Source organism: Meles meles, chromosome 14 (assembly GCF_922984935.1).
Source record: "Meles meles chromosome 14, mMelMel3.1 paternal haplotype, whole genome shotgun sequence".
In the NCBI taxonomy this organism is placed as follows: Eukaryota; Metazoa; Chordata; class Mammalia; order Carnivora; family Mustelidae; genus Meles; species Meles meles.
Window position 1 is genome coordinate 47,369,170 of NC_060079.1, and position 72,089 is coordinate 47,441,258.

The following is a 72,089-nucleotide window of genomic DNA, read 5'->3' on the forward strand; positions in this document are numbered from 1 at the left end:
GATCTTTCCACCTATTTCTATACCACAATATTGTTATGATTATAAAGGTTTTATAAAATGTTTTAAGAACTGACTGGTAATGTTAACAAATTATGTCATGTTTTTATTTTTCAGAATTATCCTAGCTAGTCTTATTATTTTATGTTCTTACAGACTTTATATTAGGATTGACTAAATCTAGAGATAAAAAAGACATTTTTGTTAACATCATGTTACATGTATTAGAGAAAAACTAAGTATCATAAATCAATAATCATAAATCAGACTATCAAAAATACAGCTTATCTTTCCATTTGTTTATGTCTCTGTAGATTTCAGGAGGGTTTATAATTTTTTTCATATAGGTTTTGCACAAGTTATAATAGATTTATGACCAGATATTTTATTTTACTTTATTATATGTATCAGGTCTCTCTAGATTGTTTTTTATTTTATTATATATACTTAGATAACATTTATATGTTTATATATATATATTTATATGTTTATTTATATATTGTACATCTATATAATTATCTAACTTTTATTATGTATTATATATGTAAATAAATATACAACCATTTGTGTTATTTTCTATGTTACCACTTAATGAATTACTTGATTTTGTGAAATTAGTTTTCAGTTGCCTCCTTCAGGATTTTCAGGTATACAGACATCTCATAATGGAAATAGAGATAGATTTACCACTATTTTTTCTAAATTTTACACCTATAGTTTATTACTCCTATCTAATTATTTTGACAAGTGCCACCAATACTTGCTCAATAATGATATTATTGGCATTCTAGATTTGTTTCTGATTTTACCAAGTTAAATATAATGCTGAATTCTGGATGCCAGTATCTTTTTGAGTTTATCACTTTTCACTTCTATCATATATTTATTATCTTTTTATCTAATCATCATGATAAGGAAGCACATAATTAATTTCTAGATGTTTTATCACAAATACTTGTTCTCATCATAAATTTGCTTTTTGGCATCTAAGAAGATAACCCAGAATTTTTTCTTTAGATTTCTGTTGTGTATGATGAATTTTATTAATAGTTTCTATCTATTGACACGTTCTTGCATTCCTTTTTTGTTTGTTTGTTTTGTTTTGTTTATTTTCAGCGTAACAGTGTTCATTGTTTTTGCACCATACCCAGTGCTCCATGCAGTACGTGCCCTCCCTATTACCCACCACCTGGTTCCTCAACCTCCCCCCCCCGCCCCCCCCCCCCGCCCCTTCAAAACCCTCAGGTTGTTTTTCAGAGTCCATAGTCTCTCATGGTTCATCTCCCCTTCCAGTTTCCCTCAACTCCCTCTCCTCTCCATATCCCCATGTCCTCCGTGTTCTTTGTTATGCTCTTGCATTCCTTTAATAAATTGCCTGTAACAGAAATTCTTCTAGAATTGTACTGAACTTGTTTTCTCTTTCAATTCTCTTGATTTTCTGTCCTAAGAATTCAGACTATTTTGTGCACTGCAAATAACCACTGCTCACAATACTGTAAGATACATAATAGGTACTCTTTAAGTATAGTTGAGTGGATGACTATCTTAAAACATTAGTTTTGCCTTATTTTCATGACATATTTTCATCGTCAGCTCTTCAATGTCAACTTTAGTTCAAATGATTTATTGTTAATTATTATTATTAGAAACTCATTTAGTTTAAAATAACTCACTTAATTTAAAATAAAACACACCATTTCGTTTAAAATTAATCAACTTATACAATATATTTCTTGAGATACTAGTTGAATTAATAAAAATTTTCGAAGACTTTTCTTGACACTAATCTCTTCAAATTTTTCTGCCTGTTTCCCACCTACTTCTAATGCTCTGCTGGAACTCAGATGTGATTTACGTTTTCCCTCTTTGCATATCTAACATTTCTTTGACTCATTCTTTCTTTTATTAAGGATGCTTGTAAATTTTAAACTTTGTTCTTCATAAGCTTGCTTATTTATTTGGGTAAGAATAAATGGTATATTTTTATCAAGTGCCTTCTCAGCATTTAGAAAGAAGCTTATATTGTTTATTTCTTTTGATATATTAGCATTACTGATTTTATTTCAGACTTCAAATATTGAACATATTTAAGTTTGGTGGGGCTCTGGATAAGGTTATAAGAACTGGCTCATGATGAATTTCTTTATGTCCCATTTAATTACACATTAATTACACATTGTTAGCATTCTGTTCAGATTTAATATCAATGTTTACAAATAATATTAATCACTTCTTTTTACTTCCAATTTTTACATAACTTTAATATGTAAATTACATTCATGCTTATATTTTCAAATTATTTTCATGGGATTATATTTGATTTTAGAAATTTTGAAGGAATTCAATATCAATAAAAACTGTTTAGAAACTTCTAATAGTTAAACATTGATAATATTCTTTTTCTTTTTTTTTAATTTAAATTCAATTAATTAATCTGTTGTATATTATTAGCTTCAGGAATATACCACTTTGGACACTTAGATGTATTATGTGACATTCTGTTGTTTTCAGGTAAAAACTATATAAAGCAGTCACTACGTTCTGAAATCCCCACAAAGAAATTGTTATCTTGCTTTCCAGCTTTGTCTCTGTATTTTAAACGTAACCATGTCTTATTTGCTGGTGCTTCATTTCTGTACATTGACACACTTTGTGTTTCCTTTGTTCAAATTTGTTGATAAGCAAAGACTGTATCTTTATGTGTTCCCCCCCGCCAAATGTTTAGTTTTTTAAGAGGGCTTTAAAATACTGATAGTAATCTTTGACAAGGGTGTCAAGATAAACAAAAGGAAAAAGATACTCTCTTTAGCAAATGGTGTTGGGAAAACTGAATATCAACGTGTGAAAGAATGCAAGTAGACCCTCATCTTACACCGCACACATAAATCAACAGAGGATGGATTAAAATGGATTAAAGACTTAAACATATATCCTAAAGCTGTAAAATTCCTAGAAGAAAACATAGGGGAAGAGCTTCTTGGCGTTGGCCTTGGCAATGATTTATTTAGTATGACACCAAAAGCACAGGCCACAAAAGCAAAAATAGGCAAGTAGAACAATATCAAACTCAAAAGCTTCTGCACAGGAAAGGGAAAACTACAGAATAAAAAGTTAACCCACAGAATGGGAGACAATATTTGCAAATCATATATCTGATTAGGGGTTAATATCCAAAAGATGTAGTAAACTTCTGTAACTCAATAGCAAAAAACTAAATAATCCAGTTAGAAAAGTGATAAAGGAAAGGACTTAAATAGGCATCTCTCTAGATACATAATGGCCAGAGGTATATGAAAAGATTTTTGACTTCAGTCATCATCAGGGAAATGTAAATCAAATCCACAGTGACATATTACCTCACATCTGTTAGGATGTCTTACTATAAGAGAAGAAGAGGAGAAGGAAGAAGAGGAAGAAAATAAGTGCTGACAGGGCATGGAGAAATTGGAATCTTTTACATTGCTGGAGGGGATGTAAAAGATACATCTGCTACAGAAAAAGTATGGAGGTTCCTCAAAAAATGAAAATACAATGACCATATTATCCAGCAATTCTACTTTTGGATATATACAGAGTAATTAAAATCAGGATCTTGAAGAGATATTTGTAATCTCATGTGTATAGCAACATTATTCATGGTAGCCCAAGAAATTCAAACAACTAAATGTCCCTCAGTAGATGAATGGATAAAGAAAATTTATTGTGTATGATAGAATATTTTTTTTAATTTATTCATTTGACAGAGAGAGAGATCACAAGTAGGCAGAGAGGCAGGCAGAGAGAGAGGAGGAAGCAGGCTCCCTGCAGAGCAGAGAGCCCGATGCGGGGCTCGATCCCAGGACCCTGAGATCATGACCTGAGCCGAAGGCAGTGGCTTAATCCACTGAGCCACTCAGGCGCCCGTGTATGATAGAATATTATTCAGCCTTAAAAAAGAAGGAAATCCTGCCATAAGCAGCAAGCATGTATGAACCTAGAAATCCTATGCGAAGTGAATTAAGTTGTCCTAGAAGGACAAAGACTGCATGACTTCACTTAAATAAGGTAACTAAAAAAATCAAAATCAGAAATAGTAGAATGTTGGTTGTCAGGAGCTGGGGGAGATTAGGAAACAAGAGTTGTTTGATGTGTATGAAGTTTTAGTTATGCATGAAGAGTAAGTTGTAGCAATCTCCTATATAATATTGTACATATAATTAACATGATTATAATTTGTACACTTAGAAATTTGTACACTTAGAAATTTGTTAAGAGGAAAGATCTCCTGTAAAGCATTCTTCCCATACAGAAAAGAAAAAAAAATATTAGAGGGGCCAGAGGACATTTTTGAAGGCAGCTGATACGTTTATTACCTTGGTTGTAGTGATGGTTTCACTAGTGTATGCATATCTCCAAACTCATGTATTAAATATGTCCAGTTTTTTTTATGTGTCAATAAATCTGTGTAAAACAAAGATTTGCCAAATGGGTAAAAATAAATAATTTATGGACATCCAATATTACTTTTGTGGTAAACTTTAGGTCTAGTAACCTCTGAATATAAAGACCATGATTTTCCAAATGAATTTATTGAGTACAAAACCATGTATTTGAAATTCTAACTCTCTGTCTATCTATCATCTATCTATCATCTTCTTCTCTATTTATTTTTATCTATTTATATAAATAAAAGGATCTCTGCATTTTGAAAAATTTATCACCAGGTTTAGGGAACTGAACATTGTTCAGAAAGATTGAACCATATTGCAATGTGCAGCTTCATCCCTCTTTCTCACTCTGTGTCTTTTGCAGACCACAGTCTGTTCATTTTCAGGATTTATTATTTACTTGATGTGCCATCCCTGTTGACAGATTTAAGCTCTTTTTTCTACCTGTTATTGTTTTTTTTCTTTTATGTGTCATCATCTGACAAACTCCTGATCAGTCATCAGAAATGAGTTCAAATGTAGGATTCAGAAGGAATCTTTCCCGTGTTACATCTAGATATTATCTCTGCTTTCTTTGCCCACTTATTGTTGTTTTACATAAATATTATAGCTTTTTATCTTTTTATATCTTTTATGAATATGAGCCCCTCAATGACTGAAATGACAATAGCGTCTTTATTTTCCTTTTTATAAATGACAACAGAAATATATACGATGGTAAAAACTGTACATTATGTTCTTTATATGTAGCATATTGCTCTGCCCATAGTGCTCTTTGCTCTGTCATTTTCCTATTCCTGTAGTTCTCAGATAAGTGTACATATTTGAATTGTCTGCAGACGTTTTAAAATATGGATATTTTTGGTCTTTGCCATGAAGGGTTAAAGTGTGCATTTAAACCAGAGCCTTAGATTATTGTGGTGCAGGCAGTCCATAGATAGCACTTTGAGAAGCACATGCAGACTACACTAAACATTTTAATACATGTGGGACTCCACTGAAGCATAAGATAAAATGGACCATACATGTTAAACCAAGATAGTGTGAGATTAATTTAGACTACATTTTTAATGAAGTTTTTGTGGAAATGCTCTTGCACCACTAGATGTCATTGTTAATGTCTCATTCATTTTGTGAAAAATGATATGTGAAGTTTTCTTTCCCTTGTATTTAGACTTCAGATTCATGAAAGGCGATAATTAATTCTATAATTTGGGACAAAGCAGACAATACCTTTTCGTATACATACATACTTTCTTGTACTCTTTTATTTCCCCAATAAGCCTCAGATTGCTTTGGTCCTGGTTATGTCAATAAAAGGCCAGTGAGCTTTAATACCTCTGAAACCAAGTATGCCAAGGTAGGGAACAGGGACTAGAGCTGATGCCGTCTACCTCTGTGACATATCAAGTGAAAGGCTTTCTGCCTATCGATCTACACATTTAGACGGCTTTGACAAGCATGCTATTTTAGCAAGAAACAATACAAAGAGCAGAAAAAACAATCTTCATCGTATTTAAGCCTCAGGCTTCTCTGGGCTTCAGCCTGAGGGAATTGCGTTCTTCTTCATAGGATGCAATTGTTGTCTGAGCTGAAATTTCCAATAGACTGAGAACTATTTTCAATTACATTGAGTTAGACGTGACCTCAAGGTAGAATTTTATATTAAGTAGATAACTGATGGTTGTTATTACAAGAAAAAGACACACAAGTTGTAGGAATAGCAAACAAAATAAGTTGAATAAAGAACTGAACTGTTATTGAATGTTCAGAATAAGAGGGTATTCCATAGGCCACTGTTGTTTGGCTCACTTTGGTCCCCTTGGCAATAATCAGTATTGAGCTTAAAAAAAAAAAAAAATAAGATTCTGAGGGTTTCATGGGGAAAAAATTGTGTTTAGGTATTAATATATGTTTTGATTCTCAGTTTTGATTGGCATTCTTTTCAATTTTTGTTATAGAACTACTTTCAAAACTTTTAAAGCGTGAATTTTTTAAAAACTGCTTTCAAAACTGATACCTAAACTAAAGGCTTATACACTCTGCCAAATAATAACACTATTCTTTTCCTGAAGTTTTTATTCATTCTTGAATTCATTTATTTTTCAAATATTTATTATTCCATAGATATTTTTAGAACACCAGAAGTATGTGAAATATTATAATTAGTTTTTGCTACTAATATATCACACATAATATTAATTTCTCTCTGTAAATTCACTGAAGAATCACTACAATCTTATGTCATAAGAAAGAAATTCTAGAAAACATTTTAATCAGTAATAAAATGTCTAGCTAGGGAAAATATAGTGAGTCTTCTCCAGATGTACAAGTCTAACTAAATCAAATATTCAGACAATTTAATTTTATAATAACTAAGATTTAGGTGGCAAATAACCATTCTCTATATCCATTATCCTTTCTAGTTACTCAAGGAAATGTCTTACTATTTATGTCAAAAAATATTGCTTTCAAAAAAGCTAATAATTCCTTTTGTTCAGTTATCAATCCATTAAAAGTAGTATAATTGTTTTGTAAATGAATAGATTTGTTATGTCGATAAATACTCAGAAACATCTTTTGCTATGAAGTTTTGATATAACACATTTTCTTCCATTTTATGTGTAGAATCCAAATTAATAGTCTGTTTTCTAAAAAAAAGTCCTTTTGAATGTATTCAATTAAGCTTATACTTTAAGAAATATATGGGTAGTGCATTTTAACATGTACTGCTCATACATCTTTTTTCAAAATATAATTCAGCAATCTACTTAATTTAGGTATGTTATTATTTTTATATTTGTAGAGAAGAGTAACACATTTCATCATCATGAATTAATCATTCTTAAAAGTTCACATCTATGTTGATTTCCCAAGCACATTTGGAAAAAAAAATCTGTATATTAGGTAAGAAGTGCTATGTTATATTTTTATGTTTTCCCATGATTCACTGCTTCCATTGATTGTACAGGGTTGGACTATTGAAAGGAGTCACAGAAAATTCACAGGTTTATGCCTATATAAACCTTTAATAAATGTAAATGATAAAGCACAAGAGGAGAAAGTATAAGCAGTCATGAACATGCCTGAATATTTGTAGGCACAGAAGCTAGGATCTTTTTTTTTTTCTTTAAGATTTGTTTATTTATTTCAGAGAGGAAGAGAGTTATAGAGCAAGCAGGGTCGGGGGGGAGGGGTAGAGGGAGAGGAAGAGAGAAAATGTTGGAGCAGACTTCCCTCTGAGTGTGGAGCCTGAGACAGGTCTCTGTCCCGGGATCCTGAGGTCATGACTGAGCTGAAATGAAGAGCCAGCCATTTAACTCACTGAGCCACCCTGGCACTCCAACCAGTATTTTTTCTTAGTCACATAGTATACACTCCATCTTTGGTTTATGAACCATCAAGATATCTGCAATATATCTCTGTTTCAGGCATGAGTTTACTAAGGCATATTTTATACCTCATTGATCAAGACTCTATAAAGCTCAGCTCTTTAAGAGGTTTGTAATGTGCAAACCATCCATTGAAACTCTAAGGGAGTTTCAAACTTTTAATAGTGCATTACAAATCCGAATTAGCTCACCTCATCCTTATTTTGGCTAGGGGTCAGTACCAGCCCCCCAGGTGGACCCAGAGATTAGCATAGGCTATCCTAGTCCCAGTTGTAAAATGATTCTTACACAGTACTTAAACAGGGCAAGTCATTTAAGACCTCTGTGGCTCAATGTCCTCAGTATTTATATTTTAATATCTTGATAAGGTATTAATAATATTATTAAGATATTAATGATAAAAAAAAGTCAAGTTTCCAAGCCTGTAGTTAAGACAGTAAGCTTCTTTTGAGAGCTAGCAATTTCTGCTTATGTTTTTTCACAACCTCAGAAACCTAAAATGACCTTCTCTTTCAGTTAGATAAAAATCAGAAGTGTCCTTCCTTAACCTCTAAGCTGAGCTTTTTCAAATCTACCTATGCAGAGTCAGAAAAAGTATAAAAAAACTCTTTAAAACAACCATTTCAGCTTTATTAATATCCATTTTCTTGTGTTGTAGATGCAAATAGACTCTCCTTTTTCTCTTTCCATCTCATATGCCATATCCATTTCTTGTCATTAAATGCCTAGAGGCTGAGTAATGTAGGTGTTGCATATATTTTTAAATAATATGAAATGGAGACTTAGGTAAAAAATGTTGGTGTTCTCAAAATATGTTGCTTTCTTTTTTATCTTTCTTGACAGCATACAAAGTATCTTGCTCTTATTGTTGCAAGGTTAGCCAGTCATTATAATTTTTTTCTGTATAAACTAAATATTTTTTCTCAACTGTCTAAATACATAAATTAGATTTCAGCTTAGCAATTGCTAAAACTTAAGCTTAAGTCACTATTGACTTTAGATTAAGCTGCCAAAAACTTTTCTAAAAAAACAAAGAAAATTCTGTGATAGAGAATATATGTAAAAGTGGTATGATAGAGAGTATATATATGAATTCTTGTGATAGTTCTTTAAGTTTTGTTGAAATATCCTAAAATAAATATTAAAACATTTACAAATGAAAATGTATGTTCTCCTAATAATACTAGGTTGGCTTGATTTGTACTCATGTAGAGTACATCAAGATAAGAAATTAGATAAGAACAAAGTGATTATAACAAAACAGCTGATAAAAAGAATTTGATTACAAAGGTTCTATGTATTAAATTTATACAAATACATCCATAATCTTTCATCATATTTTGTTCAATCTTATCTTAAAATTCCATTGTCTTTCTTTCTTGAATCATAGGTCTGTCATCCAGAAAGTGTGAGTGGCAACACAATAGCATATATACCCACATAGTCCAAGACATAGATGTATTTGTAGATAAAAATTATACATTTTTTGTTCCTGTCAAGGCTTCCTTATTAACAATGATGATAATATGTTTTTAAAATAAAATCAACAAAGAATATCAAGGAAATTAAAATACTTAATGACTACAAACTAGAGAATTTTTAATAAGTAACTGAGATCATCATATTCATGGTGGTCTTTATTACCCTTTATTACCATAATAATAAATGCTAGTGTGTTGACTCTTTAAGGAAGAAAGTTATATTTATTGTAATGTTATGTGCAAAAAAATCATATTAGTGTAAAACTGGAACACTCTATGTCTTGAGCAAATAAATGTGGGGAATTAGGGTACTGTATCCCAATCCAGTAAAGGAAAGACATAAATCCCAAGGCCCAAATTTGGCTTTCAGGAACTAAGTATTGCTAGATTACCTGAAGTATGCTGGTTAAAAGAAAAATAGAATAAAATAATATTAATTGGGAAAGAAAGCCACAGACCAAATCATGCAAAGTCTTCCAGGCCATTATAATGGCTCAGAATGTTTTACAATTGTGGGTAAAGAGAGCTTATGTCAGGAGAATAACAAATTCTAGATCACATTTTTAGGAGATACTTTTGAACTGCTGGCCAGAGAATGGTTACTTGAAGAATAAACACAGATTTAAGGAAAACAGGAAGGAAGTTATCATAATAGTTCAAACAAGATACAATGTGACTTGACGTTTGCTGTTTGCATTGCAGTTGCATATAAGTTAATAAATTTAATATGTATTTATAATATAGATATGAATGAAGTTCCCCAATTTGCCGTAGAAAATGTGAAGATAATGAAGGAAAACAGGAGAATGTAAAGGAGTAAACCTGTATAGTTGTAGTTGTAGAGGAAAACGTACATACTCAGCATAGTTAAATTTATCTATTCTAAAAGTTAAAACCATAAAAACAATTTGAATTTACTGGATGTCACTGTAACCTTATTGGGACTCCTTTAAAAATGTCAGTTTTTGGAATGATCCTATTGAAGTTTACCTTAAAACCTTACAGTCTATTTCCTTCTCCTGCTGAATTTCAGGATGTTTCATCTTCATTACCTCAATGATATAAGTCATCCTCTTCTTCTGATCACAGAACAATTTTTGGAGTAGGTCTTAGATTGTCCCTAAATTTGATGTATTAAGAAATCACAGTGTGTTGTCTCCAGAATCTGGCTTATTAATATTATTCCTATTCCTTCTATTGCAGATTGTAAGAATTGCAAAGTCTTGTAACTAAATTTTGAGGTTTTTTTTTTTTCTTTTCTTTCTCTCTGTGCAATAGAGTTGAGGAAAATGAGTCAATGTAGCATGAGTGGGAGTTCATTATCAACATGGGGATATGTACAAGAGTTGAGTAAAATGAGGACTGAAAGGCCCATTATATTATTAATATAAATATCAACAATGACCTTAAGAAGAACCGATTATTGGAGAGATAAGAATGAAAAGAATAATAGAATGTGTGATGAGAAGATATGCATAAGCGTATTTTTTTGGATTTTGTCTAGAAAGAGGCTGTAAGAAACAATGCATTGGGTAATGTAAGAAGAGGGAACAAAAGAGAATATTATTTAGAAATATTTTGAAGTGTGTTATAAACTACTCAACAGTTAAATGGTTTGATCAGGTAAATCATGTATGCCAGAGTCTCTTAATTCTTTAAAGGCAGGAATTCATTTCTGAATATCTTTTGTCAAGATAAAGGCCTAGTTGAGGACAGGCACACAGATATTTTGAATAACTGAGTACATTAATTACCAAGTGTTCCTAAGCCAAGTTTCTTACCTTGAAATATTGCCTTATTTGTTTTAGTTATTACCTTTAGAAAATGGCCACTTCCATTTATTAAACTTCATATCAGAAAATCAATATCTTATCATCTATTTACTCTGCTGACCTTAGCAATGTTTTAACCACTCATACATTAAACATTTAATTCTATGTAATTGGATGATAACTTGGATGTTTCTAGTATTACTTTGGGGAGTATTGGATTCATTTAGATTTAACAGTTGTATTTTCCTAAATCACATACTGTCAGTAATTCTCAAATATCAAAATCCAAATACTAAAACACTGAGAGACAGCTTAGATTGCTGGAGTCTCCTCTCACATTGAGAGAACTATTACTGCTATTACTTAATTCTGTTCAATGGTAAGTGAATTGTGTCTGGGCCTTAGTACTTCTGATAAAGAAAAGCACAGGGCAAGCAAGATTTAGTTTAAGCTTCTGGAAAAGGAATTCAGACATAATGAGAACTTTGAAGATAAAATGTTTCAAAGAATTTTAACCAAGAAGAGTTTCCCATTTACAGATCAATAAATAATAAAATGAGTACAAAAGCATTAAAATTATACCAAAGTAATCTTGATACCTAGTTTCAGTTTATTAAAAATAATATAAAGTACATCATTTTAAACTATACTAAAAACAAAAGAAAAAAGATGTAATTAAATTAGTAGGAACATCAGCATATTGACTTTTTTCTGTGGAGCACATTTTCTTTTTAAAGATCTTATTTATTTATCTGACAGAGAAAGAGTAGAAGCAGACAAAGTAGCAGAGGGAGAGGGCCAAGCAGTCTCTGGGTAGGCAGGAAACCTGATGCAGGGCTTGATCCCAGGATGCTCAGATCATGACCAGAGCCAATAGCAGCTTAACCAACTGAGCCACCTAACACCAAGAGCACATTTTTTTAGATATTTTTAAATTCCAGTATAATTAACATACAGTGTTACATTAGTTTCCCATGTACCATATAATGGTTCAGTGCTAATCACTGTAAATGTACTCTCAATCCCTTTCATCTTTTTTACCCTTCCCCCTACCTACCTCCCTTCTGGAAACCACCAGTTTGTTCTCTATACTTAAGAGTATTTTTTTTATTCTTTTTTTGTTGCTCATTTGTTTTGTTTGTTAAGTTGCATATATGAGTGAAATCATGTGGTATTGTTTTTTCTCTGATTTATTTCACAAAGCATTATAACCTCTTGATCCATCCATATTATTGCTAATGGCAAGATTTCATTCTTTTTATGGCTGCATAATATTCCATTATATATATATTCCAGGTGTTCTTTATCCATTCATCAGCAATGGACCACTTGGATTGCTTCCATATTTTGGCTATTGTCAATAATGCTACAATAAACATAGGGGTGTATATATCTTTTCAAATTAGTGTTTTCATATCCTTTGGGTAGATACCCAGTAGTAGAAATACTGGATCATGTAGTAATTCTATTTTTAATTTTTTGAGGAAGCTCCATACTCTTTTCTACAATAGCTTTACCAATTTGCATTCCCTCAAACAGTGCAAAAGGGTTATTTTTTATCCATGTTCTTGCCAACATTTGTTGTTCCTTTTGCTTTTGTGCTTTTGATTTTAGCCATTCTGACAGGTGTGAGGTGATATTGTGGTTTTGATTTACATTTCCCTGATGATTCATTTTTCCTTTCCTTCTCCTAATGTCTTCCATGTTATTCCTTATGTTCCATAAGTAAGTGAAACCATATGATAATTGACTTTCTCTGCTTGACTTATTTCACTCAGCATAATATCCTCCAGTCCCACCCATGTTGATGCAAAAGTTGGGTATTCATCCTTACTGATGGCTAAGTAATATTCCATTGTACATATGGACCACATCTTTATCCACTTGTGTGTTGAAGGACATCTCAGGTCTTTCTACAGTTAGGCTAATATGGACATTGTTGTTCTGAACATTGGGGTACATATAGCCCTTCTTTTCACTACATCTGTATCTTTGGGGTAAATACCCAGTAATGCAATTGGCAGATCATAGGGTAGGTAGATTTATTTTTAATTTTTTGAGGAATCTCCACACTGTTTTCCAAAGTGGCTGCACCAACTCGCATTCCCACCAACAGTGGAAGAGGATTCCCCTTCCTCCACATCCGCTTCAAGGATGTTGTTTGTTATTTCATGTTGTTGTTTCCTGCCTTGTTAATATTTGTAATTCTAACTGGTTTGTTGTTTCTTGCCTTGTTAATCTTTGCAGTTCTAACTGGTGTAAGGTGGTATCTCATTGTGGTTTTGATTTGAATTTCTCTGATGGCTAATGATGATGAACATTTTTTCATGTGTCTGTTAACCATTTGTATGTCTTCATTGGAGAAGTGTCTGTTCATGTCTTCTGCCTGTTTTTTGACATGATGCTGAACATTTTTTCATGTGTCTGTTAGCCATTTGTATATCTTCGATAGAGAAGTGTCTGCTCATGTCTTCTACCCATTTTTGACATGATCATCTGTTTTTTTGGGTGTTGAGTTGAGAAGTTCTTTATAGATCCTGGATATCAGCCCTTTGTCTGTATTGTCATTTGTGAATATCTTCTCCCATTCCGTGGGTTGTCTCTTTGTTTTGTTGACTGTTTCCTTTGCTGTGCAGAAGCTTTCTATCTTGATGAAGTCCCAAAAGTTCATTTTTGCTTTTGTTTCCCTTGCCTTTGGAGACATGTTTTGGAAGAAGTTGCTGTGGCCGATGTTGAAGAGGTTATTGCCTATGGTCTCCTCTAGGATTTTGATGAATTCCTATCTCCCATTGAGGTATTTAAAACATTTTGAGTTTGTCTTTGTGTATGGTGTAAGAGAATGGTCAGTTTCATTCTTCTACACATCGCTGTCCAATTTTCCCAAAACCATTTGTTAAAGAGACTGTATTTTTTCCACGGTATATTTTTTTCCTGCTTTGTTGAAGATTATTTGACCATAGAGTTGAGGGTCCATATCTGGGCTCTCTACTCTGTTCCATCGGTCTGTGTGTCTGTTTTTGTTCCAGTACCATGCTGTCTTGGTGATCATAGCTTTGTAATAAAGCTTGAAATCAGCCAACATGATGCCTCCAGCTTTGCTTTTCTTTTTCAACATTTGTGATTCGGGGTCTTTTCTGGTTCCTTACAAATTGTAGGATTCTTTGTTCCAGCACTTTGTAAAATGCCAATGGTATTTTGATTGGGGTGGCATTGAATGTATAGATTGCTTTGGGCAGCATAGATATTTTAACAATGTTTATTCTTCCAATCCATGAGCATGGAATGTTTTTCCCTTTTTTTGTGTCTTCAATTTCTTTCATGAGTGTTCTGTAGTACCTCAAGTTTAGATCTTTCACCTCTTTGGTTAGGTTTATTCCAAGGCATCTTATGGTTTTTGGTGCTATTGTAAATGGAATCGGTTCTCTAATTGCCCTTTCTACAGTTTCATTGTTAGTGTATAAGAAAGCAACTGATTTCTGTGCATTGATTTTTTAATCATGCTGCATTACTGAATTACTGTATGAGTTCTAGCAATTTGGGGGTGGAATCTTTTGGGTTTTCCACATAAAGTATCATGTCATCTACAAAAAGAGAGAGTTTGACTTCTTTGCCAATTTGAATACCTTTTATTTCTCTGTGTTGTCTGCTGTTGCTAGGACTTCTAGTACTATGTTGAATAACAGTGGCAAGAGTGGGCATCCTTGTCATGTTCCTGATCTCAATGGGAAGACTCTCAGCCTTCCCCCAATGAGAATGATATTCGTTGTGGGTTTTTCATATATGGATTTATGAAGTTGAGAAGTCTTCTCTCTATCCCTGTACCTTGAAGAGTTTTAATCAGGAAAGGATCCTGTATTTTGTCAAATGCTTTTTCTGCACCAATTGAGAGGACCATGTGGTTCTTCTCTTCTCTTATTGATTTGTTCTATCACATTGTCTGGCAAATGTTGAACCACCCTTGCATCCCAGGGGAACCCCCCGCCCCAGTCATGGTGCATAATCTTTTTAGTGTACTGTTAGATCCTATTAGCTAGGATCTTGTTGAGAATTTTGGCATCCATAATCATCAGGGATATTGGTCTGAAATTCTCCTCTTTGATGAGGTCTTTGTCTTATTTGGTGATCAAGATAATGCTGGCTTCATAGAAAAAGTCTGAAAGTTTTCCTTCTTTTTCCATTTTTTGAAACAGCTTCGGGAGAATAGGTATTTTTATTCTTTAAATGTTTGGTAGAATTCCTCAGGGAATCCATCAGGTCCTGGACTCTTGTTTTTTGGGAGGTTTTTGACCACTTCTTCAATCTTGTTACTAGATATTGGTCTATTCAGGTTGTCAATTTCTTCCTGTTTCAGTCTTAGAAGTTTATAGGTTTCCAGGCATACATCCATTTCTTCTAGGTTGCTTAGCTTTTGGGCATATAACTGTTAATATTAATTTCTGATAATTGTTTCTATTTCCTGGTGTTAGTCATAATCTCTCTCCTTTCATTCATAATTTTATTGATTTTGTTCCTCTCTGTTTTCTTTTGGATTACTTTGGCCAGTGATTTATCAATCTTATTAATTCTTTCAAAGAACCAACTTCTAATTTTATTGATGTGTTCTACTGTATCTCTAGTTTCTAACTCATTGATCTCTGTTCTAATCTTAATTATTTCCCTTCTTGTGCATGGGGTTGACTTAATTTGTTGTTGACTCTGCAGTTCTTTAAGGTGTAAAAAGAGTTGGTGTATTCGGGGTTGTTCAATTTTTTTTAGTGAGGCTTGGATGGCTATGTATTTCCCACTTAGGACCGCCTTTGCCATACCCCATAGGTTTTGGACTGATGTGTCTACGTTCTCTTTGGTTTCCATGAATTGTTTAAGGTCTTCTTTGATTTCCTGGTTGATCCAAGCATTCTTGAGCAGAATTGTCTTTAGCTTCCAAGTTTTTGAATTCCTTCCAAACTTTTTCTTGTGATTGAGTTCCAGTTTCAAAGCATTATGGTCTGAGAATATGCAGGGAATAATCTCAATCTTTTGGTATAGGATGAGACAGTACAAGCATTTTGCATAATTTGCATATTCATTGTTTGCAAACCAGTTCCTTTGTACATTTTGTTCTTTCCATCTAGATTGTTTTCTTTCTTTGTCTCCCTTTTTACTACCTCAACTTTTCACTTAAGTATTTATTATTATTCCTTAAAGGAAACCCTAAGATCATCTTTTCTTGAAAGCCCTTTCTGATGCCCCAGGCAAAATGCTGTATTCACTTTTAAAGTATTTGCTGTTTTTGTCTTTGTGTTCCCATAAAATGGATAAGTATAAATATCCTCAGCATTTATGTGATAGATTCAAAGTAGCCAATAGTGTTTGGCATAGTAGGCACTCAGTAAATGATATCATCATCATCATCATCATTATTAAACATTTATGCAGGTTTAAAAACCAATGCCTCACATTGAAAAAGGTTTTTTGTTCTGTACAAGCATTTTCCTACAAAAACTCAATGGCCCATACCTGAAATTCCCTATATATTTTTCCTGGTTTCCCTAATTATTTTTTAATTCTATCTCCTTCCCACTGCCAATCACATGTAAGAGAACTTTCAGCAGTATATGCAAAGACTTTCTAATCCATTGAGCTTCTCCAGAAGTATATTGTAGATTGACACAGTTAAGGCAATAAAATATGAAAAATTCTGGGCCATGACTTTATAGTAATATCTGGCCATTTCCATGTTGTGGAATGACTATGAGGCTTTAATTACTGGGAGACTTTACCCAAGGGATAAAACCCTTATCAACAATTCAAGGATTCTAATGTGATTGTCAGGAGAAGATAATGAGCAATGGAAAAACACTCCTGGCAAAATAAATTAAAACCTCCACAGATTGATCCTAGCTTGTGGTTTTGCCTGAGGCCAATTTTGTGTTAACACTACTCTAGGTATATTAGGAAATAAGTCCCTGTTTTATCCCTTGCTCTGGGAGCCATTGGTAATGCTAAGGCAAATATTAAGTAACAATTCAGTTAACCTATGAATGTTTTCCTGGGATGATATCTGTTATTTTTCTAAGCAGGGTAAGACAGTGAGGTGAAAAGACAAACCTGAAAGCAGAACAACTTCTATTTTTTTTTTTTTTTTGACTTCTATTTTATCTCTAGTTTTTTGTCACTGGGAATTTCAAGTTAATCTTCAATTCTGAATTGTAAATTAAGAACATTAGATTAAATGTTCTCTCAGTTCACATCTTCTTTCCCCAGTGTTTTCTGACATTCTATATTCACTTATATTAAAAAAAAAAAAAAAAAGGTGGGGCGCCTGGGTGGCTCAGTGGATTAAGCCGCTGCCTTCGGCTCAGGTCATGATCTCAGGGTCCTGGGATCAAGCCCCATATCGGGCTCTCTGCTCCGCAGGGAGCCTGCTTCCTCCTCTCTCTCTGCCTGCCTGTCTGTCTACTTGTGATCTCTCTCTCTGTCAAATAAATAAATAAAATCTTAAAAAAAAAAAAAAAAGGTGATGTCATGAAATGACAAATTTCATGGCAAACTTGAGAGATCCTTAGAGGAAACATTATGTTGAAGTGTGTACATTTAAGAGCATGTACTTTTAAAAATATGTAAATTCAGGGGCGCCTGGGTGGCTCAGTGGATTAAGCCGCTGCCTTCGGCTCAGGTCATGATCTCAGGGTCCTGGGATCGAGCCCCGCATCGGGCTCTCTGCTCTGCAGGGAGACTGCTTCCTCCTCTCTCTCTGCCTGCCTCTCTGCCTACTTGTGATCTCTCTCTCTGTCAAATAAATAAATAAAATCTTTAAAAAAATATATGTAAATTCATATTTTTTCAAATGTTCTTCTCAACCAGAAACATCTCATTTCTGCCTTTCCTCAATCCTAAACTGAAATAAAAACTATAATCCCATATTCCTCTAATCCTGTAAGGCAAAATACTCTTAAAGTTAATTTAGTTACATAATCACATAAAATGTTACAATTACATGGATCTAATCACCCTTGCAAGTGGGTTTAGAAGTGTTCTTTCTATTTCTAGGTCATTTATAAAATCTGATGAGGATAGGAATACAGCTGGTCAGAAAAGTACATGTACTCATAGAATACATAATGTTGCATGTGATCTCATTGGAGGAAGTGGAAAGGCTATGAAGGATCCATGGCCATGGTACGAGAACTCAGGCTGTTTTGAATAAAATGTATCCTTTGTTGTCTCTACACAGTTCTTAGATACAACCTCAAAAGTCAGTTGCTAATGGACCTCCTTCGTTTTGCTTATTCATTTCTAACTTTCAGTGAAACAAAATTAAACACCAACATGCTAGGGTAATAGAGGTAAATAATTGCCCTGTTCTATATGTAATAATGAATGTCATCTGAAAACTAATTGAGAGTTGACTCAATTACATGTCAGCAAGAAATCATAAAGTAGTGATTTATACTATTAAAGTTATTTATGATGTACATATATCTTTAAAGTATTAACAGGCATGTTTCCTCTTGCTCTACTTCAAGCTGAAGCAACTAACATAAAAATTTATCAAATAATTAAACCTCCTTTTTTCTTTCTGTAAATGTTATTACACCTACAGTACAAATGGTGAATTATAAATATACAAAAAATTTCACTATTCCCTTGTATAAAACTGTTCATCATCATAGATTATAACTTGAAATCATTGTCAATCTTTTTTTTTTAAGATTGGCTTATTTATTTATTTGACAGAGGGAGAGAGAGCATATAAGCAAGGGGAGTGGGAGAGGGAGTAGCAGGCTCCTGGCTGAGCAGGGAGCACAATGTGGGGCTTGATCCCAGGACTTAGGATCATGACCTGAGCCAAAGACAGCTGCTTAATTTAACCTATTAAGCCACCCACAAGCCTCACATTGTCAAGTCTTTTATAAAATATTTAAAATTTTTAATGAACATGAATCAATAACTGAGCCAAAGACAGCTGCTTAATTTAACCTATTAAGCCACCCACAAGCCTCACATTGTCAAGTCTTTTATAAAATATTTAAAATTTTTAATGAACATGAATCAATAACTCCTATATTTTCAATAAAATCAGCATGATTTAGTTCATAGAGGAAGGTACTGTATAAAGTGGTATTTCATGTTGACTTGAAAGAAATCAGCTTCCAAACTTTTCATGGAGCATCACATAATTTATAGATTCTTTAATGTTTTGAAATTTCTCAATGACTTTTAGTACAGATTGAAACCTAGCATGTTTAGTATATGTTTTGAAAACATACATTTATTATGTAAGCCACAATAAAATTTGGCTGACAAAAATCAAATATCCTTTCAATATTACCTAAAATGCATGAAACTTATTTTCATGATGTGCAGATTTATGGTTCAAAATTAAGAAGAATTTGTATATTCCACTTTTGAGATTTCAGTCTATAACTATAAACATTACAAGTAAAAGAACATTAATTTTTATAGCACTTCAACATTTTCTTTTCATTTAAAACATAAAACAAAGCCATATAATATTAAGAGTGAAAATCTGATAAGCAGCAGGTTTACATTTTAAAGAACTACTTGAGACACTTTAATATTTTAGGGTTCCTGATTACATATTTTACATAGAATACCTATTATGAAATATTTGAACAAAAGAATCACTTTCATACAAACATCATAAATACTCTACATTTCAAGGGTATTTTGTAGAGCCCAATGCAGGACTTGAACTCAACAATCCTGAGATCAAGACATGAGCTGACATCAAGTATTGGATGCTTAATCAACTGAGCCACCAAAGTGTCCCTCATGTGTATTAATCTTTAAAAATTATTTTCATACATTTTGGGTAGTATTTCATTATAATACCCAACGTTTGGGGGGCACATAGCAGCTATATCATTTGATATTTAGATTCAATCTTTAAAAATGCCAAATTTCTCATATTTATAAATATGTTGGGGAAAATAATTTTAAAATGGAGTATAGTATTATATAGGTGAGGGCTAATGAGGATTCTGGTTACTATGGCACAGTGAGCTGAATTAAAAGGAATGGTTCCCTTATTAAAACATATAAAATGTTGGATACTTGCTAATACTACATTTTAAGTAATGTAAAAGAAGAAAAAACAACCAAGAACACCCCATCTGATGAGCACAAACTGAATCTGAGTAGTTCACAAGATACTAAAAGGCAATAAGACATTGTGGAGTTGATCTTTTAATTGCAATGGATGGCAGGAAATAATTCCTAGATTCTTGCCATATGGGAAAGCTGAAACTGAGCTTGCAACTGAGCTAATTGTATAAAGTAGATTTGCAAATCTCTGTCATGTCTCTGAAATGGATTATAAATTCTACACCCACCACTCTTAGGAAACCTCAAATAATCTTGTTCTTGATCCGTAGCTCAGAGGAGGCTGAGAATAGGCTTCAAAATGTGAATACAGAACAGATTTCAGTAGACATATACATTGGGGCCCAATTCTCACTAAATGCTTGGCTCAGTAATTCAAATTAAGACATTATTCTTATAACTGCATCAAGACTGGGTATCTAGGTATCTCATATATGTGTACACCAAAGAAGATAGATGAATCTTTCATCAACCCAACTGAAGTTGAGTTGAGGGAAAAAAAACAATTATAGATTAAGCAACAAAAACTTCAGAAGATGAGGTCAGCTGACCTAGAGTTTGGATAACTTCCTTACCAAACACAAGAAACAATATAAAAAAAATTGAAATAAAGATCATCTCCAAAATAAGAATATCTAAAATGTAAATAAAACAAAGTAAGTAGTAGAAATCATAAGGTAAGTGCATGGCAGTATGAGAAAAGTATCTTTAAAGTATTAACAGGCATATTGGAATTTTTAAAAAATTATATAAATGGAAAATTGCCATAGACATGTTAGCACTTAGGCCAAATATATCTGAAAAGAGAATTTGTTTTAGAAGATAGATCAAAGGAAAATACACATATAAGAGGCAGAAGTACTACAAGTATAAATTATGAAAGAGATATAGTGAAGCATAAAATTTTTAAAAAATGTCTGACGTCCAGTAGATTTTTTTTAAAGATAAATTGAAAATGGAGAAAACAATATTTAAAATTTAATAGTAAATTAGGTCCTATGATTCAAAGAAAATTACGACTCATCTTTAAAGGATTCAAATGCATAATAATAAGAATGAGCATGAATAAAAAGATGCATGATAGTTAAGATGCATAATAGTAGAGGGGCTCCTGGATTGCTCCTTTGGTTAACTGTCAGACTTGGTTTTGGCTCAGGTCATGATCTCATGGTTGTGAGATCAAGCCCCACATCAGGCTCTGGAGTCACTGAGCAGTCTGCTTGAGACACTCTCTTTCCCTCTTCCCCTTTCCCACTCTCACTCTTGCTCTCTTTCTAAATTAAATAAATAAAATCTTAAAATAAGATGCATAATAGTAAAAATGCATATCACTTCCCACAAAAAATAGTCTTAACAGCTATAAGCAAAGCAAAGCAAAACAAAATGGATTATTCATGAAAGACTGACTTCTCATTACCAACATTATTACTACAAGTTCACAGGAGAATCTTTCCAAATTACTATTATCCAAATAGCATTAATGAAACAGGGTGAAATAACATTCCCAGATTTGAAAACTCAAACTAACAATTGGCCAACCCATGATATTAGTTAAAATAAATTCTATGACTGTTCATGTATAAATGTTGTATAAAAACCATATATTAATGATTAATCACTGGGTTTTAAAATTCCAGCAGTAATTAGAATATGAGAAGGTAGAGACTAAAGTTAAACAATTTTACAGATTTTTAAATATTTGAGTATAAGAATAAAATGATTTTTTAGTGAAACATTTATGATATTAACTAAAAAAAGAATGTCAATTTCAAATCAAGTAGAGGAAAAAATCAAAAAGGAAAAAAGAACTAAAGCCTTTAAATATAGAAGAAGGAAAGAAAGAAGAAAAAGTGAAAAAAAAAAGAAGTACAACCAATAAAATATTCAAAATATACAAGTGTATCAGTCATCAAAATATGAAAGTTAATATTAAAAGAGAGCAAAGAGGAAATATTCCATCTTAAATTCCTATAAAAACATATTTTAAAGAAAAAACGTGTGATATTTTTAAGTACATCTCTATATGAGAAAATAAATGTAAGTTAAAACCAATGGAAAAGTACACTTTTGAGAGAAAAAATAGTTTTCTATGTTGGAAGAGAACAGAGGGAATGTTTAAAAGCCTTATAAAGAAGAATTGTTAAACTTGAGGTCAGTTCTCTTTCAGGGACTCCATGAATCCCTTGAAATTAAATTATTAATATGTTAGGAATACCTTTATTTGTTTATTTTCAAGTGTGAATCCACACCTTTTGTCAGGTTGTTTTGAGAACTGTGGACTTCAACAAGAAAGGGAATGATTGCTATGAATGCATTATTTGAGGAAAGACAAAAAGAAAAGTGGTTAATATGAGACATAATATTTAACTAAAAGGAGATGAGGCTAGGTCATTTCCAAAATAGAGTATTGCATACCAATGCTTCTCAAATGTTAAGGACTTGAAATATTCATGTTTAATTTGTTTCTCAGTTATAATTATTCAAGTTTTTGCAGACCAAACTTTAAGCACACTGTTTTACAGTCATGGAGGCATAATTGGTTATTATTTGGTATAATTAATTTCCCAGAAGATGCTTACAATAGGTTAGGGTGGCCGGTAACAAAGGTGACAAAGAATTCCACAAAAAGTAGAGCAATAAGCAAGACAGAGTCTATTCACTCTCTAAGGGAGGAGAGGGTCCTGACATCAAGAGAGATGTCGGTCCCCAGTTTCTGTCAGGCTAGGCTTTATTAAAGGATATTGCTTCTCCTCACAATTGGGTTATTTGGGTTTTGGTTTTTTGTTTTGTTTTGTCTTGATTTTGTTTTTTTGTTTTGTTTTTTTATTTTTGTTTGTTTGTTTTTCTCACACCAGGATGCAGAACTGAATGGGAGGATTCACTTGGGAGAAAGTGGGTTGAGGAATTTTCTTTGATTCAGAAAATAACATTAATAGGTGTCACTGACATTTGTTAATTACTTAGCGAATGTCAGGCACAGAACTGAATGCCACACATATATCACGAGAGAGATACAGGTTAGTAACCACCCAGTGTCTCAAGAAAGGAAGGAGACACCTGGGATCTGAACTTTAGAAATTGACTCCAGGGCCTTTGTTCCTCAGAACTCTACAAGACTGAAAGGCAAATTAACCAGTGAACAACTGCCTTATAAACAGTAAGGTACTGTTGCTGTTTTCAATTTACAATTTACTGATGATGAGTAGATACGTCTGTAAAATTAAAGTAAAAGTAAGCTAATAGGAACACAAAACTAAAAATACACAAAATAGAAGCCCAATATGTTTTATATTTATCAGAAAAACTTTTACTCTATCAGTAAGCTATAGAAATAAATCATAATTTTCCTGCATTTTTGCGATGATATGAGATTTTGAGACATCTTGCCAAGGACTTGTCACAATTTGCAAATCAACACCAGTGAAAGACCTACCTTTGAGTAGCACTCCATTAAATCCATCCCATGTAGTGGGTATTATCCCCAGTGGGAAAAGCTGAGTGGTGAGAATCAAAAAAAAATATGTAAAATTGCTTGAGCCTTAACATAAAAAGATACTTTGCTAAGTGTAAAGAATTGGCATTTTCTGCAATGATTTCCATCTGATCTCGCTTGGACCTAAATAATGATAAGTTGGGAAAAGACAACACTGAGCTAAAAGAATAAAGGAAAAGGTTATCTTTAGTGTTGTTTTAGGCCAGCTCCTAAATACACCTACACTTATAACTTATAACCTACTTATAACCTACTTATAACCTACAAGTTATAAGAGCTAAGAAACTTACTCTTCTAATCGGCAGTGTGATGGGAGAGGCAAATCCAAAGGAATATTCCAAGTGAAAAGTCCAGTTCAGAGAAGCTACCATTGTGAATTTTTTAGCCTGTCACCTTTGCTTTATGGAGAAAAGTGTGTTTGATTTCAACAAGTGCAGACAATCACTTGCAATACATTTATAATATATCATGTTTTTTTAATCTATGGCTGTGGAATGTCATCTTTAGTGGTCTTCTGGATAGTCTTTGTCACCAACAGTGGGACCTGCAGTGACATGAAAACACAACTTTTGTTCTCTATTATCAAACATCATTTATCAAACAGTCTATTTTGTGCCTATCGCTATATTAAAATTTTTAAGTTTATTTTAATCTTGGGGAAAGTATGCTCTAATATGCTGATAATTAAAAAATAAGAGTAGCTACATCTGAGTGCAATAAGATAACCTTCTAGGAGGCAAGCATTTTTCTAAATTGACATTTCATACATAGTTTAGTAGAAGAGAAGACTTACAAGTTGTCCTTGAAAAAATAATTCAGATTTTATCAATCTATAATTTGTAGACAGAAACTCACTGAAGATAACATAGTTTCTTTCAAAGCTGCTGAGACAATAGGTAATTCTGATTAAAAGAAAGTTGATTCATATAAGGTAAACTTTAGAGGGAACTTTTTAAATGGAACACAAGAAAAGTGTATTTTACTAGCATAATAAAAGGGAATATGGAAACAACTTTTAAAGTTTTTTCAGTTATTCTATTAATATTTTTATGCAATGTATTTTATATTTTATCTAAGTATAATTTAATCCCAAATGATATAAAAAAAACATTGAGGATACATCTGATACTTCTTTGAGGAAATAAATGATAAAAGTAGTGACATGAAACTCTGGGATAATGTAAAATATTGTTATGATTCAAAAAAATAGATTTTACTTTTTAAAGAAGTTTTAAGCTTACAGAAAAACTGAATAAAAATGTAGAGTTTCCTCTATTTCCCAGTCCCCTCACCACTCACAGTTTCTTCTGTTATTAACATATTGCATTTGTGTGGTGTATTTGTTAAAATCAGTGAACCATATAGGGTATGTTATTTCTAACTAAATGTCCTAGTTTGCATGTCTATTTCCTGTGTTGTATAATTCTGTGGGACATCTTGTATACATCATTATGGTATCATATAGAATAGATTCTTTGTCCTAAAAATCCCATGTGCTCTACGTATTTATCCCTGACCTCTTCACAAAGCTTCCCACAGCCCTGGCAACTACTGGTCTTTCTCTAGAACTACTGATCTATCCATAGTGTTGCCTTTTCCACAATGTCATATAGTTGGAATTGACCCACACTTCCTTAATGTTCCCCTCAGCATAACTAAATTTTAGACAGGTTTCTTTCTATAACCCCTATCCTTCCTTTTCTTAGAGCACTTACTTTAGAAAACTTGTTAATTCTTTCTCTGCTGCTTTGAAATGTGTGTACATCTTCTCCAGCCTCTAACCAGTTTTGTAACTTTTTATTAATAATCTGGTAATCATGTCTTTGAAATGTACGTGTGGAAGGAGATAGCAACCCAAGGGCACTGATTGGCAAACACAGATGGCCCAATTATGGAGAAAAAAATTTGACCAGGAATAACATTTACTCCAGAGTAACTAATGTTTTACACACATCTCACTAATCTGCCTCCTCTCTGACTTCCTCCAGTACATTTCCACTAGACAGCCCCTGGGCTTAAAAACCCTTCTGACTTGTTTCAGTTGGAATTGAGTTCAACCTCTCTCTTCTACTCCAGTGGTCTTGAATACAGTCTTTCCTGCCTGTTTTACTTTGAGCGGTGCAACTATTAGACTGACAAAAACATAGTTATACAGCTTTTCAGACTTTTTTTCCTTCACCTAGCAATATGCATTTAAATTTCCTCCATGTCTTTTTGTGTCTTGATGATTTCCTTTTATTATACTATTCCTTTGTATGCATGTATCATTTGTTCCCTCACCTATTGAAGGACATCTTGGTTGTCTCCAACTTTTGGCATGTAAGAATAAAGCTGTTGTAAACATTCATGTAAACATTCATTTGAAAAAACGATTTACCATCCCAAGATTGAGTCTCCTGTGTTAAAACTCACATCAATTAAATTAAACTCTGGCAAAATCGTTTTCTTGAAGGAAGATCTTTGTTAGGAGAACAAGCACTCTAGCCTTTTTTTCAAAATGGTTAGTTCTCCACCCTGCCTCCTGAGAGAATGAGGAGAATTTTTTCTGCTTTTTACCCAGAGAATTTGATGGGGTTTCTAGTAGTAAAACTCCCAAAAGTGTGGAGACACCCCTCCCAAGGTGGTGCCCCCAGGAGGTTTAATCTTTTAAGCTATGCAATACTTAGTTTCTATCTAGCATTTACTTAATTACCCTGTTTAACTGTTCCTACCAGTTTCCAGTTTCTGGCCTGGTGAGCTGTTATTCTTCATATTTATAGTTGTAATTTATATTTCAAATTTTTCAGGGTAGCAGCTTGCACTGTGGCTTTAATTCTATGATGAATCTAAAGACAGTTGATTTTCAATGTGTTCAGACTTTTACTTGTTGGGAGGAAGGAAGTGATTACTTTTAAGTTTGTTACATGTCTGACCAGAAACTGGAGATCCTGTGATATATTTTTTTAATATTTATTTATTCATTTATTTATTTGAAAGAAAGAGAGAGAGAGTGAGAGAGAGCGAGCGCTCTCTCTCAAGCCAGGGGAGAGACAGAGGGAGAGGGAGAAGGAGACTCCTCACTGAGCAGGGAGCTTGATGTGGGGCTAGAATCATGACCTGAGCCAAAGGCAGACACTTAACTGACTGAGCCATCTAAAGATGTTTTTCAAATAAAAATACTATTAAAAATTACTTAAATTTATCCTGTATCTCTTATATATTAACATGTAAATGAAATAAATTCATAATGTAAAATGTTACTCTGAATGATTTGTCAAGTTTTTCTTAAGAATACATGAATCAAATACAAGGAATATTTCTAAACTGAAAATATGCTTTCATAGAAATCAAGACATCTCATTATTTATCAATCTGCCAAGTAATTAGTTACGTGACCTTTAGGTCTCTGAGTGTTGTGGTTGTTGTTTTTTCCCTATAAAATTAAGAGAAGAATTTAGACTACATATTCTCTAAAGAAATGCAAATGATAGGGATCCATTATTCTGCAAGTAATATTCCCATATGCTATCATTTCAGAGGACAGACTTTCTATGAATTTGCTCTATTTCACTACTAAATACTATTTTAAGAATGACTCCAAAGAGTTAAAATTATTTCCTTGATTTTCAAGTCCATTCTCTTTTGAGGTAGTTCAGTCAGCACTTTTACTATTTACAGACCAAACTAGATATAGATGGATAAAAAGGTTAACACAGAAAAGCAAAACATTTGGAAGAAAAATAGACGAGACATTTAAATTCATAGCTAAGGAAACTACATGAAGCCCTTGGGTTATATGAATTGGGAAGAAAATAAAAAAAAAAAAAAGAGCACCATGGATCACATAACTACAATGTTTTTAAACCCTGGATGTTTCCTCTAGGGAATAATAGGAATAAATATATTCATAATTTTAATAGCTTTGATATCACCAGTAACATGATTCATAAACATTTAAACCATAGTTTTTGTAGCGTCTACTTCCCTGAGTGGATTAATGGCAGAGAATCGTATGTACTGACTCCCTCTTATAGGAATAGGTCTACTCTCAAAATACATTTTGTCTCAGTTTCTTTTTCTTTCTTTTTCTTTGTTTATCTGTTTTAGGTTTGGGCTGTTTGGGAAGGGGGCACTGTTATTTAGACCATTTTGGAAATTGCTGATAAGCTTAGTGGTAATAGAACCTTAAATCAAATACTATCTGTGTAGAAAGATGAACAGCTTTGAGACTCCTCTTGCACATCAAATATTACAAATTGTATGTTGCATTTCAATTTCATATACAAATCCTGAAATATAAAATTCAAATTCACACTTCCAATACAAATATTAGAAAAACTTTTTTTTTTCAGATTATATAATCCACTAACAGGCTTTTCTGTGTAATCTGCATACTTTAGGCAGTTAGTAAATAACAAATATGGTATATTAGAAATTTTTATTGTCTTTGGCAAATATTACTCAAGGGGTTAGAAAAATTCAGCATCTTAAAGGATTAACCATTTTTCATCTTGAGTCAGACTGTTTTCTCTTGATCTAAATGTCACTTCTATTGAGAAGAGAATTTTTAAGTGCCATTCTTATATAAAAACAAAACAGAAATGATTTAGGGAAATGAGTAGTAAAGATACCTTATAAACTGTGATTTAATGTTAAATGTGCATAGGATAGGACATTTCAAGTCCAGCTAAAAATAATTCTTTACTAAGACTTCATTTTATAGTAAAGGAGATGGCTAACTTGACCTATACATCAAAATCGTGACTGTACATCATTAGTTGAGTACATACATATTTGAGTTCATATATCTTTCTTTAACAATGTTTGAAGGGATTTGTTAACTTGTTACTTATTAATTTGTTAACTTGTTGCAATATGGATTTGGGGCCACATTACAAAACCAAATAAAACAAGCAAAGAAATATACCAACATGTGTTATATTATTAATCAGAATTTTGGAATAAATTACATGTAGTGTGCTAAATAGTAAATTTAAATACTAAGATTTAGATATAGTGAACAGAATACCAACATACATTAAAAACTTATTTTAAGAAACCATGGTACTCTACCATCTTCTTTACTTTCAGCATCTCTTTTAAGGCACGTTAGTCAGCTTTTGCTCCAGTAGGAAAACAAACAAACAAAACCTCAGTGGCTTAAAAGAATAAATTTTATTACTTGAATTTATTATGTGAGTTTGGCCGCAGCTCCACTGCTTGACTAGGGAATTTTTGGCCACAATGTTTGGACCTGACTCATCTCCATGTCTTTTTATCGGATTTTTATACCAGAAAGCCAACCCTCAAGGATGGATTCAGGTGACAGTGCCCTATCAAACCATGTAATGACATCTGAAATTATAGCCTAAACATGTCATATATCACATCCATGTTCATGCCATTGGCCAAAGCCAATTGTGTGGCTGGCTCAGAATTAATGGGTTGGGGAAATAGATTTTTCCTTCAGAAAGACATGGTGGTTGTGGGTAGGGAACTTATAAATATAAACAAAGCATGAACAAGAATTAGTGCAATCATAGTTTTGTATAAGGCAGATCTTATTTGGATATAATATTGGTATTAAGTGATGCAGTGTTTTTCTCTTACGAGTTATTCTATTTTATGTAAAAATGGGTTGTCTATTAGTATGGACTATTGTGTTTTTGTAATCCAAATAGCAGAGTTCTTAGTTCTTCAACTAGTTCTATTTTCTTTGATTGTACATATGAAACTCTCTCTAATCCTGTCTCTAATGTGTGCAGACATTCATATGTGCATGTGTCCTTACACAGGTGCACACATACATAAAACACATACGATTCTGGAACATAAAGTAATTTGATCTTTTAAAAAATTCTCTGTGAAAATATTCCTATCCTTGCACCAGAGAATGATTTTTCTAATTCTCTATCAGTGTTTCTATGCTGATACTTTCTGTTCTCTGAGGTGTCCACAACACTGACAAAAGTTGTGTAATCTATCATTGGGGGGCACAGATAAAAAAGTATGAGAATATGACAAGAAAAAATTTCTCCACTCTACAGGACTCTTTATTATATTACCTTTAGCATAATGGTAAATATTTCCTTTGATTTTAGTTTCCTGTTTAACTATTTAATAACCATCTTGATTTTTATTTTAAAAAAGTGATCAATTTTATCTAGTTATAGTACTGCAGAACCAGAGTGTTAGATGGTTAAAGTAAGATCCAGGAATGATTAGTGAACTGAAAATAAGCATCCATTGGAGAGGTCCATGACACTTGGGTAGGATGAATTGTTATAATATAGAACATTGTGCAGTCAGGTAGAACAGGGGCTTAACCTATTGTAACATGCACGTTCAAGTTAATGTGACCTCATTAAGTCACATTAACTATGTATCCTAAGTATGTCACAGCCCGCTGAATTTCATTAGACTAGATATTCAAGGTAAATGCCAGTATGTTGTTGTTAAAAACATTATGAATTTACTATTTTTGCCCAGGTATTGCTTTTCAAGAGAAGACATAAAGCTATTCCATACACATAGCATTTTATATTTGGCCTTTTATGGATCTTTAGCTTGTTTGCTTTTTTCACTTTGTAGAAATATCTAGTATATCTAACTATCCATTCATGTAGTATAAATATGTATCCACATATATGTATAAATGTATACCATTCTTGGTTTTCATTAACAACAAGATACTGTATCATGATCTTAATTTGCATCATGTTGCATATTCATATAGTTAGAAACTTACTTGTCTGAATGTTTGCTTTCCCCCAAAATCCATATGTTGAATCCTAACACTCAATGGGATGGTATTAGGAAGTCAGGGCCTTTGGGACATGCTTATTAGGTTATGAGAACGAAGCCTTCATGAATGGGTTTTGTGTTCTTATAAAAAAGATTCCACAGAGCTCCCTAAGCCCTTCCACCATGGGGGAACACAGCAAGAAGGCATTGGCTATGAACCAGGAAAAGGGCCCTCACACAACAATGCTGGCTTCTCATAGCAACCCTAATGGATTAAGACTACCAGCTAAATAACCTTAGGGGTAGTGAAATAATTGATGAAAAACAGAAAGTTATTCAAAGATGAACTGCATTCAATTTCACTAGATAAATAGTAACTATTTATCTTAATACATAGATATATGCTTGTGGAGCCTTACACATTCCATGATAGTGAGCAATAGGATATTGCTTGGACATTTGCTAGATAATGATTATTTATCTCCTAAAAGAAATAATTATTAAACCAATATTAGATAAGCATGACACAAATGCAAGGTTTGAGTCTTTTCATTACCATGAGATCTTTTATTTAAATATCCAAAAATGAGAGAGACAGACAGAGGGAGAGAATAAAGTGCTTCTGTTTCATTGTATCTTTGTGGTTTTTTTGGAATTACAGCTTTATTGTGGTAAAATTGAAAACCAATAAATGCCACATATTTTAAGTGTGCAGTTTGACATATGTATATATTTGTGAAACCATCACCACAACCAAGATAAAAAACATATAACCATCATCCCCATAGGTTTTCTTGTGCATCTTTGTACTCTTTCTCTCTCATCCCTCCCTAAGACCTTGCCCTGTCCATAAGCAACCATTGACCTGACCATAGATTACTTTTCATTTTCTAGAAATTTATGCAAATGGAATAATCTGTTCTTTGACTTCTCCCACCTAGCATATTTATTTAGAAATTCATCCATCTACTTAGTATCTCTATATTCATTTATTTTCATTGCTGAGTTATTTTTCTTTGTATGGTTTATATAAACATCTATTCCCTATTTGGGAATAGATTCCAGTAATTGACTATCACAAAGAAAGTTGCTATAAATATCACGTGTAAGTCTTTGGACAAATGTTTTCATTTATTTTTGCTAAACACCAAGTACTATAGTGGTTAGATGATACAGTAAATATATATTTAACTTTTTAAGAAGCTGTCAACTACTTTTCAAAGAAATTACACCATTTTGCATTACTGCCAGTGGTGTTGCTCCACATCCTTGACAACGCTTGCTATGGGTATTTGAATTTTAGTCATTTTAATAGGTGTTTAGAGATCTCTCATTTTGGTTTCAGTTTATACTTCCCAAATATTTAGTGATGTTGAGCATCTTTTCATATGATTATTTCCCCTCTCTATATGTTCATTGGTGATTTGTCTATTCAATTCCTATACCGTTTAAGAAAATAAAAGATTGTTTTCTGGGGCGCCTGGGTGACTCAGTGGGTTAAGCCTCTGCCTTCGGCTCAGGTCATGATCTCAGGGTCCTGGGATCGAGTCCTGCATCAGGCTCTCTGCTTGGCAGGGAGCCTGCTTCCTCCTCTCTTTCTCTGCCTGACTCTCTGCCTACTTGTGATCTCTCTCTGTCAAATAAATAAATAATCTTTATTTTAAATCTTTAAAAAAATCTTTAAATCTTTAAAAAATCTTTAAATCTTTAAAAAAAATCTTTAAAAAAGATTGTTTTCTTATTATTGAGTTTTGGGTGCTCTTTATGGTTGCATTCCTTTATTTTCTCTAAGTCTGTAGGTTGGTTCTTTAACAGTGTTATAAAAAGAGCAGAAGTTCTTCATTTTGATGACGTTTAATTTATCAGTTTTTTTCTTTAATGGGCTGTGCTTTATGTGTGCTTGCTTATTTTTATAACTCAGAAATCTTTGTCAAACTTAAGGTCATGAAGATTTTTTTTATCTTCCAGAAATTTAGAGTTTCAGCTATTATATTTAGGTATATAATAAATACCAAGCCACTCCTTGTATACTGTGGAATATAAAGAGAGAAAGTTACTATTATTATCTTTCATATTGTTATTCATTTGTTCCAGCACCAGTACATTATCTTGGCATGTTTTTCCAAATAAACTAAATATATATGTATGGTGGGTCTACATTAGGATTTACATTCTCTTCGATTCTTGATAATAGTAATTTCTGACTTTTTTCCCCCCTAATTCTGGCTGTGGTTCTATTCATTACAATAATCTCCTGAAATACCCCAATTTTTATTTTATAAATTTTCTATGTTATTTTATTTTTCTATTTTCTATTTCATTGCTTTCTATTTTTATTTTTTATTATTTCATATTAACTACTTACTTCTGCATTTTTTTTTCCTTTTTGAGTTTCTTAATGTACAATTGAAGGGCATTGTTTTTTTTTTTCTTTTTTTAATTAATTTATTTTTTTCAGCGTAACAGTATTCATTGTTTTTGCACAACACCCAGTGCTCCATGCAATACGTGGAAGGACATTGTTTTAAGAACTTTCTTATATTTAATATAATTGCTTATTGCTATAAGCATATCAATACATACTGTTTTAGCTGCATTTCCAAATTGTAATATATTGTATTTTATTTTAATTCAATTTAATAATTGCTCAAAATATTTTATTTTTCTCCTTTTTAAATTTGGTCCATGAATTAATTACTTATTCTATTTATTTTCCATACAATAAGGATTTTCCAGACTTCTGTTACTTATTTCTCATCAGTTCTATAGTGATTAGAGAACATATTGTGTGACTTGAGTATTTGTTATAAAGTTATCAAAGCTTGTTTTGTAGCCCATATCATGGTATTTGGTGAATGTTCTGTGTGTACCTGAAAAGAATGTGCATTCTGCTGTTTTGGGGGGAATCTCCTATAAATGTTAAATTAATCAGGTCAAGTTGATGGATAGTCATCTTCTACATTCTTTTATAATTTCTTTTTAATTATTATATTGACTATGGAGAGGAGATATTAAATCTGGCTATAATTGTGGGATTATCTGTTTTTCTTTTAGTTCTATCAGTTTTTACTTCACAAACTATGTCCTCTTAAGGAATAGATAACTGTATCTTTATGAAATTACTTTTTAATTTCTTGTAATAATCTTTGGTATGGAATCTATTATGGCTGATGTACATATAAGTCCTTTAGATTTTTTTGATTGATATTAGTATTTTATATATTTTCCCACCCTTTCTTTGAAAATATATTTTTCTTTATATTTAAAGAGAATTTATTAGGTAATATATAGTGACTTTTTTCCCAGTGTGATCATCCCTGCTTTTTAATTGGAATATTTGCATCACTTATATTTAATTTCACTGTTAATATTATTTGTTTTTCAGCCTTTGGGATGATTGCCTGTTGTATTACTATTATATACTTTGTTAACTTATTAGATAACAGTTTAGTTTTGTTTTATTATTTTTTTAGGTAAAACTTGATTTTATATATCTTGAATGTATGTATAGGCATATGAAATTTGATTATAGAATTTTAATCATATTTCTTATATATAGATTTCATTGACATTCTTGTATCAATCAGTTTATAGTTTTCATCAGATTTGAAATGTTTTTAGGCTTTATTTCCTTACATATATTTTTTTTTCCTCCACTCTCCTTTGGGGACTCCATTTACCCGTAGATTAGACTGCTTGAAATTTTCCCACAGCTGATGGATGCTTTGTTCTTTATTTTTTAAGCTTATTTTATTTTTGGGTGTATTTATTTTGGGAAATTTCTTACTGTGGTATTTTCAAATTCACTAACGTTTTATTCTTCATTGATAATCTGATGTTAATCCCATCCAGTTTATCATTTCTCATTGTCCAGTGTCTCCTTTCTTTCTGTCTTGCATTGCACTATGTTAATTTTTATGCACTTGCTGCTTGTAATGCATCCGTTGAAAACAGAGAAAGTTCACATATAGATACCACAAATAAGAAAATAAGAATATCATCAATATTATTACTGAATGCTATAGTTTCTAAATATTTGAAGATAATTACTTCCTAAAAGAAGAAACTACTCCAAAACAGATTCTTAGTGTTTGATGAGGGAGAATTTTTTTGTCTTCTTCTTATGAGAAAATGATGAAAAGAGGAAGAAAAATAATTTCTACTTATGCTCAGAATTGTAAATATCTCAAGAATGGACTCATGTCCACATCAAAAATTTTGCATTATATCTGATTATTTTTAATATTATAAATTGAAATATTTCAGACTAAGTTTTTTTCTTGGACATTTGTGTCTTTCACTCACTGCCTTATAAAACATTAACTCGTAATTATCTTAAGACCTGAGAAGACTAAAGACTACTCATTTATCATGGCCATATAAATAATTTAAATAGTAAGTGTTAAAAAATCAAATTGATAGCAGTTGGGATTTTTATTCCACAGCACTTGAATAAGGAAAAAAAAAGTCACTTGGGGAAATGAAACTCACCACATGCTTTGAGGAGCCATCTGATTCAAAGTATTTGCAAATATAGAACAGATTTTCTAGAAAACCTGTCTTTTCCAAAGTAATAATAAATATGCAGGGAATCTTACATAGATCAGAAACTTGCAAAGATTACATTTTTTTTTTATTATGAAAAAACTGTGTTTAGATTTAGCCAGCTGGACTCAGTTTAGATGATCCCAATTTTGTTGGCAACATCCAAAGCATCATAGTTAGGGACCAGTTGAACGTATACCTTCTTGTCTCCATCAGGCCTGATTAAGGTGTTGACCTTGGCTACATCAATGTCATAGAGCTTCTTCACAGCCTGTTTGATCTGGTGCTTGTTGGCCTTGACATCCACAATGAACACAAGTGTGTTGTTGTCTTCTATTTTCTTCATGGCTGACTCAGTAGTCAGGGGGAACTTGATTATGGCATAGTGATCAAGGTTGTTTCTCCTGGGGGCGCTCTTTCGAGGGTATTTGGGCTGCCTTCAGAGAGACGCAGAGTCTTGGGTCGTCGGAAGGTAAGTGATGTGCGGATCTTCTTTTTTTTTGTGACTGTGGACACCTTTCAGCACCTCTTTCTTGGCCTTCAAACCCGTTGCTTTGGCTTCAGCTTCGGGAGGGGCAGGGGCTTCCTTCTTAGCTTTTGGTGTCATCTTCGTAAAAGGGATTTCCCCAAAGATTACATATTTAAAAGAGGTGTATTGACTATGGATGTGACCTTTGATTTACACTGGTAACTCTGGTAATTCAGACCTTGTGCTTTTAGAGTCCATATTTGGCAGAGATGACAGAGCCTAGTGCACATGTAAAATGGCAGATTCCAATCAGAGACAAATAAAATAGGAACCTCTGAAAGATGAAGTCATCAAACTTTGAAGTTATAGTTGGAGAGGATACTTGTTTGTTTTGATCTTAGAGATGAGTGGAGGCTATGGGAGTGGGGGGGGAGATCTCCCAGAATTCCTAGCTCTAAGGCTGTCCTTCAGTGAGAAAAAAGTACCAGAATTCAAACTACCCATGTCCATATAAATCTAAGAATGCCAAGTCTGATGTTTTATTTCAGTAAGTGTGTGTTGTTAGTGCCCATAGTGTCATTCATGTTGTAAGATTTTGAAATGCTTCTAGAGGAATGAAATTTATATGTAAGCAACAGATTATATCTACTAACCAAGATAAACAATTTTGAGTTCATAATACAGGAAAAAAGAGGTACAATCCAGCCAAACACAGAAATACGATCAAGAATTATAAAATTGAAGAATCCAAACAAAAACCAGGAAATGCTAAAATAATCTGATTCAGAGTATAGCTATTCATGTTTAATGTAATTAAACACATGGTGTCAAATTTTTTTAAAAGATCAAGTTTTTCAGAAATGATATGTGGAGTTTTTAAAATGGCCAAATTGGAAAAAAAAAGATAATTTGCATTAGAAATTTAATTAATGGTTTAATTAAGATCAAACAAATCAAGAGAAAAGGGTGAAGTGGAAGATTATTCTGAAAGGAAGTAGTCAGGATGAAGAATATAAATGTAAAATAAAGGAAAATAAAAGGAATTTATCAGACACATGGATGGAAAAAAACCTGACTAAGCAGTTTTGGAGAATTGTGTTTTGACTGGCAATGGTAATGTGAAAGCCCCCCAAAAATTGTTAGTATGTTTTACTTATAGACATGGGTTAGCCATTCTAAAACTACTTGAGATGTATATAAGATTGAACAAATAAGTAAATGAATTGCAGATGACAGTCATGTTTTTCACTCTCAGAGAAAGAAATTACAAATAGCAATGGGAGGGAGAAGGCTTAAATAAACCTTGTGGTAAATTCCAGTTGAACATACAAGCAATATATACATAGCCACATAAATAAAACTGATTGTCTAACTACCCGTATCTATCTGTCTGTCTATCTATCATTTATTCATCCATCATCTATCAGTCTACCTTGATTACCCATGAGTTCACACCAGCACCTCTAATTTCAATCTAACATCGAAGGAGTTTATTGTTTGTATTATATTCTGTTTTTCCTAGTTTTCATCTTTTTTATATACTTATAAAGCCTTTCTCCAACAATGAGAAAATTGATTTCTATTATCTCCAATATATTTCTTTATTTGCTAAATAACCTTATATGTCCTAACCAAGCCAGTCACTTCCTTGATTTCTGGCCCCATCTTTGATTTCTTTCTTTTTTTTTTTTCTTTTCAGCGTAACAGAATTCATTGTTTTTGCACCACACCCAGTGCTCCATGCAATGCATGCCCTCCATAATACCCACCACCTGGCTCCCCCAACTTCCCACCCCCAGCCCCTTCAAAGCCCTCAGGTTGTTATTCAGAGTCCATAGTCTCTCATGGTTCATCTCCCCTTCCAATTTAGCTCAACTCACTTCTACTGTCCATCTCCTCTTGTCCTCCATGTTATTTGTTATGCTCCGCAAATAAGTGAAACCATACGAAAATTGACTCTCTCTACCTGACTTATTTCACTCAGCATAATCTCTTCCACTCCTGTCCATGTTGATACAAAAGTTGTGTATTCATCCTTTCTGATGGAGGCATAATACTCCATCGTGTATATGGACCACATCTTCCTTATCCATTCGTCCATTGAAGGGCATCTTGGAAACTCTGTCTCTTCACAGATAACATGATAATTTATATGGAAAACCCAAAAGACTCCACACTCAAACTACTAGAACTCATACAGCAATTCAGTGACGTGACAGGATACAAAGTCTATGTACAGAAATCAGTGGCTTTCTTATACACTATACACTAACAATGAAAATACAGAAAAGGAAATTAGAAAATTGATTCCATTTACTATAGCACCAAGAACCATAAGATACCTGGGAATAAACCTAACCAAAGAGGTAAAGGATCTGTACTTGAGGAACTACAGAACACTCATGAAAGAAATTGAAGAAGACACAAAAAGATGGAAGACCATTCCATGCTCTTGGATTGGAAGAATAAACATTGTTAAAATGTCTATACTGCTTAGAGCAATCTATACTTTTAATGTCATTCCGATCAAAATTCCACCGGTATTTTTCAAAGAGCTAGAGCAAATAATCCTAAAATTTGTATGGAATCAGAAGAGACCCCGAATTGCTAAGGAAATGTCGAAAAACAAAAACAAAACTGACAGCATCATGTTACCTGATTTCAAGCTTTACTACAAAACTGTGATCACCAAGACAGCGTGGTACTGGCATCAAAACAGACACATAGACCAGTGGAACAGAGTAGAGAGCCTAGATATGGACCCTCAACTCTATGGTCAAATAATCTTTGACAAAGCAGGAAAAAATATACAGTGGAAAAAAGACAGTCTCTTCAATAAATGGTGCTGGGAAAACTGGACAGCTATGTGTAGAAGAATGAAACTCAACCATTCTCTTAAATCGTATGCAAAGATAAACTCAAAATGGATAAAAGACCACCTTTGATTTCTTGATGTCTCTCCAATGTGGCCTCTTCTGTGGCCCTACTATTTCTTTTGCTGCCACCTTCAAGGGAGGAGAGAAAAAGGACATTAAGGAAAGAAATAAATGGGGAAGCCAGAAAGCATATCCAGAGTTGACATACAAATCTATTCTGGCCCTGTATTAATATGTCTGACAGAAACTTAAGCTTCATTATAATTGAAAGTTTTAGCTCATTCTCTATTAATTAGATATCATTCTCCAAAAAAGTGGAATGTTCCAAGGAATCTTACATAGTCTAGAAAATGCAAACTCTATTCTCTATCTTTAGTCTATACTAGTTTTGATGAAATGGCATCTGCATTAGCATACTTGGTCTTTTGAAGGCAGAGGGCTTTTCTTTTCTTTCAAGTGTTTCAGTTCTGTGGATGAACTATGCAGTCAATTCATTTAAAGTTCTATTGAACGGATTTACAAATAACTATGTAGTTCCTCATTACTGCAAACTTTCAAAAACTTTTCTCATTATCATATATCTTTTGCTTTTATTTTTGAGGACTTTAACAGTATCAACTAATCATTATTTTCCCTCTATGAACCAACAAATTCCAAAATAAGTCTTTTGATGGGAATTTTTTTTCTAGGAACCTAGAAACCTCTACTTTAAGGTCTTAATAACAGTAACAACATCAGCCATTCATGGAAGTGGAGTTGTAGAAAGCATTGGCAACTTGCTTGAAATCAGAAGTCATTAAGTGTTCCAAAACACATTTCTTTTACAGAATAATGTAAATTAGTAACTAAATACCAATCTAAATTAATATTAGTATCTAAATTAGTAGCTAAATATTAGTTTTCTAGTTCTAGATTTTTTTTTTTTTTTTTTTTTTTACATTTCTGTCTTAACTTTTTTTTAGGGAAGTGAGTATTAGTGACAGTCCTGGTATTATAGGTTGTTCTTTCAATTTGGGACAGAATAATCACTCAGTGGAAAAGACTGTTCACTATATAAGGCAGACAAGCTTGCCATAGTAACTAGGTATAAGGACCAGATATTTATATAAAATACCTGAAATTAGTCTTAAAATATGCCAGAGATATAATAGCAGACAGGAGCAGTGAAAAGAGTTTAAAAAATAGAAAGTTGTTATTAGTAAAATCTTAGTAATTCTACCTTACATTCATTCATTTATATTTTAGTTTAATTCTAGACTTTCCTTTCCATTTGAAAAAGGGTTTCCTTTAGTAATAATTTTAAAAATACTGTAAAATTCACATAAATTGCTGCTTTAGAAGTCTTCTAAAATGATGGGAAATTTTATTGGTATGCTATGCAGAGTGATGAAGACCCCATAATAGTAAAATATAATAATTTATATAAGTTCTCAGTATTAGTAAAATAATCAGCTTTTGTGTGTTTTTCATAATTAGTTTGCATATGCTTGATTATTTTATTTTAAAATTATTAACATGTTTTGAAGTGGATAACACTCAGGATTTGATATTTTATGGACTCCAATTATTTTAGTACATTAAAATATATAACTTTGGTTTCATATGACCATTGAGACAGATTTTGAGGAAAAATGATGAAACAGATGCAGTTATAGTTAGCTATTTACCGCTGAAAGTATACTTTTAAACTCTTTTATGTATAAGAAAGCAATTGGATGATACGTGCATGAAATTAAAATAGATTTTTAAATATATGTTATATTATGAATGAAATTTTATTGCAGATGCATCAAACTGATTGTATATATAGTGAAATCATACATAAAGTTTGCTATTTTATTTTCAGTTAAATCCCAGGATTTCTGATAACATCCATATCTATAATTTTGTTTAATTAGATATTATATATGGAATGATGACTTCATTTTAATTTTACTTTGATTAATATTTCAAGTTTTTTAAAGGGGTTCCTGGGCTTGAAGTTATAATAAAAGACCAAATTATGTGTAACAAATCAACATATTTAAGGCCTTTTGTAAGTTGATACAACTTATATATACTAAATATATTTTTCAGCAACTTTGTTTTCAGATCACTGAAGTATTATCTCTTAGCTACTGTATTGTGCACAATAAGATATTTCAAACTCAATTTGTTCTTTTCCTGACACTGACTTAAATCAATCATTTCTCTAAGAGCTGTGGGTTCTGTTTTATTTTTTAAAGAGGATGGCATTTGATAACTGAGTTCTAGGCTCTAGGTGTGATATTGCAGTTTACAGGCCCTCTGATACTGGACAGAAGCTATACACATGTTATATGAATTCATACTGTTACTTCTAAATATAATCCAAAATTAATCAGGTTTCATTTAGTTTTTCCTTTCCACAGTTTTACCTCCCTTGTCTGATAGAAACTTGGTTCCAATTATCCTTAATGTATTTCCTTATTCAACTAGTAGGTAGGACTGTCATGACAAAATACCACAGGCAGGGTGGCTTAAACAACAGAAATATATTTCCCACAGTTTTGAAGGTTAAAATTCTGAGATAAAATGTTTGGCAGGGCTGGTTTCTTGTAAGGGCCATGAGGGAAGAATCTTCTTCAGGCCTCTCTCCTTGGCTTACAGATGGCTGTTTTCCTCCCTGAGTCTTCACAATGTAACCTCTCTTTATATGTTTGTGTTCAGATTTCCTCTTCTTGGGACATTACTCATATTAGATTAGGTCCCACCCTAATGACTTCATTTTAACTGAATCACCTCTCTACAGACCTTATAGCTATATTTTGAGGTACTGGGGGGTTTTGACTTTAACATATTAATTGGGGGGCATACAGTTCAGCTCATGACACCTCCTAAGTGTAACCAATTTCTCATTGTCATCACTACCCCCTTTTCTGTATGCTCACCCTCCTACCTCTCTGGAACTGACAGCCTATGCTGGACTCCCATCCCACCTCATGGACACCGTCACTATGAGTATGCTCTGACATCATGTAGAGATCAGCGTTTTACATGTAGACTTTCTAAATTGCCTGAGCTCTAACATTCTGTACTAGGCTGCATCTTGTTTTGAATCCCTTCTTTATCCCACTTCAGGCATAGGGCCCGATATATAATTAACTTTTATATCCTTTCAGATTTGACACCTATGCAAGGTAATTCTTTACCTTTATTTCTACACTCTCTCATTTACAGAGTCAGATGGAAAGGCCCCTTGCAAATGGGGCCCACTTTGGCATCTCTGTGCATGCATTCTCAGAATTGATCACTTCTACCCAAACTGTAATTCCAGTTATCGTTTCTAGCTCCAAATTCAGGTTCTAGAATATATAGTATGGTGACCTACATGCAAAAGAAAATTTATTTGCTTGCAACAGACAACCTGGCAATTACAATAACATATCTTACTAGGAGAACAGAAGGAAAAAAACTAAAAAGGTGGAATTATCCATTCAAGAGTTTTTAGTGTAGGTGTGTGTAATAAACATACGCTACACAAGCTCATATAATTTCCTGAGGGAAAGAAATAGCAAGGAAAACCTGACCTGATAGTGATAATTTTTCCTTGATCAGATACTTCATTTCACAGCCTCTGGTTTGAATCTCTGGGAAGGGATATTATATTCATTTTTCCCCCATTAACACATCTGCTTTGGGATTGAGAGAATTGTATTTTTGGAGACTGTATGTCTTTGGATACTCACTTCTCAAGTATGGTGAGAAGTCAGGGATATTTGGCTGACTTTAGCAGTGCAATAGTCAAAAGGGTGTTTTTAGTCAACCTTGGGATTTCTTTGGCAACACTTAAAGAATTACCAAAGCATTTGCAGCTATAAAGAAATTCAGGTGCATATTTTTCTACATGGTAAGAACATTGAGAATATATTATTGTAATGATAGTATGTATCATCATAGATTTATAGGCATGCAATTAGTATAAGGGATATTTTATGCTTCTGGGGTATATTTCTGATAGAACATGGTATATTTATACCAGCAGATATGAGCAAAATCACATCTGTTAAAGCCTAAAATGGCACACAATGAGAATGTCCATCATACACAAAAGAAGAAATTCCGGTGCAATTATACAATAAAAATGAGTTAACTAAAAATGAATGTAATCACGTGTATAGGTGTCACAAACATTTGGTCGGCTGAAAATATTCAGATACCAGAGTATACACCAGCTTGACTCTACATATAATATCCGAAAATGCAAACTTACACCATAGTGTGTCAAAAGCTAAGAAAAATTGGTAAACTACACTATTAAAACTTTTGCACATTGTATGTGTTATAAGTCACAAAAATATTAAAATTTTTTTAAAAGAGGGAGATACTAAAAGCAGCTGACAAGCTGTATTATTTATGTGAGTTTTGTTCATTTATGGCTATATTTTCTTAAAGAGTACAATATTTTCAAGATATCTGGAATCAGTTAATAATATAAACCTTAAGGTATAATAAGGAAACAAATACATAATCAAGAGTCAATAGGTCATGAAGCTTTCATGGTTTACTTACTTGATGGCAGAATATTTTACTGGCCATTCAAATTCTTTTGATTTCTACACTCTTATTAACTGCAAATATCCTGATAAAAAGCATATTCCCAATTATTTTCCTCTATTCTTTCCATACAATAAGTATTGTTGTTTTATGTTTCAAGCAATACACAGTTATACAAAGTAAAACTAAATTTATTTTATTTTCACACTTTCAACAATGTGATATTCTGATCTTTTAAATGTACATGTATTTTTTATTTTGTTTTACATAAATAAGATATATCTACAAATTTGTATGTTTTATCTATATATCCATGAATATATCCAAATTACCTTATTTTTCTTACAATAAATATTATATCTGATTTCATTTTTCTCCTTTATTTCCTGATTATACTTTTTTTGTTGTTTCTCTAGTATTTACAGTATGCACTATTAAATAATCATGACCTAGCTTCTAATAAAGCAATGTATCTTAACTATACTGGAATTAAAATTAAAAACGTAATAAAAGAGCACCTGGGTGGCTCAGTTGGTTAAGCGACTGCCTTCAGCTCCGGTCATGAACTAGGAATCCTGGGATCAAGTCCCACATCGGGCTCCCAGTTCCATGGGGAATCTGCTTCTCCCTCTGACCTTCTCAGCCCTCATGCTTTCTCTCACTCTATCTCTCTCAAAAGAATAAATAAAATCTTAAAAATAAACCTTAATAAAATATAAACTTTCACATATAGTATAAAACTATGCACCTACTTATGTTCATTTCTCCCCTCCTACCAGTTGTGCTCTTATTGGTAATTTTACTTCTGTATATATAATAAACATTGCAATATAATGTTACTGTTTTTAGTCAATCTAATAACCACTTGAAAATATTAAAATCGTGAAAACATATTTACATTTACCCACATATTTAATATTTCCAGGTTTCTGCATTCCTTCTATCTGGTATCCTTTTTCATTGTCTGGAATGCTTCCTTTAATGTATATTACAGTCCTAGTTTGCTAACAATGGTTTTTCACAACTGAAAATAAAAGCTTTTATTTTACCTTCGTTCTTTAATTACAATTTTTTCTCTCTAGGTAAAAGATTTTAAATTGTCAAATTTGTTATCAGCCTGTGATTGTTTATCTCTATGCAATACCTGCTTTTAGACGTTATTTCTAGCATTTATTTAAAAAATTCTTTATTATAATGTCAGTTGGTATACTTCTTTTCATCTTTCCTCTGCTATGGATTCATTGAACTTTTTTTTCCTATTTCTTTTATTTAATTGAACAAAATATACATTCAATATTATGTGGAACAAGAGTATTAAGAGTGGATATACATGCCTGGCTATTGAACTTAAGCACTGAGTATCTCACCATCACATATGATATTAGCTATAGGTTCACTGTGCATACCATTTAATAGAAAAAATCCCCTACTTCTAGTTTTTGCATAAATACATGTTAAACTGTTAACTGTTTTGTTTCGATCAAGATGATCAAATGATTTTGTAATTTTACCTGACAATATTATGGACTGCATAAATTGGTTTATGCATGTTAAGTCAGCCTTATATTCCTGGAATGAGCCCTACTTGTTTGACACATTTATTTTACACATTGCTGGATTTAATTTGCTAATATTTTCTTTAAGAATTTTATGTTGGTGTTAATGAGAAATATATTTCTGTAGTTTTCTTTTCCTATAATAGTCTTTATTTTGGTAGTAGCATAATACTGGATTCATAAAAAGTGTTGGAAACTATTACCTCATTTTCTGTTTTCTAGAAAGAGATTTTGTAGAATTGCTATTATTGGTACTATGCCATCGTTATGTATTTGGTCAAATTCACCAATTAAAACATCTGGCATAATTTGTATTTATTGGAATGAGTGTAGTTAATAATTTGATTTCCTTTTTAGAGATAGAACTACTCAGATTAGCTGTTTCTTCTTAAGTAAATTTATGTGGCATATGTTTATGAAATTTGTTCATTTCACCTACAATATCACATTTCTGGTCATAGAGTTGTTTGTAGTATTGACCTCCTATTTATTAATGTCTGTGAGTTCATTAGCACTTACTCAATTTTTAAAAAAATGTATTAAATTACATATATAAAAATTTCAATCTTAACCATTTTAAACATGCAGTTCAGTGGCATTAAGTACATTCATTTTGTTGTGGAAGCATCACTACCATTCATCACTTTTCATTTTGCAAAAGTGAAATTCTATACCTATTTAACAACTCTCCAATTTCTTCTCCCCCATCCCCTATAACCACTATTCTACTTTCTGTTCCTATGAATTTTCCATCAGATATCTCAATAAGGGGATGCCTGGGTGGCTCAGTTGGTTAAGCAGCTGCCTTCAGCTCAGGTCATGATCCCAGCGTCCTGGGATTGTGTCCCACATCGGGCTCCTTGTTCGTTAGGGAGCCTGCTTCTCCCTCGGCCTACCACTCTGTCTGCCTGTGCTCACTCGCATGTGCTTTCTCTCTAACAAATAAATAAATTTTTAAAAAATATTTTAAAAATCTCAATAAGTGGAATTATATAATATTTATCACTCTGTAAATTTCTATTATTTTAAATATTCTTAAGTTGTGTTGTAAGGTCCATAATGTGGTCTAGCTTGGTAAATGTTCCAAATGTGCTTGAGAAGAATCTGTATTTCATTGTTCTTCAATAGAGTATTTTACCAATGCCAACTACACTGAGTTTATTGATAATACTATTCATGTAATCTATATCCTTGTACAATTTTTTTGTCTGCTTGAGTTATCAATTATTGGGAGAGTTATGTTGTTTTAACAATAATGTGTTTGTCTATTTCTTCTCTCAATTCTATCAGTTTTTGCCATATATGTTGATGCTTCATTGTTAGATCCATGTATATTTAAGATTGTTATGTCTTCTTGGAGAATTGAGTTCTTTATTGTTGTGCAATTTACTTACTTATCTCTGATATTCCTTCTTGTTCTGAAGTAACTTTGTCTAAAATTAATATAGCTTTTCCCGTTTTCTTTTGAATGGGGATAGCATAGTATATATTTCACCCTCTATTTCTTACCTATTTGAGTCTTTATATTTAATGTTTCTTCCAAATTACATAAGTGGGTCTTTCCTTCTTATATCCATTATGATAATATCTGTCTCTTAACTCATATTTATACCATTCATATTTAAGGAATTATAAATATAGTTGGAGTAAAATCTGTCATCTTTGTAACTGTTTTCTATTCATTTCATGTGTTCTTTTTTCTACCCACTTTTATGTGTACTCTGATTTGAATTAAGCATTTTATTTGATTCCGCTTTCTTTCCTCCTTGATATTTATACTTCTTTTTTAAAAATTAGTATTTGTTTTAGGATTTACTTTTTAAGTTTGGAAATAAAGCCACCTTTATTATTTGGAAATAACACCATACTGTTTCATTTGTAGTTCAGGTACTTTATAAGAGTTACCACCATCGAGTCTGTTGTGTGTTTTATAAGCTCTAAAGATTAATTTCATGGTGAAATATAATATAGTGACACTTGAACAGATGAAAGACTGAATTATTTGTTGCATACAGCTCCCAACCATGCAAGGCTGCCTCTCAGGATCACACAGGGTTTTGTAAATAAGGACAGTGTAACTATCAAGCGTGAACTGTAGGGAGCAGTACATGGATGGATGGATAAATGGATAAACAGATGATAGATAGATAGGAAGACAGACAGACAAAATGAGTAGATCGAAATTGGGCAGAAGTAGCTGCGTTTTGTCCGACTTTCTGATGACTGACTTATTTACTATTTCATGATCTCCAAGGTAGAATGCCTGTCCATAATTCTTTATTTTTATATACTTTTATTTTTTTATAAACATATAATGTATTATTAGCCCCAAGGGTACAGGTCTGTGAATCACCAGGTTTACACACTTTACAGCACTCACCATAGCACACACCCTCCCCGATGTCCATAACCCCACCACACTCTCCGACTCTCACTACCCCCCTCACCCCGGCCACCCTCAGATTGTTTTGTGACATTAAGAGTCTTTTATGGTTTGTTTCCCTCCCAATCCCATCTTGTTTCATTTATCCTTTTCCTAACCCCAAACCCCCCATATTGCATCTCCACTTCCTCATATCAGGGAGATCACGATAGTTGTCTTTCTCCGATTGACTTATTTCGCTAAGCATAATACCCTCTAGTTCCATCCATGTTGTCGCAAATGGCAAGATTTCATTTCTTTTGATGGCTGCATAGTATTCCATTGTATATACCACCTCTTCTTTATCTGTTCATCTGTTGATGGACATCTAGATTCTTTCCATACTTTGGCTATTGGGGACATTGCTGCTATAAACATTCAGGTTTATGTGCCCCTTCAGATCACTACGTTTGTATCTTTAGGGTAAATACCCAGTAGTGCAATTGCTGGGTCATAGGGTAGCTTTATTTTCAACTTTTTGAGGAACCTCCATGCTGTTTTCCAGAGTGGTTGCACCATCTTGCATTCCCACCAACACTGTGGGAGGGTTCCCCTTTCTCCGCATCCTCACCAGCATCTGTCAATTCCTGACTTGTTAATTTTAGCCATTCTGACTGGTGTAAGGTGGTATTTCATTGTGGTTTTGATTTGTATTTCCCTGATGTCGAGTGATGTGGAGCACTTTTTCATGTGTCTGTTGGCCTTCTGGATGTCTTCTTTGCAGAAATGTCTGTTCATGTCCTCTGCCTGTTTCTTGATTGGATTATTTGTTCTTTGGGTGTTGAGTTTGCTAAGCTCTTTATAGATTTTGGATACTAGCCCTTTATCTGATATGTCGTTTGCAAATATCTTCTCCCATTCTGTCAGTTGTCTTTTGGTTTTGTTAACTGTTTCCTTTGCTGTGCAAAAGCTTTTGATCTTGATGAAATCCCAATAGTTCATTTTTGCCCTTGCTTCCCTTGCCTTTGGTGATGTTCCTAGGAAGAAGTTCCTGTGGCTGAGGTGGAAGAGGTTGCTGCCTGTGTTCTCCTCAAGGATTCTGATGGATTCCTTTCTCACATTGAAGTCCTTCATCCATTTTGAGTCTATTTTCATGGGTCGTGTAAGGAAATGGTCCAATTTCATTTTTTTCGTGTGTTTGTCCAATTTTCCCAACACCATTTGTTAAAGAGAATGTCTTTATTCCATTGGACATTCTTTCCTGCTTTGTCGAAGATTAGTTGACCATAGAGTTGAGGGTCTATTTCTGGACTCTGTATTAGGCTCCACTGATCTATGTCTGTTTTTGTACCAGTACCATACTATCTTGATGATGACAGCTTTGTAATAAAGCTTGAAGCCTGGAATTATGATGCCACCAACTTTGGCTTTCTTTTTCCATATTCCTTTGGATATTCGAGGTCTTTTCTGGTTCCATATAAATTTTAGGATTATATGTTCCATTTCTTTGAAAAAAATGGATGGTATTTTGATAGGGATTGCATTAAATGTGTAGATTGCTTCAGGTAGCATGGACATTTTCACAATATTTGTTCTTCCAATCCAGGAGCATGGAACATTATTCCATTTCTTTGCATCTTCCTCAGTTTCTTTCGTGAGTACTTTATAGTTTTCTGCATATAGATTCTTGCCTCTTTGGTTAGATTTATTCCTAAGTATCTTATGGTTTTGGGTGCAATTGTAAATGGGATTGACTCCTTAATTTCTCTTTCTTCTGTCTTTTTGTTGGTGTACAGAAATGCAACTGATTTCTGTGCATTGATTTTATATCCTGACACTTTACTGAATTCCTGTACAAGTTCTAGAAGTTTTGGAGTGGAGTCTTTTGGGTTTTCCACATATAGTATCATATCATCTGCAAACAGTGATACTTTGACTTCTTCTTTGCCGATTTGGAAGCCTTTAATTTCTCTTTGTTGTCTGATTGCTGAGACTGGGACTTCCAGTAATATGTTGAATAGCAGTGGTGATAATGGACATCCCTGCCGTGTTCCTGACCTTAGCGGAAAAGCTTTCAGTTTTTCTCCCTTGAGAATGGTATTTGCAGTGGGTTTTTCATAGATGGCTTTGATAATATTGAGGTATGTGCCCTCTATCCCTACACTTTGAAGAGTTTTGATCAGGAAGGGATGCTGTACTTTGTCAAATGCTTTTTCAGCATCTATTGAGAGTATCATATGGTTCTTGTTCTTTCTTTTATTAATGTATTCTATCACATTGATTGATTTGCAGATGCTGAACCAACCTTGCAGCCCTGGAATAAATCCCACTTGGTTGTGGTGAATAATCCTTTTAATGTACTGTTGAATCCTATTGGCTAGTATTTTGGTGAGAATTTTTGCGTCTGTGTTCATCAAGGATATTGGTCTGTAGTTCTCTTTTTTGGTGGGATCCTTGTCTGGTTTCGGGATCAAGGTGATGCTGGCCTCATAAAATGAGTTTGGAAGTTTTCCTTCCATTTCTATTTTTAGGAACAGTTTCAGGAGAATAGGAATGAGTTCTTCTTTAAATGTTTGGTAGAATTCCCCTGGGAAGCCGTCTGGCCCTGGGCTTATGTTTGTTTGGAGATTTTTGATGACTGTTTCAATCTCCTTACTGGTTATGGGTCTGTTCAGGTTTTCTGTGTCTTCCTGGTTCAGTTGTGGTAGTTTATATGTCTCTAGGAATGCATCCATTTCTTCCAGATTGTCAAAGTTGTTGGTGTAGAGTTGCTCATAATATGTTCTTATAATTGTTATATCTCTTTGTTGTTGATTGTGATCTCTCCTCTTTCATTCATGATTTTATTTATTTGGGTCCTTTCTCTTTTCTTTTTGATAAGTCTGGCCAGGGGTTTATTATCAATCTTATTAACTCTTTCGAAGAACCAGCTCCTAGTTTCCTTGATTTGTTCTATTGTTTTTTGGTTTCTTTTCCATTGATTTCTGCTCTGATCTTTATGATTTCTCTTCTGATTTCTCCTGCTGGGTTTAGGCTTTCATTGTTGTTCTTTCTCCAGCTCCTTTAGGTATAGGGTTAGGTTGTGTACTTGAGACCAAGTTTCTTGTTTCTTGAGATAGGCTTGTATCATTATATATTTTCCTCTCAGGACTGCCTTTTCTGTGTCCCACAGATTTTGAACTGTGTTTTCATTATCATTTGTTTCCATGATTTTTTTTTCAATTCTTCATTAATTCCTGGTTGACCCATTCATTCTTTAGAAGGATGCTGTTTAGTCTCCATGTATTTCGGTTCTTTCCAGCTTTCCTCTTGTGATTGAGTTCTAGCTTCAGAGCATTGTGGTCTGAAAATATACAGGAAATGATCCCAATCTTTCGATACCACTTGAGGCCAGATTTATGACCCAGAATGGGATCTATTTTGGAGAATGTTCCATGTGCACTAGAGAAGAATGTGTATTCTGTTGCTTTGGGATGAAATGTTCTGAATATATCTGTGATGTCCATCTGGTCCAGTGTGTCATTTAAGGCCTTTATTTCCTTGTTGATATTTTGCTTGGCTGATCTGTCCATTTCAGTGAGGGGAGTGTTAAAGTCCCCTATTATTATTATATTATTGTCGATGTGTTTCTTTGATTCTGTTATTAATTGGTTTATACAGTTGGCTGCTCCCACGTTAGGGGCATAGATATTTAAAATTGTTAGATCTTCTTGTTGGACAGACCCTTTGAGTAGGATATAGTGTCCTTCCTCATCTCTTATTATAGTCTTTGGCTTAAAATCTAATTGATCTGATACAAGAATTGCCCCCCAGCTTTCTTATGATATCTATTAGCATGGTAAATTGTTTCCACTCCCTCACTTTAAATTTGGAGGTGTCTTTGGGTCTAAAATGAATTTCTTGTAGGCAACATATTGATGGGTTTTGTTTTTTTTATCCATTCTGATACCCTAGCCCATTAACATTCAGGGTAATTATTGAGAGATATGAATTTAGTGCCACTGTATTGCTTGAAAGGTGACTGTTACTGTATATTGCCTCTGTTCCTTTCTGATCTACTACTTTTAGGCTCTCTCTTTGCTTAGAGGACCCCTTTTAATATTTCCTGTACAGCTGGTTTGGTGTTTGCAAATTCTTTCAGTTTTTGTTTGTCCTGAAAGCTTTTTATCTCTCCTTCTATTTTCAGTGATAGCCTAGCTGCATATAGTATTCTTGGCTGCATGTTTTCCTCGTTTAGTGCTCTGAATATATCATGCCAGCTCTTTCTGGCCTGCCAGGTCTCTGTGGATAAGTCTGCTGCCAATCTAATATTTTTACCATTGTATGTTACAGACTTCTTTTCCCAGGCTGCTTTCAGGATTTTCTCTTTGTCGCTAAGACTTGTAAATTTTACTATTAGATGATGGGTGTGGACCTATTCTTGTTGATTTTGAGGGGAGTTCTCTGTACCTCCTGGATTTTGATGCTTGTTCCCTTTGCCATATTAGGGAAATTCTTTACAATAATTCCATCCAATATACCTTCTTCTCCCCTCTCTCTTTCTTCTTTCTCTGGAATCCCAAATATTCTAATGTTGTTTCCTCTCATGGTATCACTTATCTCTTGAATTCTCCCCTTGTGGTCCAGTAGCTCTTTGTCTCTCTTTTGCTTAGCTTCTTTATTCTCTGCCATTTGGTCTTCTAGATCACTAATTCTTTCTTCTGCCTCTTTTATCCTAGCAGTGAGAGCCTCCATTTTTTGTTGCATCTCATTAATAACTTTTTCGATTTCAACTTGGTTAGATTTTAGTTCTTTTATTTCTCCAGAAAGGGCTTTTATTTCTCCAGAAAGATTTTCTCTAATATCTTCCATGCCTTTTTCAAACCCAGCTAGAACGTTGAGAATTGTCATTCTGAACTCTAGATCTGACATATTACCAATGTCTGTATTGATTAGATCCCTAGCTTTCGGTACTGCTTCTTGTTTTTTTTTTTTTTTTTTTTTTTTTTTTTTTGTGGTGAGTTTTTCGGCCTTCTCATTTTGTCCAGATAAGAATATATGAAGGAGCAAATAAAATACTACAAGGGTGGCAAAGACCCCAGGAAAATGTGCTTTAACCAAATCAGAAGAGACCCCAAATAGTTGGGGGTAAAGGGGGTAAAAAGTTCAAATAAAAATTTAAAAAAGGAAACAAATAAAGAAATAATATAAAAAAGAAAAAAAATATATATATATATGTTAGAGTGGTGACTAGAACAGGGCCACCCACTTAAGTTTGGGAGTATTTTGGTCTCTTAGAAGAAACTACCTCCTGAAATTTTAAAGAATGAAAAACATATATAAATGTAAACACAATGAAGGGATGGAATATGACTACAAAGATGAAAAAAAATTTTTTTAATTTTAAAAAATTAAAAAAACAAAACAAATAAAGAAAAAATGTAAGAAAGAAAAGAATATATATGTATTAGTCTGGTGACTAGAACAGGGTCACCCACTTAATTTTCAGAGTATTTTGGTCTCTTAGAAGAAACTACCTTCCAAAATTTTAAAGAATGAAAAACATATAATGGTAAACACAATGAAGGGATGGAATATGAATACAAAGATGAAAAAAAATTTTTTTTTAATTTGTAGAAAAGGAGTTGATAAGATAAGTTGGTTGGGAGAATAAAGAAAAAGAAAGTGGAGAGAATTTGCTCAGGTTGGAGACTAGAACAAGCCTGGTGCTCGATTTAGGGTGTATTTTGATCTATTAGAAGTTGTACACCAAATTTTTAGAAGAAAAAAACCTTATGTGTATACAAAAAATAAAGTTAGATACAATGAAGGATAAAATATGACTATAATAATGAAGGTTCAAAAAAGATTTTTTTTTGTGAAAAGTATTTTTAAGATAAACTAGTTAAAAATGTTAAAAGAAGAAAGGGTAAATGTTAAAAAAATTAGCAGAAGAAAAATTAAAAAAAAAATTAATTAACTTTGCTAGGCTAAAGAGTCATGGGGAGAAAGCCTTGAATTCCATGCTTTGCTTTCTCCTCCTCTGGAATTCCACTGTTGTCCTTGGTAAGTGAACTTGGTCTTGGCTGGATTTCCTGTTGATCATCTTGGGGAGGGACCTGTTGTAGTGATTCTCAAATATCTTTGCCCAAGGTGGAATTGCACTGCCCTTACCAGGGGCCAGGCTAAGTAACCCATTCGAGTTCGCTTTCAGGAGCTTTTTTTCCCTGAACATTTTCCATAGAGTTCTGGAGGATGGAAATGAAAATGGCAGCCTCCCAGTCTCCTGCCCAGCAGAGGCGAGAACTCTGGGCCCCATTCCTCAGTGCACCCTTAGAGAAAAGCGCTCAATCACTCCTGTCTCCCTGGCCTCCGGCTGCGCTCTGAACTCACCCAACCTGTGACTAAGCATCTCTATCTCTGACACACAGCTCTGCCTGGAGTCTCCAAACCCTGCAGATCCTTGAGCTCTTCCAGGGGGGTTCTCTCCGGATCTTATGGGGACCCCACTTACAGAGCAGTGGCCTGTGCCACAGATTACAGTTCAAGGTAACCCTGAGTTGAGAGCTCACTCCTCAGCTCTGTCCTTGTAGCCAGCTTTCCTGCTCTAATACCTGCAAGCTCTGCAACACTCAGACACCCCTGATCCTTCTGTGACCCTGCAGAACCTGAGACCATGCTATCCCCACATGAGCTTAACCCAGGTTTAGCCTCTGGAGCGAAGTCCTTCAGTGGAGCAGACTTTTAGAAGTCCTGATTTTGTGCTCCCTTGCTCTGTTGCTTGCTGGAGCTGGCCTCTCTCCCTGCAGTCTATCGTCCCATCGTTTTTGGATTCACTTCTCAGCTGGTCCTACCTTTCAGAAAGTGGTAAATTTTCTGTTTCTAGAATTCTTGCTCTTCTTCTCTTCGATCTCCTGTTGGATTTGTAGGTGTTTGGAATGGTTTGGTAAGCTATCTAGCTGATCTCCTAATTCCTGATCTCATCTCAGCCTGCTACTTCTCTGCCATCTTGACTCCTCCCCCCATCCTTAATTCTTTACTACCCAGTGTCAAAATAGGAGTTTATAATAAGTGAATCAGTTAGTGAATGTGCATAGTGACCCAAAGAGTAGAAACCTGTTAAGGGAAATGTTTGGAATGGAGATTTAGCCAATTGTCTGTGAAGGTGAATTAGAAGTTTTTAACCATAACTTCAAAACTGGGTCATGATAGTACTTTTGAAATATATTACAATTGACACCTTGATGTCTTGACATAATAAGTCACTTTTGAGCTTGATTATTTGGGGTATTTGATTGGCCTGAATAGTAGAGTACCTTCCCAGAGAGTAGGGCATGAGTTGCCCTAAACAGTATAGAAACATTTTATGACAGTAAAAAGAAACCAAACAGAAGCATGGAATCCGTGAAAGCTAGTTAGTAACCAGAGTCCTCTGGTATTAATCAGGAGAAAAAATTCAGTAATGATATAGGCCTTTAGTAATATTTTAGTTGAAATAATGAATATGCTAAAGGTGTATGTTGTTTCTTATTTTTTAGAACAATAATTTAAAGTTTATTTATTTTACTAATAGTGCATATTTGCTTATTTGTTTTTATTCACTATGTCTTTATATTTTATTTAAATTATTGGGTCAATTTACATTTAGTGTAATTATTACTAAATTCTTCCTTTAATATACTATACTATAATTTGATTTCTATTCAAACTAATTGTTGAAAGATTTTGAAATGTTTCTAGAGGAATGAACTTTATATATAATCAACATATTATTTCTATTAATAGAGATAAACAATTTTGAGTTCACAATACAAGAAAAAATTGGAGGACAATCCAGCCAAACACAAAAATACAATCCAGAAACATAACATTGAGGAATTCGACGGAAACTGGAGATGCTAAAATAACCTGATTCAGAGTATAGATGCTTAATGTAACTAAAGACATATGAAATGGTGACAAAATATTTTGAGAAGTCAAGAGTTTTTCAGAAATGATATGTGGAGTTTTTAAAACAATCAAATTGAAAAAAAAGAAAAGATAATTGGCATTAGAAATTTAATTAATGATTTAATTAAGATCAAACAGAAATTGAGAAGTGTGGGGTGCCTGAGTGGCTCAGTGGGTTAAGCCTCTACCTTTGGCTCAGGTCATGATCTCAGGGTCCTGGGATCAAGCCCAGCATCATTGGGCTTTCTTCTCAGCAGGGAGCCTGCTTCCCCCCCTCTTTCTGCCTGCTTGTGATCTCTGTCTGTCAAATAAATAAGTAAAATCTTAAAAAAAAAAAAAAAGAAAAGAAAAAGAAATCAAGAAGTGGTGCATGGCCATCAAAAGAAATGAAATCTTGCCATTTGCAACAACATGGATGGAACTAGAGGGTATTATGCTTAGCGAAATAAGTCAATTGGAGAAAGACAACTATCATATGATCTCCCTGATATGAGGAAGTGGAGATGCAACATAGGGGGTTTGGGGGGTAGGAAAAGAATAAATGAAACAAGATGGGATCGGGAGGGAGACAAACCATAAAAGACTCTTAATGTCACAAAACAGTCTGAGGGTGGCTGGGAGGAGGGGGGTAAGGAGAGGGTGGTGGGGTTATGGACATTGGGGAGGGTATATGCTATATTGAGTGCTGTGAAGTGTGTAAACCTGGTGATTCACAGACCTGTACCCCTAGGGCTAACAATACATTATGTGTTTATAAAAAAATAATATATATATAAAAGAAGTGGTGCATGTAAATTTTTTGTCTTCCTTTTTCTCTAATTTTGAGTTGATATAGTTTCCTTATTTTTAAAAATATTACTCTAAATATTACAATAAGCATTACTAACTAAAGTCTAATATAAATCAGTACCTGTACTACTTCATGTATAATGCAAGAACTTTAAAACACAGTAAATCCATTTATTTCCCATCCCATCCCATCCCATCCCATCCCATCCCATGTTTTTATTATGTTGTTTTATATTTTTCCTCATTCCCTTCTCCTACCTTGAAGACATTGTATCATTGTATATAATTCTGTATCTCAGTTTATTCATCCTCTCTTTGGGAGTATTTAAATATATATATGATTTTATTTATTCACATGACACAGAGAGAGATAGTGAGTAGTGGGAGACAGACCACAAGCAGGGGAAGTGGCAAGCAGGCAGAGGGAGAGGGAGAAGCAAGCTCAACACCATGCAAGGATCCTGATGTGGGGCTTGATCCCAGGCCTCTAGGATTACGACCCAACCGCTGAGCCACCCAGACCCCCCTGGAAGTGACTAATTTTATGCTAAAGTCATCTCTTAGATCTTTAGGTTCATCTTTTATATTTCTTTAAATTTTTTTCATTCATTTAACTCATATGTATTCAGGGATTTCTTCTTCTTCTTTTTTTTTAATGGTTTAAGTGTTTTTTTTTTTTTTCAAATTTTTATTTAAATTCCAGTTAGTTAATATACAATATAGTATTGGTTTTAGGAATAGAATTTGTGATTCATCACTTACATACAACACCCATTGCTCATCATAATACATACCTTTTTTTTTTATATAATGTTCCAAAATTCATTGTTTGCATATTACACCTGGTGCTCCATGTAATACATGCCCTCCTTAATACCCATCACTGGGCCAACTTGTCCTCCCCTTCTATAATCCTCAGTTTGTTTCTGGGAGTCCACAGTCTCTCATGTTTTGCCTCCCCCTCTGATTTCCCCCAACTCACTTCTCCTCTCCATCGCTCAATATCTTCCATATTATTCCTTATGCTCCATAAGTAAGTGAAACCATATGATAAGTGACTTTCTCATCTTTTATAATTTTTGATCCAAGAATTTATTTCCCTATTTCTTCTCCTCCTCCTCCTTCTCCTTCTTTCTATTATTATTTATAAATCTCTGCTGAAATTCTCAGCTTTTAATATAATTTCTGGAACTCACAGATCACAGTTATTTTATTCTATTTTTTTTTAATTTTAGAGGCCTTTCTAATATCTCAGATAACTGTATCCGCAGTGGATCTTATTCTATTTTTTCTTCTTAATTTTTGCATTTTATGCATTTGATTTTATCTCCTGATATATTGAATACTGAATGCTATGTATTAAAAGTTGTGAAGATATTTAAAAACTTAACTATGGTATTTTCTTCTCTAATCGAATATGAGATTGTAGTCTTTTGACACTGGGTTTTAATTTTCAGAGGATTTTTCTAATTCTAGATTCTCTTATGTTTTATTTCAGTGATTATAATAGAAAGACTGAATGTTTGTAATTCCCCTGTGTCTTGGTCAACACATACCTCTAATTTTTATAGCCCCACCCCTGTGAGATTGCAAAAAGCTTATCATGACTGCTCAACTTCTTGACTAATAATTTAATTAGGAATTTTAATCCAATCAGATGATCTATATGGCCGGGAGGTGGGGGGGTTCATCTTTCTAAGACCCAGTCTATTTTGAGATAGAATTCAGTCCTGGAGAGTAGTCTTTCAAGGATTCAAGTTGAAACTATTGGGTATTTCACAGAACACTTTCATGTTTGTGAATCTTGAACCCTACTTTTTGTCTCCCTATTCCTTTATAAGTGTGATAAACTTTACTGAATTCTGTTCATTATAGAATTTAAAATTTTAGACACTACTCCAGAGAAGTTCAAAGAACTTCATTTCTGAAAACTTTAAAACTATACTTTTATATAGTTTTATAAGTTTTATAAGTATGATACACCTTCTTTGTTTGACCAACCCATTGAAAGTTGAAATAGTTGTTTTAAACAACCCATTCTTTATACTGCAAACAAACTTCTCCCCATCTGCTTACATTTGAATTAATATGATGCTATTCTTTGCCTCCTGCGTACATAGACTTGGTATTTCAAAGACAGTAAATTTTATTTCCCTTTCCACACACACAGATATATTTTTAATCTTTCCTTGCTTTTTTAAATAACCTTGTGATATCTGTCAAAGTCATCTGTTCCTGTTTATTCTCTGACTACATATATTTAAGGCCAATTTCACTTGCTGTGATATTTAAATAAGATCCTTAACCTGGTTTCCTGGGGACATACTTTTTCCCTTTCTAGCCCATTTTATAATACTTTTTATTCTTTGAGGACTACTCCTATAATGAGGCCACTTGTCAAAATTTCTGGGTTTCTTTGTAAATAGTAATGTACATATTTCTTAGACGATCATTGAGTGCAAATTCTTCGGGATAGTTACTGTTTAAAAATGTAAAACTAATAAATACTTTCAATTGATGTATGAAACTCAGATAATTTAGTATTTTATTGGACTGTCTTTGTAAAAATGTCTTCATATCCAACCATGATTGCTCTTCCAGAACCTTAAAACACCAACTCTCATTTTTTCTTTCAAACCAATACATGCATCTATAGCATTTTTCTTCATATATTTTCTAGAATCCCTTTCTCTCTTATTTTATAGTTATTTATTTATGTACTTTATGTCTTTAGCTAATATATATATTCTTCAAAGAGCAACCTTCATATTTGAATAATGCTTGTTTGTTCACAACAGTCAATATAGCACCTTAAATTTTGCTGGCACACAAAAACAATTGTTTAATGAATTTATTGAATTACAACAAACTTGGCAGCTTAAAATTATACTACTTACCTGGGCACCTGGGTGGCTCAGTGGGTTAAAGCCTCTGCCTTTGGCTCAGGTCATGATCCCAGGGTCCTGGGATCCAGCCCCACATCGGGCTCTCTGGTCCGTGGGGAGCCTGCTTCCTCCTCTCTCTCTGCCTGCCTCTCTGCCTAGTTGTGATTTCTCGCTGTCAAATAAATAAAATATTTTTTAAAAAATTATACTACTTACTTCTACTTACTACTTAATAATTCAATAGGTCAGAAATCATTGAAAGCTCCACGGAGTCTCTGTTTAGATTTTACAAGGCTTAAGTCAGGGTGTTGGCTAGGTGGGAATCATATATGGAATCTATGGGGAAAGAATGTTTCCAAGGCCATTCCGATGGCTACCAGAATTCACTTCCATGATGTTTTAAGACAGAGGTTTCTGTTTTCTTATTTGATGTTATCCATGGGCTACTCTCAGCTTCTAGAAGATATCCAAATTTTTTGTCATATATGCTGCCAATCCCCATGCCACCATCTTCAAGCCAACCACAGTATGCCAAATTCTTCTCATGCTTTGATTCTCTGTCACTTCCCTTTTCCCATAACCATGGAAAACTCTCTTCTTCTACTGGGTTCACCTTATTGGCTCAGGTCCAAGGAGACAATCTTTTTATCTTAATTTCAGTTAATTTGAGAACTTAGTTACATCTGTAGAATCCTTTTACCATAGTACAAATATTAATATTTGAATAAATAATGAGGGAATTGACATCTTGACAGATATAGCTTTAGAATTATGCCTACCTCAATAAATAAAAAATATCTTCACCATTATGAAGCACAGTCAAAATTTTCAATCCTTGACTATAAAGGATCTTCTGCACTGAATTTTAGGAAAATTTTAAGCAGCATGATTGCAGTTCTTTATTTAGAATTTTTATAATATATGTTCAATATTCAAAATCTTTGTTTTATTAGAGTTTTATCTTACACTATGAATTCCAGTATTTTTTTATTTAGCAAGAGTTTTTTGTTTTTTTTTAATATTTTATTTATTTGATAGAGAGAAATCACAACTAGGCAGAGAGGCAGGCAGAGAGAGAGGAGGAAGCAGGCTCCCTGCCGAGCAGAGAGCCCGATGCGGGGCTCGATCCCAGGACCCTGAGATCATGACCCGAGCCGAAGGCAGAGGCTTTAACCCACTGAGCCACCCAGGCGCCCCCTTAGCAAGAGTTTTTAAAGCCTTTTATTTGACTTATGAATATTAATAATTAATTGAAAAGAATAAATTTCTATCTTCCTGGAAAATACATTTGTGGGAAATTACAGAATTCTCATTCCCAGTTGTAGGATGTGTCTGCTTGCTTGCTTGCTTTTCTTTTTTTTTTTTTTTTTTTTGATATATTTGGTTTCTTTAATGAGGTGTTAGAAGTGATATATGATTATAAGTAAAATAATCATAGAATTTTACAAAGTGCTGCCAGATACAAGATTCTTTGAACAAAGCTTAAGAGAACGTTTATTTGCATTCTACAAGATATAAATAGAGTTTAAGTTAATTGTCCTCAGCCATATCATAGTAAGTGCCATACTTAGGACTTGGAAACTGGGTCTTATTCTACATTCAGTGTTCTTTCCACTGAATAACAACTATGAGGTATCACTTCATATAAACTTATATGACACAAATAGTTTTATTTCTTTGTAAGCCAGGTCCCCAAGGCATGTGCTTTGGGTTAAATTCTCAATGGAACAGCAGCTATTTTGGTATGTTTTTCTTCAATTTCTTACAGTGAAAGCTATCTTAAAGTTGTGAAATATATTCTGGTCATATGTTATGTGTTAAAATTTATACTTTAAAACTATTTATGTTTTTAAAACAATTATGTTGGAAGATGAAAGAACAATTGCATTTTAATTAGGCTACTGAGACTTTTAAAATAGAGTGATGCTTTCAGGCCACTACATATATGTATGGAAATACAAGAGACACTCAAGAATACAATTCATGTTCTTCAGTTTGGCTGAACTATCTCTGCAATACTTTAGTGTTTAAAATGATTTATAATTCGGTCACCATTGTCACTGTTAACTGTAACAACTAGGAATCTCATAGCAAGAAACCCAATGCCATCTTATTTCTTGCTTTCTCCAAAATTTAACACTAATTTTTTTTATATTTCCTTTAGTAATTTTGCACACAATGGAGTAAAAGTTTCTACTCTTTGAAAGTAATTTCAGTCTTTCAGCAGTATCTAAGTTTATCTCATAGTCATCGTTTTCTTCCCATTTTCCTAGGCAATCATAACATTAACTAGGTGCATCCTCACTATGTATCTCCCCTGGGACATTAGTGATTATAGATTTTTTTTCTTTTTTTTTTTTAGTAAAGTACAGACACTTCTTCACAATAACTAAATAAATACAAAGGCCTTTCTGAAAGACAGTGTACTATCTCTTGAGGTTTTACTCTAGTCTCTCACATCAGACATCTCCTTTCTTCCATACACTGCTACTTCTTCACCCCATGAACCATGGAGAATTAAAAAAAAGAGGAAAATAGCACAAAAACACACTAAAGCCCTGGTTTTATACTTTCAAGACATTGATACAATATTTGTTATTTGGAAACAATGAGTATTTAAAACCAGAATCATCATGGACATTAAGCATCCTTCTAGTTAACTTTAAATATGTTTTAAATTTTTTATTAGTATGTTCAATTAGCCAGCATATATAGTACATCATTAGTTTTTGATGTAGTATTCAGTGATTCATTGGTTGCCTATAACACCCAACACTCTTCACGTGTGCCCTCCTTAATGCCCATCACCTGGTTACCCTATCTCCCTACTCCCCTCCCTTCTGTAACCTTCAGTTTGGTTCCCAGAGTCCAGAGTCTCTCATGGTCTGTCTCTGTCTATGATTTCTTCCCATTCAGTCCTCCCACCTTTCCCCTGTGGTCCTCTACTCTATTCCTTATGTTCCACATATGAGTGAAACCATATGATAATTGTCTTTCTCTGCTTAAATAATTTCACTAAGTATAATCCCCTCCAGTTCCATCCATGTCAGTGCAAATAGTGGATATTCATCCTTTCTGATGGCTGAGTAATATTCTGTTGTATATATGTACAACATCTTCTTTATCCATTCATCTGTTGAAGGGCCTTGGCTCCTTCCACAGTTTGGCTATTGTGGACATTGCTGCTAGGAATATTGGGGTGCATGTGCCCCTTCTTTTCACTATGTCTGTATCTTTGAGGTAAATACCTACTAGTGCACTTGCTGGGTCAAAGCATAACTCTAATTTTAACATCTTGAGGAACCCCCATACTATTTTCCAGAGTGACTGTACCAAATTGCATTCCCACCAACAGTGTAAGAGGGTTCCCCTTTCTCCACATCCTTGCCAACACAGCAACCTCTTTCAAGACATGTCTATAAAGGCAAGGGAAACAAAAGCAAAAATGAACTTTTGGGGACTTCATTAAGATAAAAACCTTTTGCACAGCAAAGGAAAGAGTCAACAAAACTAAGAGGCAACACATGGAATGGGAGAAGATGTTTGCAAATGACATTATGGATAAAGGGTGTGCATCCAAGTTCTATAAAGAACTTCTCAAACTCAACACCCCCCAAAAAAATAAATAATCCAGTCAATATGGACAGAGGACATGAACAGACACTTCTCCAAAGAAGACATACAAATGGCTAACAGACACATGAACAAGTGTTTGACATCACTAGCCATCAGGGAAATACAAATCAAAACCACAATGAGATACCACCTTATACCAGTTAGAATGGCAAAAATTAACAAGACAGGGAATAATTTTAAATCCTTAAATCCTTAAGGTAACATTTAAACTACTAGTTTTATAACCAAGTGTATAAGATTTGTCAAAAGTTACAAAAATTCTCTCTTTCAACTGCAGATGGAAAAAATTAACTTGCTCATATTTTTTAGTTGATAGCACATAGCACAATATCATTGTTGATCCTTGCAAGTTCCTTCTTTCATTTTATTATTTTTTATACATGCCATTTCATCCATATTCATATTCTTCACCCCAATAACAAATTTTGATTAAATGTATTTTTCCAACATGTGTATCCTTGTGTTTAAATGTTTAAATGTTTTAAATGTCATGTTTAAATATTTAAATGACATAAATTATATTAGGAAATACATGTGTGTGTGTGCATGTGTGTGTGTGTACACTATGTGCTGGTAAATATTTAACTGTTCTCTGGGGAAAGAAAACAAAGACTTAGTTTTCAGTGCTTATTGGTTTCTATGGAATAGACACCCCTACTGTATGTAGCTGGTTCAAGGTACCAACATGATGTCTCAGAATGCAGAGTTGATTAGTAATGTGCAATAACAAGCTTCAAATCTTTTTTTTGGTAAAGATTTTATTTATTTATTTGTCAGAGATCACAAGAAGGCAGAGAGGCAGGCAGAGTGAGGGGGAAGCAGACTCCCTGCTGAGCAGAGAGCCTGATGTGGCGCTGGATCCCAGGACCCTGGGACCATGACCTGAGCGGAAGGCAGAGGCCTTAAGCCACTGAGCCACCCAGGGCTCCCCTGTAATAACAAGCTTTATAGAGTATTTTCACCATACAGATATAATAAATACAAATATATGTATAATTTATATATGTAATTTATATAATTTAAATGAATATATATAATATGAATATAAATATCTCAACAACAGAAATAATAATAAAATGTAGTAAAATACTTAGGTATTGTGAAATATGAATATTTATTAGCTTTGTTTTGTCATAGTTTATTTTTTAGTAAATTGTTGAAAATGTCACAATAAGCTCCCATTGATTCTCAGTACACCACTGGTTCTGAGACTAGAGACTTTTCCAGAAGGAGACATCTGAGCTTACATTACTTCTTTTTAACTAGTTTAAATAATGAGACAATTGCCCAGAAATTTCCAATTCAGAGGAATTTGAGAGATTTTTTAAGATTCATGAAATTAGTCATCCATATTATTGGTCTGGGCATAAAATGAGAAAAATTTTCACCTTGAATATCAATCATGACTTTATTTTTAATTTTATTTTTATTTATTTTTTATTGTTCAGTTTCTTTCTTTATATTTTTTTTCAGTCCTAAGTCAGTATGCCTTTATCATCTTATAGTACATGGAATTACAGAAAATTTATAATAAACTTTACAAATAATCAAACTATATGGAGAAAGTGGAAACTAAAAAAAAGAACAAAACTTGAATACATAGATTTTTCTTAGGGTTAGAAAGCTAAGATATAATAAGTGTGTTGAATATTTCTAAGTTCCAGTACCGTTTAAGTAATTCTTACCAAAATTCTGGATATGGCTTTTTATTTCTTTTTAAAGCTCATGGTGCTCTTTAAAGTTGACAGATATCTTGTTTAGATATTTTAATCATAATGATGAGATTATAAATAAAGTTCAAATTAAGGAAAGTCAATTTCATAATAAACATAATCTCTAAAATGTTTATGAAATTTGATAAAGTAATTCCACTTTCTTATGACCTTTTTAATAAAACAAAACTATTTTTAGATATGCATATAATTTTAATTTATGGGGACACAGTGAGAAGACTGCCAAGAAAATTGGGAATAAGATAGGAAGTTTTTGTTTATTATAGGAAGCACCTCTTTAAACATAAAAATTGCTGTGTATCCATTAACATATTTTTTTTGAAATGGTGTAGCAACACGAGGCTGTATTTGTTAGTACATGTTTGCTCTCTAAGTAAGAGTAGCCTAGACACATTCTTTTGTTTCTTAATAATATGTCTATATCTGCCTATGTAACAAGGAAAACCAACAAATTATTTATTATAATTAACATTGAGTTAACTATTATGGGTGATTTATTTTAATTCTTTATACAACTACATTTTTTCATTATTTCTACAGTTATGCAAACAGCACAGATAAATAGGAAATATAATATTTCATTAAATAGCTTGTACAACTATGTGATTAACTATACCGCTAATAAGATCCATGAAATTTAGTGGAGCACATTTGGAACTCTGGGTTTGAAAAACATCTGTTTTTGGAAAAGATATGTATAAACCAAAGAAAACTTTCATTCAGTTACTTGCTCTGCTGTTTACAAGCTGTCTAAACTTAGGTGAGTCATTTTATTATCTTGAGTTTTTTCATACTTTGTAGATAATAGTGCCAACATGAAAGGACTTGCGTAGGAATTATGAAAGAATTTATGTAAGAATTGCTTAAGAATTGTAATTTATATACATATGCATATATATTTAGTGTGTATATACACAAGACATCTGTGTATATGTATAACTAGACTTATTAATTGTGTGAACTACTATGTCCCCAAACTCTCCTAAGGAAACTGCCTAATACAGATTTCCCCATGGAAAGTCCTTGATGACCATATTTTATAGCATACTTGCCTTCATTCCGGTCACTGCTGTTAGGCCTGGCTCAGAAATGTGCACTGAGCCAGTAGCTTCTCTTTAACAGGATTATGGACTGTGAAATAACTAGAGAATAAGGCATTTATACACCAAAACTAGAGAAGAAAGGACGCACAGAGAAAAACCATGTGAGTAATATGGTCAATAAGGTGATCATGGCAAGTTTAGGAGAAAGCTGACAATCTGAGCAAGCAGAGCCCATGAGATGGAAAAACAATAAACAAAAGATAAGAGTGAGCTGGTGGGGTAAGAGGTGTAAAGAGATATATGGGAACAAACATACAGAAAACTACTTCTATTGATGCCTGTCACTATAGTGCAGATACATGGGCCTATAATGTCAAGACCCCAGCAATTCCTTGCCTACTGAACTTAATGCAAGTAACACTGAGCATGTCTCAGTTGTTCCACGGTTCTGAGGAAGAGAGACATGGTAGCCAATCTCTTTTACTGGTCCACTTGTATCTTTTTATCTTTTTGTTCTGATACTATTAACAGTTTTTACAAAGCCACAATGACCTGATTCATTGCCATTGTTGCTGCCCCCCCCCCCCACCCACCCCGCAGGCTGCCTGAAATAACCTCACTTGTGGTGAGGTTATTCACTTTTCATTACATTTTACCTAAAAAGTAAATACAGCTTTGAAATATTTGAGGCGTTTGAATAGACCTAACAACCAATATTATATTGCATTAAATTTCTTGTGTTTATTCAACAAATAATTATTGTAATAATATGTTTTAGATTATTTCTTAAATGTATTATAGTGAAAATCCAAGATTTTCTTTACTGTACTATGATCTGTTACATCAAAAACTCTTCAAGTTAATGGGGTGTATATACAGAACTAAAAAAAAATGTTTTTTTATCATACAGAAATTTGGCTTTTAAAATCATTTATTGTAAAGGGATCTAACCTTTGTTTCATTAATTTTACTCTGTGATTTACTCACATAAATGACTAAGATTTTTTTTTTTGTTTGCTCTTGTTGATTATGTGTAAATCCCAAATGTAGTGATTAACAAGTAGGATATATGTAATTAGATGCAAGTTATGAAAACAGAGTTACCTGAGATCATAAACACCTGGAGTTTGAACCAGTTGTTTGCCATTGACATACATTATTAAGAGAAGGCTCTATAGAGGAAGCAAATTTACAGTTTGTCATTAAGGAGGATTTGGTGCTAAGTCCCACGTGTAACTCCTTGGCATCTTAAGCAGAGCTGGGAAGATAAAGTGGGGATTCCTTTGGCACTCATAGGCCTATTTTCACTGGGTCTCATCATAATTTTGTCCAATTAGTGTTTACACCCCAAAATGAGAACCGAAAAGGAAATAAACACGCAAGTATAATTTTACTCTGAAAGAACGGAATTAGGTTTCTGTGCCTCGATCCTTCCCAAGGTGGGACCTAGTATCAGCTGCAGCTAGATAAAGTGGATTTTAAAAGGAGATAAAGGAGTTAAAAAGAGATAAAAGAGTTTTAAAAAAAGGAGATCCTTTCCCGACACTGAAACCACCAAGTACCAATAAGAATAAAACCAAAAGAAGTTAAATTGTAGATCAATACATGTAGGTAAGATCTTAAATAAAAGCTCAACTCATTTTCTTTATTTAGCACACAAAGATACTGGAGATTAAAAAATAGACTAGGAACTAAGAATCAAAAATGATTTGTCTTAAATATTTTAACCCATCTCAGAGGCAACATAGTGATGAGGCTTTTTAAAAGCATAGATTCTGGAACTAGAATACAAGTTTGATTTCTGGGCCTTTCACTATGCCTGCTGTTTGGTGTCTATTTTTTCATCCCTAAAATCATTGTCTACATCATGGGCTTGTTATAAAGATTAAATGAATTAGTATTTTCAGAGCATTTAGAATACTTCCTAGACGTCATAAACATAGAAATGCTCACTAAATAAATTTATGATATGTATATTGATGTATGCATTTATTGAATATATGTAGTCTGTCAAATATGTGAATCACAATACATTAATCATTCTTTCTTTTGCAATGTGAGTGTGTCTTGGATTATAGATAAACCTAGAATAAACTGTAATCAAAATCAGATTAAAATAGCTCACTGCTAGGGCGCCTGGGTGGCTCAGTGGGTTAAAGCCTCTGCCTTCGGCTCAGGTCATGATCCCAGGGTCCTGGGATCCAGCCCCACATTGGGCTCTCTGCTCCGCAGGGAGCCTGCTTCCTCCTCTCTCTCTCTGCCTACTTGTGATCTCTGTCTGTCAAGTAAATAAATAAAATCTTTAAAAATAAATAAATAAATAAAAATAAAATAGCTCACTGCTATATGATATACATTGAGCCTTATATTTTTAGATAAAACTAAAAAGAAATATAGCACAGAGAATCTATGTAGTCATCCCTGGAATAACAAAAATACACCTATTTTAACTATTAAGTACATTGAATGAATATGCAGAATCAAGCCAACTCAATATCTTATCAATATTTAAAAAATAATTACATCACACAAAACCTGTTGCAAAATTAAGTAAGTTTCACAGATAAGATTGGTCCATCTGTTTAAGTGAAGTAGTTCCATATTCATAGAACAATTCAGGTCTTATGAATTACTAAGTGTTATGAATATTCTATTTTTATTTTTTTAATTTTTATTTTATTTATTTTATTTTATTTTTTAAGATTTTATTTATTTATTTGACAGAGAGAGATCACAAGTAGGCAGAGAGGCAGGCAGGAAGAGAGGGGGAAGCAGGCTCCCACTGAGCATAGAGCCCAAAGCGGGGCCTGATCCCAGGACCCTGAGATCATGACCTGAGCTGAAGGCAGAGGCTTTAACACACTGAGCCACCCAGGCGCCCCATGAATATTTTATTATTAAATGAACTACCTGTATTAGTAGCAAAGGAGATCTGACCTATGCCCTTTATTCTTTACCACGTTTTCAGAAATGATCAAAATTTAATATCAGCCGTATAACTCATGGTAAGAATTCATTCACAAAACAGAAGATTCAGTTGCATTTGCAGTTTTATAGTGCAGCTTAAGTCTGCACTAATTTAAGTGCTAACGAAACTAACTAAAGATGAGAACCATGACTGATGGTGTAAGTCAACCCATGCTCACATAGAGACACAGAGACAGAAGTTAATGCTGGTCCAAGGAGAGGAAGAATGTTCTGTGTGACAGAATAGGTGCACCTAAAAGCTCAAGAATGGAAAAGCCAACGGTATTCTCATGTGTGTACATACAGATTTTAGTGGTTTCGAAGTGTAATATAGCAAGTTTATATTATTTTTATTTAAGAATTTCCCTCTTTGAAAACACTTAATTTTTTGTTCAGTAGATTATATCTGTAGAGGAAATTGAAACTGAAAGACTACCCTTCAAATTTTATTCTATGTAAGCAGTAAAGGTTTGTTTATGAAAAAGGATTATAGACCTTACTGCTTGCATTTGAAAACTGCCACTAAAGAGTTGTGAATTTCTAGGCAAATTTCCTACGTTCTTGGTGGCTTAATTCTCTTGTCTATAAATTAAGAAGAGGAATATCTAAATAACAAGATGTTTATGAGAAATAAATAACATCAATATATGTAGGGCTCATAGATGATATGCACTTTATAATGATTCGATATTGTTATTATTCTATATTCTATATTTGCCATTATTTAATACACCCAGAAGGATTGTCTTTTTAAGCTAAGAATTATGCTGTGGTCTTGGAGCATAATGAGATTTATTGGTTGTCTACTAAGCTTTCAGACTACCTTTCTACTGAGCCATATGATTTTAGTAGGGTTACCTCACCCCAAGAATAGCAATGGACCTTGATTGGCTTTTAAAAATCTCAGTTCCATGATCACAGCATTTTGTCTACCTCAGGTCCATGGGATGTGATAGTGTTCTCTGGTGGCTTCAGAGAATGAAGCTTAGTCTTTTTCTCCAGGTAGATGTAAATAGTCAAGCTTGTGGACCAATTTGCAATGAGTAGCCTTCATGTGATAACAAAGGGGTGAGGCTTCAAATGATAATGATGCTTTCATTGTGAAGGTCAGGAGGAGATAAAAGAAAAAAGCCCAACAACTTTATTTGCTAATACTGATAACATTCTTTGAACTTTTTAGTGACAAGAATAAAAGCAAACTTTTTAAAAAAATTATTCAGTTAAAATTAATAAGTAAGCTACGTTGAAAATTTCAAGGTATTGTGCTGTGGACAGTTTCTAGAGTTTTAGGCAGAAAGAATAACATCCAAAGAAATCCAGTATTGGAACTGGACAGCAAAGTACTGGTAAATAAATATAAAAGCCAACTTCATCATACTATTTGGTCCAGTTGCTTCCTTTTTCTCAATTTTCTCTGAAAACTCTCACTTGACTTCCAATTTTTTCTCTTTTAATGCGTAAGTTTTATTCTTTTAGCAAATAGCAATCATATAATACAGTATTATCTATTATAATCTCCATGGTACGCATCAGTTCCTTAGACCTTATTCATTCTTTAACTGAAATTTTGTACCCTTTAGCCAGCCCCTCCCTATTCCTCCCATCCCTCAGTAATTGAAAACCACCATTCTATTCTGTTTCTGTTAGTTTGACATTTTTTTTTTTTAATTCCACAAGTAAGTGATACCATGCAGTAATTTTCTTTGGCTTATTTCACTTAACCATAATTCCTTCCAGGTGCATCCATGTTGGTGCAAACAGCAGGATTTCTGTGTGTGTGTGTGTGTGTGTGTGTGTGTGTGTGTGTGTGTGGTGTTAAGTGGAAAAATATTCCTTTGCATATATATATATACCACATCTTTTTCCATTCATCCTTCCATGGATGTTTAGTTTGCTTTCATAGCTTGGCTATTGTGAATAATATTGCAGTGAATATGGGAGTACTTCTGTCTCTTCAAGATAGTGATTCATTTCTTTTTGGTATATATCCAGAAGAGGGCATACTGGATCATATAGTAGTATACTGTTAATTTTTTGAGGAATCTTCATACTGTGTTCCATAGTGGGTGTATCAGTTTATATTTCCACCTAGGTCGCTTTTCTTCGCATCCTTGCTAACATTGGTTATCTTTTTTTTTTTTTAATAGACATCCTAACAGGTATGAGGTGATATCTCATTTTAGTTTTGATTTGCATTGTTTTGTCCTAAAGTTTTCACCATTGAGTGTGATGTGTTTATCACATATAACTTTAATTATGTTGAGGTCAAACTTCTATAATCAGTTTGTTCAGAGTTTTTATCATGAAAGGATGCTAAATTTTGTCAAATGCTTATTCTACATCTATTGAGGTGGTCATATGATTTTTATTACTCATTTTTTATGCAGTATATCACATGTATTGGCTTGCATATGTTGAAACATACTTGTATCTGTGGAATAAATCCCAAATGATCATGATTATGATCCTTTTAATGTATTGTTGACTTTGGTTTGCTAATATTTGGTTGGGCATTTTTTGCATCTATGTTCTTTAGGGATATTGGCCTATAATTTCCTTTTTCTTTTCTTCTTTTTTTATAGTGCCTTTGTCTCATTTTGGTTTCAGTGAATTGGAAGTATTCATTCTTTTTGTTTTTTGGAGGAGTTTTGAAAAGGGTTGGCATTAATTCTTCTTTAAATGTTTGGTAGACTTCACTAGGGGAAGTATCTGTTCTGAATATCTATTCATTATTGAAAGTGTCCATTGGCTTCCCTGGGTTCTAGGGAGGATCACAGCCAGCCCCTAGTTGCATGCTAAACTAGAAGCTGAACCTTTACACAGTAACTTGTAAAGTACACAGTGAGACCTCTTTCAGGGAAGTATTAAGAGGTGGGTGTATTTTGGCTTACTCCCTCTACACTGAACCCTAGGGAGGGGCAGTCACAACAAGGTCTCATTTGCTCATTAGGAACTGCTTCTTGTTTGCTGTAGTCTTATGGGTCTCATGTAGGCAAGCCCCACTGGCTTTCAGAGCTAAGTGTGTTAGGGGCTTGTCCCTCAGATGGAAATCTCAAAATTTGGGGTGATGAATATATGTTCCAAACCTTTTGCTCCTCAGAGAAAAACTGAGAGTTGGGAGTTTCCTTCTGATTATATGACACTATGGTGAGAGTAGTATTTATGGCAAAAGTGTGTCTCAACGGTTCTTACCTATTTGGATTTTGATATATTTCCCATTGCCTGAAGTATAGGAATCATTCAGACAGTTTCTAGATTTCGTTCAGAGGGAATTGCTGCATATGTAGTTGTACATTTTGTCCACCTGTGGGAGATGTTCATTATCCTTCTATGTCACCATTTTGCACAATCCTCTTGACTTTCTAAACTCAAAATGAACTTTTAAAAATTTTCAAGACAACAGTGATTAATTTTTTAATAGTAATCAAAAGATCCAAGCATAACATAGCAGAATGTGTGCCAAGGTAAACTTTATCTTTGTTCTCATATCTCTTAGAATCAAGTGAATGGAATATACATATTCCAAAATATATATATACATATATAATATGTTTTATATGTAATATAAAATCATATTATGTTAATATGTATTATATATGTTTTGTATAGATATAAAAGGTAATTATTTTTAAAAAAATAGTAATTAGCACTTATGGAGCACATACTTACTGTATGCTAGACCTGACTATAATCACTTTATATATATTACTTTCATAACTAACAATTCTATGACATAGATCTTATTAATGTACTCATGTTACAAATGTGGAAACAGAGAAGAAGAAATGAAGTGAATTGCTCAAGTTTATAGAGTTGGTGGCAGAACCAGGATTTGAACTAAACCAGTTTAATTTCAGAGACTTTGCCCTTAAACTCTAAACTATGATTATCTTCAAACAAACATGGAATGGTACCTGTTGCAAGAGGGAATAGTTCTTATGTTCCCATGAAAGTTTATATTAGGGCCATATGTCATAAGAAGATCATTGTTTTCTTTCTGCCTTTTTTTTTTTCTCCTCCTAAGCTTAGATACTATTTTTTTAATGATAAAATATTTCAGTTGCTTCATATATCTTTTTTGCTGACCAAATTCATGGTTCATCTTCTTGAACATTTTTTTATTATTATTGTAAGAACACATCACATGAAATCTCTCAACAAATTTTTAAGTGCATAGAATATTATTGTTAATTGTATGTATAAAATTATACTGCAGATCTCTAGAATTTTTTCATCTTGCATGAGTAAAAGTCCTTACCTATTGAATAGCTACTTCCCAATTCTTCCTCCCCCAGGACTCCTGATAAACACCATTATATTTTAAATTTCTATGAGTTATATACACACAATGGGATATTATTCAGCCATAAAAGAGGAAAGCTCGTCATATTCTA

At 33.4% G+C, this 72,089-nt stretch overlaps 1 pseudogene; it reads right to left on the reverse strand.

Annotated features, from left to right (window-relative positions):
• Positions 1 to 35,053: 35,053 nt before the first annotated feature.
• Positions 35,054 to 35,542, reverse strand: LOC123925192 (annotated as a pseudogene).
• Between the last annotated feature and the right edge of the window lie 36,547 nt (positions 35,543 to 72,089).